The sequence below is a fragment of the Arachis hypogaea genome, chromosome 16 (assembly GCF_003086295.3).
Source record: "Arachis hypogaea cultivar Tifrunner chromosome 16, arahy.Tifrunner.gnm2.J5K5, whole genome shotgun sequence".
Lineage (NCBI taxonomy): Eukaryota > Viridiplantae > Streptophyta > Magnoliopsida > Fabales > Fabaceae > Arachis > Arachis hypogaea.
In genome coordinates, this window is record NC_092051.1 from 21,847,936 (window position 1) to 21,920,024 (window position 72,089).

Below are 72,089 nucleotides of genomic sequence, written 5' to 3' on the forward strand. Positions count from 1 at the left end.
GAGTAAGGAGAGCCAAAAACAGCGATTAAGATGCTTCTGTTCGATTCTCTGGAACATTTGGCTGGAAAGAAATAGGAGGCTTTTCCAGCATATCAGCAAAGGCGTTGAAGAAGTTATCAACTTGACCTTTATTAGCGCAAACGAGTGGAGGAGCGTGGATCCTTTTAGTTGTTGATGGCTATGCCGGAGATGACTTCGAGATCGGTTTTGTTTTTTATTTTTAGCTTTTTAATTTTTGGCTGGACCATTTGCTCCACCTTACTGTGTTGAGCTTTGTTTTCAAAAAAAATAAAGCATGGTTCTCAAAATCGGTTAAATAAAAATTGGTCACTAGATTTGTTTGGTTCAAGGTAAAAATAATTTGGCAATAAACTGCTAAAAAAATTTGGTTAACCAATTGAATCAATATGACTTTTTAGTAATTATCTAATTTAAAATAGTAAATCACAAAATAAATCAATATTTTTTTAAAAAAATCTATTTTATATATATTAATATATTATTTTATTATATCCGATTCAACTTTAGTGAAATCTTAGTTCAATTTTAAAATTATTAAACTTTTAGTTCTACCAATTTGATGACCGATTCAATTTTTATAACTTTAGTGAAAAGAAATATACTCTAAAATATTTAAGTGTAAACTAAGGGTAAATGCAGATCGGATCATATCGGATATGGCCGAGATCTCGATCCGATCCGCACATTTGCGGATCAGATCGGATCTCGGATATATCCGCAAAATATTTAAATAATTTAAAAAGCTAATTTTTATTTTTTAAAATCAATAAAATACTATTTTTCTATTCTTTTAAACATGTTACTCTTAAAATATTATTAAATATACTTTTTATAAATAATAAAAATAAAATAATACAACATATATGATAAATATTAGTTAAAGTAAAACATAAAAAGAATATTTATTTATTTATTTATTTATTTATTTATTTATTTATTTATTTTTGCGGATCCGAGAATATGCGAATACTTACATGAAATCCGAAATCTGATCCGATAACTTTGCGGATCCGATTCGATAACCTTGTAAATTGGATCAATATCCGTAATTTTCTGATCGAATTCGAATAAATACCGCGGATATGCGGATCGAATCCATGAACAGCCTTAGTGTAAACATGAACATGATATATGTAAGGTATAATAAGCTTTTGATTCATATTTCCAATCCTATTTAATAGGATATATAAGACTTTGTTATTGTGTTTGATAATGAACATCATATCTGGAGGCTAATTTTTTTTATATGATTTACTATTGTGAGTTACGCTGGATTATGGTGATTAGGGGTGATTTACACTATTATGACGGCGTAACTTATAGGAATATGAGGGAAGAAATGGGACCGTCCGATTTCTTGCAGAGAGAGAAAGGAACACAAATCGGACGGTCCGATTTGTGTGAGTAAGATTTTTTTTGTTGCATGAAATCGGACCCACCAATTCCTGGGTGACAATTTTTTTTTAATCCAAGAGTACACTAATCGGACCCAGCGATTTTTGGTGGACAATTTTTTTTAATCCGAGAGTACACTAATCGGATCCAGCGATTTGTGTTGCACAAAAAATTTAAATTGATAGCACGCGGTCGGTCCGTCCGATTTAATTGTAATGCATACATAAACAAAAAAAATCACAGAAGCCCCCATTTCTTCATCGTGTGTCTTAGCTCATGTTCTTCCTCTTCTCTCATTCTTCTCCTCCATTCTTGCGGAATAAATTTTAGTGAGATTGAGAGTAGTTAAGTACGTATAGTGTTATGGATGATAGAGTTGTATTGAAAATTTATTGTTACGGACAGATTTTATTACAAACATATGAGGGAGTTCAATTTGTGTATGAAAATCCATTAGATGTTATTCTGTTCACATTGTCATTTGAGGAATTGAAAGGTGTGATTTGTGAGAAGATAGATTCTCAAATATCTAGGAGAGTATCGTGTATTTTGTACAAGTATCCTTTATTTGTATTTGGTGGGTTCGTTCAATTTCATACCAAATACGTGACGGATGAAGCGAGTATGCATGAAATGTTTTCAATGTATATGGAAAATCGCCACCGAATATCGTGCATCGAGTTGTATATTGAGTTTGAGCAATCTGAAGCGGACCGTAATATTGAATTGGAAGATTATAATAGTGAAAGTGAAGAGGAATTTGAAAGTAACTATGAGATCGTTGGTCTAGGTAAAAACGAAGATGAAGCTGACGGCACCATAAACGCAGATGTGGCGGAAGTTGCAAATACACTAGCAAACCCGCATCCGTTTCAGGAGCCTTCTTTTATGCGGTTGTTGAATTTGGAGGCTATGCATACACCGGAGTTTCTCCAATATATGAATGCAGGTATGTACAGAAAGATAGCTTTGTGATACTCTAAAGTAGGAGATCAATAAAGTCAGATGAGTAATATATGTGATGTGTGGATTGTAAGTTGTGACTATAATATTTGATTACTTTATTAGTTAATAATTCTTTATTATGAATTATATTTAGTAGTCCTTCAATCATATTCATTACCTTATAACAAAAATTAATTAACCTTAACTAACTAACCAAAATAATTTCACTACTGATAATTTATTCGTAAAACAAATATTTTTTTTCTTTTAACCTCTATTATTATTATTATTATTATTATTATTATTATTATTATTATTATTATTATTCATAAAACAACATATTAATTTTTTCATTTTAGGTTTAGTGTTTACTAATTTATTGTCTAAATTTTACTAAATTATGTTAAATTCAATTATTAATAATCACAAATAATTTATTAAATTTATATTATTAATCATAATAATTTATTAAATTCAATTACTAATACTAATACCAATAATATCTAATATCTACGGATCTCGTTTTCATTCTCATTCTCATTCACATTCATTCATTCATTTCATTTAATTTCATTTCATTTTAACTAACAATTATAAATAACCCAAATCAATGGTACAGAAACTTATCATACATACATACATACATGACTAATCCCTATTTTAATCTCTATTTCTAACCACCTAACAGTAACAACATCATATACACATACATGATTAATCTCTACTTAGTGCTATTATAATATATATTGCTAATAAAATCTAATATTATCACTATTATTATTATTAAATCAAATTATTAAAAAATTAAAATTTATATAATTAGGATGTCCAAAATAATTAATAATATGAAACTCTAGTTGATTTCCTTCTTTGATTTTTGGTCTTTCTGGCATTGTCTTTCAATTTTTTTTAGGTCTTTTGTAGTTAGGGCTGGCAATGAATAGGGTAGGTAGGGTTTGGACTCTACCCTAACCCTACCCGTGGATTGGAAACTTTTTAAAAATTCTACCATATCCTACTCGCGGGTTGAGAATTTCTCAACCCTAACCCTACCCGCACCCTAAAGTTCTAAACCCTACCCTATCCAACCCTACTCGCAGAAAAATAAAAAAATTTCAAGCAAATATAAAATTCAACTATTCCAAATTTTATACATATTAATAAAATAGAAAATAAAAAATTAAGTTCAAATTAAAATTTAAAATAATAAAATCTTAAAAAAATCTAACATAAAATTACAAATAATATGATCATCAACTAATTTAGTAGTTATTTCAAATTTTTATAAGAGAAAGATTGTGAATTCAACACACACTTTCTTTATTACATATATAACTTTTACATATATATTATATAATATATTAGGGGTGCGGGTAGGGTATACCCTAAACCCGTACCCCTACCCTACTCGGGTTCTTTTCAATTATGCTCGTAGTGCTTTCATCGGTCAATGAAGTCTGAATCGAAAACTTCAATTCTTCTTGCCTTTCCTTTCAATTCCACTCCACCTTACGCTATTGCTCCTCTTCCATGATGAAGCGCAGCTATCCCCTTTCTTTATGTGTGAGCCCTTCCAAGGGGAGACTATCCCAGGGGCGACTTTCTAAAATAAAATATTATTTTACATTAATGGAATCATAAGATGTCTGTAGAATTGAGTGCTCTTTACCCTGCGGGTAGGGTAGACAACCCTACCTAAACGAGTTGGTTCGGGTTGGGTACCCGCAGGTAGAGTATAGATTGCCAGCCCTATTTGTAGTGGTCCAACAATGATGAAGAATGGCCAAAGTTGTGGGGTTGGGGAGCATGAAGAGAGGGATATGAGAGTGAAAGAGATGGCTGCTGGGAGGGGGGAGACACTCGCATTTGGGATATAGTGTAACGAAGCCAACAAAGGAGCCATCTGCATGTGCACCACGTGGAAGGAGTACGCAAATCGGACCCACCGATTTGTGTACCGTCTGATTGGTGAAATCGGACTGTTTGATTTCAGTTCTCCCAATCGGTCCGTCCGATTACTTCTGCACAGCCATCACAGTTCGGTGATACACCATAAACTTCCATATTCCTACTATACACCATTATTCCCTCCATATCAAAATTAAAAAACTCCATATATGGACAACCAACGTTGTGAAATCTGAACTAAAATAAAAAATTGAAAGTGTATATATGTTTGCTGGATAAGTCAGATTGAATGAATATAGTATTAGAAGAACAAGTACTTTTTTTAATTGGTCGTATTTGCGTGTCACACATTTTAGATATGATATTTTTTTATACTTGTCTGGTATGCGTGTCTTTTGTATTTAACTGTTTTAATAAAAAAAATTTTGAATACATTTGGACATATTTAAATACCATCACGTGTCAATATATCTAATTTTACTCTTAACATGTATTCTTGAAATAAATTTAAAAATAGTATATATTATTAATTATTAAAATAAAAATATTTTAAATACTTTATATAATTAAAAAAATATTAAAAAAATTAAAAATTAATTTATATTTTAATATTAATAAAATATCAAAATATCATTACAATTTATTTAAAAAATACTTTATATTTTATATATACGTCGTGTTTTTTATTTTATAAAATTTTAAATTTATGTCTTCAAGTGTCCCGTATTATATTGTATCTGTGTTCCGTATTCATTTCATTTGTGTTTTGATTAGGAAATAAAGATATGAAGAAAAACGGTCGACAACTTTCCATACAGACAACAACAATTATGGTACACCAAATCAAATTAATAAAAAAACTGAGATTACAGATAAAGAATCCTTCCTGAAATGCTAAGTGCATTTTGAGTTGATGCCATCATAAATGCATTTCCATATCCATATCCATACAAATTCATACATGCACTGCACACATTATTGCATGCTATGATATGCTAGGTAGGGTATGAGAATCTCGTGCATTTAAACGCAATTAATACCGTTTCCAAGAGTAGCTTTGAACACAACACAATATATAAAGGAAGAAAACTTGGATGAATCTGTGCACTTGCAGAGATTTTCTCTGGGAGGAAGACACCATGGATCTTCCTATGATGATTGAAACGTGTTCCAAGGAAGAAGAAGGAGGAGGTCTTCCAATATGGGATTGTGGAAGCTCATTGTATGACTCATATGAGTTGGTGTCTCTTGCTTACACAATTGATAGGCATATGATGCTGCATCCATATCTTACTGAACCAAACTTGATATTCGATCATTCACCGGAGCCTCGGTTGACCGCTACCAGAGGCGGCGCTTCCCTTTTAGCCACCTTGAATAAACTCTTGGTCAAGGGCACCTTCAAGAATAAGAAGAATAGGAAGAACAAATCCAATCAACATAGGAAGAAAATGACAGGCACCAGAAACAAGAACAAGCTGATGAAAAAGTGCATATCTTTTTCTTCTTATGAATCGTGTTAGCGGCACTGAGTTGAGCTTGATATTCTATATTATAAACAAGGGTAATTTAATGGTACAAGTTTAAATTATGAGAGAATAGTAAGTTCTATCATCATTCAGATTTATGTATTGTGCCATTGGACTTTGTTCCTTTATGCAATAATAATATGCTTATACTCTGTTGAGACACCATTTAATTTATTTTGCACTCATGATTTTCTATTAATTCTGAACCATAACTCTATATGGTACCAAAAAAAATATATCTTTACAAGGCATTCAAAGATAGAGGGTCCATCGCCATGTCTTTAAGACGAAGAAGAGCTCAACTATAACTTATGTCAATTTGAATTTGGCATGTGATATGTGATGTAAGATGTTTGTTTGTTAGAAGTGAAGTTAGATTGGACAAACTAGTCGCAATGATGTCTCGTTTGGAATCTATAACATATAGTGAATTTTCCATTTGGAAGCCACCATATGAATAGTGGGAATCCAATCAGATTGAGATAGATATATGTACCTCTCCCACTTCTTGGTGGAGCACTCTGACTTTGGGATAGAAAGGAATAGGAACTTATGAAGGATTAGGCTTCTCATGGGAATCTCAAAACAAATTTTGGATACCTCCATGGCATTGGGACTATGTGGCCCACTAACATTAAATATGGAGATGGGCCATCACATCAAGCTATTATGTTAAATCTGGACCTCCTTCTGGCTATAAAAACATCTAGGGCCCGAAAACCCTTATGGCATTTTTGACACACAAATATTAATCAGTTTTCACGACCCAAAAGAAATATTAATCAATTCCACCAAAAAAAATGTCTTGGTCATTTTGTCTTTTTTTTTTTTTTCTTTACATTTATATTTACAATCTTCATCTTCACATTTTTTTTTCTTCCCTTCAACATCACTTTTAACAGAACAACTTCATTCATCACTACTGAGTACTCTGACCAATCGTACCATCGACCATCCTATATTCTCCAAAGGACTAGGGTTAAAAAAGTAATTTTAATAGTAAATGAAAAAATTTATTAACATTAACTAATCTAAATTTGGTTCCTTATATATTTTCTAAAATAATCATGTTAAGTGTATGTTAAAATTAGTTATTAGAGATGAATATTTTATATATTAAAATATAAAATACATACTAATATTAATATATATATATATATATATATATATATATTTTAATGTGTAAATAATATTTTTTTTTAAATTATAAATTCAAGATGAGGTGATCCTCTCCTCTCCATTTCTTTTTCTATTCTCTTCCTCTCTATTTCCAGTATTTGTTGCTTTGCTGTTTTACCTTCTAGTTTCGTTAATTTTCAATAATCTTTTTATGGCGTTATTTCTCCTTTTTTGTAGTTTTTATTTTGTAGTTGGTATTCTTTTGTTGTAAATGTTTTAAATTAAATATTGGAGAGATTAACGTATACATAAAAAAAAAAGTTATCATCCATTGAAGAACTTTCAAATGAAAATGAGTTCAATTTTTTTTTTCCAAAGAGGAGGACAATATATCTCATAATGTTGCAAAATTTTCTATCTAAATTTGGAAAATAAAAAAGCTTGAATTTTCTATTGTTATTTGTTAAAATTCATTTCAATTGAAATTAGTACTCACTCTTAAATCATAGTTCAACACTTAAACATAAAAAATATCTCTTTTTTTAGATTTAGATTTAATATATTTCTACAAATTGTTTGTCGTTTGACTAATTTTATGAATGAAACTTTTTTTTTATGTCAAATAAAAAAAATACGCAGTATATGATATATCTTGTGCAAAATGGCTGGTGTGTTTTCACTTTCTGACCTAATCAGATATGTTGAAGTGCTGTTGCCTTTGATCTCAAGCATTTGGCAACTCTGAAAGGTTGTTTTGTTTTTTTTTTTTCAATATATCTAAGGAATTGGTCACCATCTTAGCCTCATCGATTGCTTTTGACTTTCTCATTTGAAGAACTACAGCAATTAAAATAGAATTAGTTGCTTCTTTCTAAACTTCTTGTGTATCGTTGGAATTTAGAATTGACTAAGGCTCCACGAAGAAATCCAACTGTCTACGACATTTTGGATGATTGGACCAAACATGTTTGATATATTGAAATTTTTTAATTGGTTACATTAGACATTATCTATATTATATATAAAAAAGTGTACGTGGATACTAAAAATTAATTACTAAACTATGTACATGTTAATTCACTTTTCCATCATCCATCACTCAAGAGAGATTCAAATTGGTTAAAACTAAAATTATATTAGTATTTTTATCTATAATAATATTACGACAATATAAATTTTTAAAAATTATATTGGTCTTGACATTATATATTATGGTATAAAAAATTTATAACATTAAATTATTTTTATAAAAAGATCAGAAAAAATAAAAGTTTTTGTCTGTTAAAAAAATCAGAGTTTCTGTAGTTTAATTATTATTTTCATATAAAAAAGTTTAATTTTTTATTAATAATTAATTTTAATATTTATTATCTAAAATTTGAAAGAATTTAACGTATATATTTTTATATTTGATTAGGTGTTAAGTCTGTTACGTAAATAGAAATATTTAATTTTTATACTTGTTATTTAAAAATAATATTTTTTTTCTTTATATATAAAAATATAATTAAATATTAGCATAAAAAAATTTATATTGATAGTTATAAAATTAACTCAAATTTATTTTTTTTAAAAATAATTGAATCTTGATTCTAACTTTTAATCACAATATTAATATTTTCTCTAAATTATATGCAATAAAAATTTGAAGAAAAAGAAGTGAAAAAATTAATTAGAAAGATAAGCAGTAAAAATTTAAAATTAAATAAAAAAATATGTATATAATAATATTTTTATTTAAATTATATTATGTTATTAATTTTATTTTTTGTAGAATAGAAAGGTAGAGATAGATAGAGAATGAGAGAAAAGAGAGAGAAAGATAAAGAAGAAAAATGAGAGATTGTTAATTTTAGAAGTTAAGAAAAAATTTTATTTTAATTATAAAGAAAAAGATCTAGTGACACATTTTAATTTGTTAAATTACTAATATAAAATAAATTATAAATTATATATAAAGTGGGAAGGATAGAGAAAAATAGAAAAAAAGAGAGAGGTAGATAAGAAAATATAAGAAGGAGGTTTACTAATTTTGGAGTGAAATATTTTCTCTAAATTTTAATAAGAGAGTGTTACGTGATACATTTTAATTATTAAATTAGTTAATAATATATAAATATAATATATAATATAGCTATATTTTAATTTTAATTTTAATTTAATTTGAAAGCAATTAAAGAATACCATGTATATTTTGATTGTCAAATTTGTAATTAGTCATTCATAATGATATAAAAGAGATAGAGTGAGTGAAGAATTGAGAAAGATAGAGAAAGAGAGAGAGAGGGGAGAAGAGAACTCTTTAATTTTGGAGGGAAAGATTTAATTTCAATTGCAATGAGGAAGTGACATGTGGCATATTTTGGTTGTAAAATTAGTAATATACAGGTGTAATAACCCGTGCCATGCACGTGATAAGATTAAAATTATAATTTTAAATTATTTTATTAAAATTAATTTGAATTATAATAATTTGACTAATAAAAAAGTAACATGTTATGTATTGTTCGTTTTTTCTTAATCTAGTGTTAAGTATATCAACTCTAAAATAGTTATTAATCAGTTTTAGTAATTTACTTTTTTCAATAAATTAGACATGTATATTTAATGTGACCATAAATGACCTAGTAATATTTTCCATTAATAAATTTTTATATGTTGTTTTACCGTGAAGTAAGAACATATCAAAACCAGCTTAAAACGAACAACAAATTATTAGTGAATTCTAATGCATAAAGTTCTCTAATAAATAATAAATAATTTAAAACTACTAATATTTATTTAATACATCATATGCTAATACTAAGAGTATTTTCTAAAAAGATATATTCGTAAAAATAGATATAATATAATTACAAATATAACATAAACAAATATGTTAAATAAAAAGTAAACCAATGTGCTTATCAATGCCTTTGTTAAATTTTACAAATTGGAAAATAAGTATGTATTCGATTGTTTGGTGATCACATAATTGAATAATTGAATTGTAAATTGAATGCACCTTATTTTTCCTTATTTCTAAATAAAAAAAGAATTAAGAGAAATAAGTAGTAATATATAATAAAAAAGATAAAATATTTTGCATATGTATAGATAATTGTTACAAAACAAAATCTTATGGTAAAATATTAAAATTTTACATACTCTAAATCATGAAGATCAACCACAATGTAATGGTCACTTCTTCCTATTTTTGATCATGATATAAACTCTTTTTTTCAGTCAAGAGTCCAATAACATCTAATTAAAATAAAAATTAAAAGCATCAAATTAAGGACAAATAAATGAATAACATAATAAATTACTTATAAATTAAAAAAAAATTATCAATTTATTTTATATTAAACGATAAAACTAACAATATATTAATAAAAGGATATACCTTTAAAAAAGTCGCAATACAATTTTTAACATTTACATAAATAAACTATTAAAATGTATGTTATCAATAAAATGACGCTATTATATGATTTCTTTGCAAAAATTAAAATAAAAAAAAAGTTTTGTGTAGATTAATACAAATTAACTACATACCAAATAAGTTGGATTGTTCATTTGTTTGTTTCAATATATCAGCATGAGCAAGAAAATTGAAATGATTATCAGAAATTTTACGATCATCGACCGTATTTATTATACATGACTCCTTAAAAATTATTTTACATACGTGTGCAGTCGGAATATAAATTTCGCTTGATTTCTCAATCACAAAATCTGAGAAGACATAGACCTTCCCCTCAATCAGTTCATTTTCAAACATCTTTGCCAAATAATTCTTGATTGAAGAATGAATTTTATTACACTGTAAAATAAATTAAATATAAAAACTATTAGTACTTATAAAGTTATTAAATGGCACTGTATTTAATTGCAATGATTTACTTATCAAATAAATTTAAAATACGAACAAAAAATATTTATAAATTGGACCTAACATCACTTGAAAGAATCATGAAAAATAATAGACTAACTTTAACATCAATTAGAACCATTTCTATGTAAGCCGTCTTGCTCTTATCAAATTTAGATACGACTTTCTATAATCTTATAATTCTTACCGTTATTTTCCAAACTTTTTCATTACATAATCTACCATAGGTAATACTATTGATAGAATCGTAGCTAGCAGCCATTAGGTTATATATATATATATACACACACATTAATTATACACGGTAATAATTAGTCAATATTTTTAATAGAGATACTTGTTACAATTAGATGAAAATTATGCCATTATATTTTATTAACCTTTATGATTAATTTAATGAAAATACTTACTCAATATATATATATATATATATATTATCTACATTAATTATATGCCAATATTTTTAGAAAAGAGCTAAAAGAGGAGATATATAAATATATATAATATTATTGCTATATAGAAAGCAGATATAAATTGCTAAGTTCTTTTTTATTATATTATACAACTTAAAATTATAGTATCATGTTACTATTAATTATAGATACTTGCTACAATTATATCAAATTTAATTATGACTCTAAATAAATAAAATATATAACAATCAATATTTTTTTTTACATTCAATATTTACTATAAATATAAAAAGTAAAATAATTAATGAATAAAAATAAGAGTAGAAAATAAAACATATTAATTAAAATTCAATTTGTTAAATAATTAATCTAGTGTCCATTCAATATAATTTCACAAAAATATTATGAATCACAACTTTTTTATACCACAAAAAATACTATATGTAATTTTTAGTAGATAAAAATAATTATAAAAATTAATTATTAATATTGATATCAATCACAATTTATTATTGATACTTCAATCCTTTTTAAAATATATTTTACTTTTTTAAAATACAATAATGCATGTACCATATATACCTTTATTATTATTATTATTATTATTATTATTATTATTATTATTATTATTATCAAATTAAATGAGTCATCATTAATGTGTGTACCAATTATCTACTAATAAAATTATTGCATATGAATGAGAATTGTAACTATATCAATTAATACAATTAGAATAGTTAAAAATATTGATGATTGATAATTAGTTTAATAATGTATTAAATATTGATTTTATATAATTATAATAAAGATATTTTTCTAAATTAGTATAATTATACATTATTCATTAAATGTTAATTGTAATATAATTATAATAAAGATGTTTTTATAAAGTAAATTTGGAAGAGAGAATAATACTTTTATTTTGGAGGAAAAATAAATTCATGAGAAATTGACACTTCACTTTCATTAGTTGGAAAAAAAAATCCAATTTTAGTATATTAAGTAGATTTTTTACATATTAATTTTATATTTAATATTAAAACATGACAATTTACTATGTTATTTTACTATTACTGTATGTAGTATTACATTATAAAATATAAAAATTGAAGTGATTATTATATAACTTAGATGGATTGGACTAAATATAAAAATATAAAACATAATATTATTATTAAATTTTAGTAATTTTAATTAGTCAATAATTTAAAATAAGATAGAAGTGACTATTCATAATTGAATAGTTTTGGTTGATTAGACTAAAAAAAAATCGAAAAACGCTCTAAATAAAAAGCCAAATTAACTTTAATATTAAATTTATTAATAAGATTTTAATTTTATATCATAGTTAGATAATAGATTAGTAAAAACAAATGAAAGGATAACTTTAATTGGTATTCGATAAATTATTCATTTAGAATAATTAAAAAAAAAGTAAAATTATGATATTATTAAAAATAATATATTTTTATGTTTAAAAAATTACATTTAAATAAAATATTTATAAAATATAAAATTTAGAGTAACATAGCTTTATAAACACCAATCGTTAATCAATTATGAACTAACATAAAATTATAATACAATTTATTTACTAAAAAATAATCAACAATTAATATTAGTAAATATAAAAATCATCCAAACACTTTGATTAAAAGTATGAGTAGTTAATTATTAATAATATTTTGTTCATAACAAAAAGTAAAAATATAATTATTCAGATTTAAATTTTAGAAGAATTAACGATATAAGTAATAAATGATCTATTTTATCATGTATATTATAAATTAATAATCAAACTAACCGATATAATGAATTATAATTAATTAATTGGTATAAATTATAATAAATTATATGATATTTAAAAAAAATAAAATGAATAAGAAGAAAATAAAATGAAATAGAAGAGATAGAAGACTACAATAAAATAAATTCAGTGTGAGAGTTTTTTTTTCATAAATTTCATATCACATCCGTTTCAATAAAATAAAAATACATCAACTTGATATCCAAGAGAAAATGATGAAATAAAATCATAACACAGTTCTAAAGTAAAAGCTTAAATTAGACCATAATATCATTTTACAACAGAAATTGAAAGTAATTTTACACCACAATATACCACACAAACAGGTAAATGACTTAAGTTTAAATACGATTTTTTTATTTATGCATACATGATAACACCATGGTTTATAAATGCCTCATGGATAACATATGATATATTGCTTTGAACAATGAGCACCGGAGTTGGAGAGTGTGTGGTGGTTTGTGTCCACGATTTTTTTTATTTATGCATATCATAGTTGCCTTCTTGCAAAGGCGCCTCATAGGAAGAAAAAGAATTGTTGTAAAAGCTACCCAATGAAAGAGTAATTGGTAAACAAATGATATTTTCTTCTAGTATATATGGTCTTTTATAGTGGTAAAATAAAAATGAAAGGAATAAAATTTTGTATTTTTATATTAGGAATAGAATTTGATATTTATCCTAATAAAATTAAATAACTAATTAGTTATAACTCATGTATTGAAATAAATAAAATAAAAATATTTTTAAAAATTAATCAAATCAATTAGTATAATTGATTTTATTTGATTTATTGAATTCAAAAAAAATAAATTAAGAAATAATTGATTGAATTAATTAGTTGAAATAATTGATTGAATTAATAATAATACACGGATAATTGAAATAGTTTATATACGAATTTTTCAAGTTATTATTATTGTTATTACTATTGGATAATGAATAAGAATTAGAATTATATCAATATTTTTAAAATTAATATAATTAAAATGACTAAAAATGTTTAAAATCAATGTGCGTTATTAATATCATAAGATTTTATTATTTTATGATTATAATCAAATATTCTTATCATGATTACCACGATCGGTGCCATTATCATATCATTATCACATATTATTATTATTATTATTATTATTATTATTATTATTATTATTATTATTATTATTATTAATAAAATGATTAAAAATATTTTTAATTGATAAATAATTGATAAGTAGTTTAATAATGCATTAAATATTGATTTGATATAATTATAATGAAGATATGTTTCTAAATTAGTATAATTATGTATTATTTATTAAATATTAATTATAATATAATTATAATAAAGATATTTTTTATAAAATAATTTAGAATAGAAAAAAAATGCATTCATTTTGGAGGAAAAACGGAGTTACGAGGGATCGACACCTCACCTTTATTAGTTAGAGAAAAACTCAGTTTTAGTATATTAAGTAGATAGATAATAGAATAATAGATAATAGATATAACATATATGAATTGGGATTAATAGTTAAATTGGTCTCCGAAAGATTGCAGTCATTTTTGTCTCCCAATAATTTTTTAATCAAATTAGTCTCTGAAAGATTTAACATCAATTTCCTTTATCCTTCCATTTTTGGACTAATAGTTTTTGTCACTGGATGTCCACGTGGAGCGTTAACTGACAACTCAGCAGTGACCAAAACGATGCCATTTTGTACAAATACCCTATTAATGAAGTAACTCTCCCATTAATCTACCACTCTTCTCTTTTTCACTATCACACTTTTTCTTTTCACCCAAAACCAACGGAAATTACCTAAAACAAAGTGAGAAGACGAAGCTGCTCCGATTGGCTGTGGAAGCAATAACCAGCGACGCTGTTCGTAGTGCGACTACTCCTTCTCGTCGCGGTCTAAAGGCCACCATTCTTCTGCGGTGGTAGGCGTCGTCTCGGGTGAAAGGTAAGAATCCTTGCGCCGCAAATTCCTTTTCTTTTTTTTGTATGAATGTGTGATATGATATTCATTGATTTTGAATGTTGATTGATTTCAGATTAGGATTTTTGTGTTGGGGTAGTTGCTGCTAGGGTTTTATAATGGTTCACACGTTTTGTATGTTTAAAAATCTGAATGCCCTGTTTTCATATGGCCGAATGCAATGTGTGTGGATAGATGAATTTTTTTTGTTTAGTTCTTGTAATAGACAAAGTTTGGTGAGATGGTATTCTTTTTAGATTAAAGTAATGATTGGAGTTTTGTTGTTGAAATATAAATAAATTATATACAAAAATAAAGTAATGAAAAACAGAGTGCATTGTGTGATTTACTGTTACTATTTTTAATTTGTAGATAAAAAATCATCTAGTGACATTTGTTTTCTATCATGGTGAAAAATTTAAAAATGATGAAAGTGGATAAAAAATTTATGAACCAGATAATATAAAGGTATTAACGAGAGTTGAAGGGGATACTCTATTATAAGGAATTAGGATATTCAGAGATGAATGGTTGTTGCTGAAAAGTATCGGAATGTCACTTGAAGTTGGATTGAGAAAATTAGAAGTAGATACATCGATTTATTGAAAAAAGTGAAAGATTATAGAAGGAATCACAATTCGATCAACATTTACTTTGTGTATAGAGTCTTAAAGCCACATATGTTGGAGTGTATGAGTGAGAATGATGATGAGTTAGTTATATTAGTTATTAGAGACCAACAGCACTTGAAAACCCAAGATCTCAAATACCCCCGATTAAATAAGGGATACTGTTTAAGGGCCTAAATCACAGCTACTGTCCCAACCCAAACCACAACTACTGTTTAGAAGCTTTATGCATTATAAACATATTGCTAATAAGTATTTTGTACAACCTTATTTATTTTTTGGTATAATCCAAAATTAGGTAACTTATGCTTAATATTATAAAAACTTAGTTAATAAGATTAGTATTATTATGAAGACTATGTTAGCATACTTATATAGACATGCAAATGCTTCGATTTTAATATATATGATTAGACTTAATTTATCTTATGAGTAATTAACTGTTTATTTTTATTTACTTGTTTCTAGAGTTGTATAAAAATTGGTTAAAATAATGTCAAAAAATGAAGGTTGCTGCTTTGTTAATGGAAAGAAAAAAATGTCCAACCTCATTTGTTAAATTTTACCAATACTCTTAACAAGATCCAATAAAATAACAAGATCACTAATACTTTTACAAATTTTTTACTTTCTCACATATGACATACAAAGTGCTCCAATCACGAATATAAACACTATTACTAGGGCAAACATTAAAATAATCAATATTTTAACTACTCTTACTTTATCTTCCAAATTACCTATTCTTCAACGTAGTTTTATTTTTCAATTTTTATAGTCACTCTCAACTTCAAATTCTGCTTCTGTCCCACCATTTGCAACTTCAAAAATTTTATATTCTTTATCATCTATCTAACTAAAGTTGTTACAGTGGTTGTCTTTCTCCACATGTCAAGCGAAAAAAGTGAATCTCACATTAGTGGTGAAAGGAGTTAAAAAAACTATAGTTCATACCAATTTAAACTCACCCGATATCTTGGACAAATGTGAAATAACTTTCCTGAATTTTCTGGTATTCCAAATTTCTTAATAATAGTTTTCAGCCCATAAACACAAGTTCTGTCCATGTTCATTTTTCTTCTCTGCATGGAGAAGCTAGAATCGAAGCGACTCAGCGATTGCACTGACAACTCACCACTTTGTCTTCCACCAGCGCTTCGCATCGTGATTTCTAAACTTGGGTAATGGCTCTACACCATAGCAACACCACTTAGTAAGATGTATTAATGTCTCCATAAATTTTGTGGATTAGAGTTTATAAAATGGGGTTAGAGACTATTTTGAGATAATATAGTGAGAATATCTTATCAGCTTCCATTTGGACACACAGCTTTCAACACACGTGTCAGTTAATGCCCCACGTGTATCACTGTTGACGAAAACTGTTAGCCTGAAAACAGAATGACAAACGAAATTGCTGTTAAATCTTTCGGAGACTAATTTAATTAAAAAAATCATTCGAAAACAAAAATGACGATCAAACAATATTTTCGGAGACCAATTTGACCATTAACCCATATGAATTGTGTTATATTTGTATGAATAATATTAGAACTTTTTTCAGTTAACATCAACTAATTTATTTAAAATTATTTTATTTATCTTAAATTATAAATTATTATAAATTTTTTATTTTAAATTTTAAATTATAAAATTAATTTTAAAATTAATTAATATTAATTAATTAAAAGTTTGTTTTTTTATATTTTTATATTATATATACATCTCTCATTTACACACACAATATATATTATATATTATATATATTTAATTATTTTACCGATCTCTATAGTTTTATCGAATTTTTAATTAGGTTTTTATACTTATTTTCTTTTTAATTGGGTCCTTATACCATATCAGATTTTGTAATTAAGTTTCTATCATGATAAAAATATTAGAACTAATAAAATATTCTGTTAAAATTAAACAAAACAAATATATCTAATATTTGACTAAATATTCTATTTTATTTAACAGAATATTCTATTAATTTTAACGTTTTTTTATTATAATATAGACTTAATTATAAAATTTAATATAATATAAAAATTTAATTAAAATATATAAAAATCTAATTAAAAATTTAATAAAATTATAAAATCAACCGAATAATTAAACATATTATATAAAGCAAACATATAATCTCGTTCCTTGTTAACCTACTATAATTTATTGAATAGCCAATAACTTTGCTGGGTGTTTAGACACTTAGAAGTTAGAACAATTCAACTAGATTTTCAAGCGACCTGCTTTGCCAAATGCCAATTTGCCATGAACACGTGGATCGAGTTACAATAGAAATAAGCAATATGACTCATGTCGGTATTATACCACTAATAATATAATAGTAAACTAATTTTCGTATATTGTATGTGTTAAAAACCCAAAAATATTAATGGACAGTTTTTGTTTAATACTAGCAACTGATTTCTTAATAGAGTAACAATGTAAGAGTACTATCTATAACATTTTTTAAGTCTATAGATTCTAAAATCAATACTACCGAGGACACGTGAAGATTAAAAAAAAAGAAAACTGTTTTACAATTATATTCTTATATAATCAACAGATTATTCTATAGATATTTTAATATAATTATTTAAATTAAGTATTAATTTATTGCGTCACGATCACATACATTGCTATTTGAGTATTCTATAGAAACATATGGATCTAGTCAGAGAGATATCTCAGTGAGAAGTTGTCTATCATATCGGATCGCATGAATAAAGGAAGAAAAGGTCCAAAGTTAAAGGTCGTTGTTGCTACACACGGCGTGAAAAATCTTTTATTGTCAAGGGAAAAAAATAAAAAAAAAAACAGGAAACGTAATTTTCATGCTATCAAGGTTTCGTGAAAAACCTTTTATTGTTTGTATCTTTGTTTTTATATTCCCTTTTCTTGTCCTTTCAATTTCTTTTTTTATTTTTCTTTGGATATGTAACATCATTTTTAGTTAAATGGCTATTTTATCGAACTCATTTGGACTTGGTTCTCGACAGTTTCTCATGTTCGTTAACTAATATATATAGATCAATTTGTTAGTAAATTAACTCTAAATTGTGTCTTAATAAAAATATACAAAGATGATTACTATTTAAAATTTAATAATACATATGTTTATTTTCCACTAATATAGATTTATTCATAGCTATTAAACCTGACCTGATAATTAACCATATAAAAATACTCAATCAGTAGTACAACCAATTAATTATTGATTAAACTGCATGATTCAATTGTATATATATAACACCCGCGTGAAATTTCTTGTTAATCTTTATTAGTATTAGAGTTATTTTAATTTGTAAATTAATCTCCTCCCAAATTTAAATTATTTCTCTAATAATGTTATGATATTTTATTGGTAAAATTTCAACATCTTTTTTCTAATGCCGGCTGATGACCCGTAGTAATCCATTGTGTAATTATTTTTCTCGTCAATAAATTTGTGTTTTGACGAAAAATATGTAATAACAAAAAGTCAAGGATATCCAAACTAAGACGGAGACCGTATCCTTCTTCTATTGTTGTGGGGCCAGGCATTACATGACATATTAACTTGCATTTCTGAATAGAGTTCACAGTTCACACTCGCATCTTTGTCTCCCTCTTCCACATCTTTAGTGTGTGAATTTTTTAAATTAAGTCTTTAATTAAGTTATAGTATTTTTTTCATTTTTTTATTATCATCATCATTAATTTTTTATATATTCAATAAAAATATTAAACACAAAAATTTTAATACATAACATACAAATTAAGTGCACAATATAAAAAATAAATTTAATTTTAATACACTGACAATTTAAAATAATTTTTTATATGCATTTAATTACATAATATTACATCAGTGAAAATAACTATTTTTCGCATTGACGGCGTAAATGATTATTCAAAAGAATAAATATGATTTACAGTTAAAATATTTTATACTGTCAGTGCATTAAAATTAAATTTACAAAAAAATTAATGTATACATTTTTGTATTGTATACCAAAATTTTTATGTTATATTCGTAAATTTATATGTTATGTGTAAAACTTTTATATTCTGTAAGTAAAAATTTTTATGCTAAAGTGTAAAGATAAAAAATTACTTAATAGATGTGTATATTTTTTGTCAAATTTATACTAAATTGGTTGGACTTAATTATTAAAAACATGCGTACATATAGTATTATTGAATTTAAAAAGTAAATAAATGACTAAAAGTTTATGGAAAAAAATGTAATGAAGGAAATGCAATGTATATGTCTAAAATGAGCACAATCATTATGTGTTTATTGGATGCGTCACATTTATATAGACCATTAGATTTGATTAGATGAAAATCAAAGGCTAATATAAAAGAAGAGTATTGATGGACTCTAATAAATACAGAATATCCTAGTACATAAATAAATACTTTAAATGACAATACTTTAATACATAATACTTTAAATAGTAACATAATTTTTTATTCTTAAATAATTAAATATAAAACATATAAATACAAAAATATGAATATTCTTTATTCAATAAAATTCATTATTATGTAAAAAATTTTTATGATATAAAAAATCATATTAAAATAAAATTTCAAACTGTAACATAAAAATATAAAATAATTAAAATTTTATTTTATATTATTTGACAAATAATTAGATTATTATATTCAAAATTTATTAATTAACTAATTTTTTAAAGATATTATTATATAAAATAATTTTTCATCAAAATATTTTAAAAATATAATTTATTTAAAATATTATATATAATACATGAAAATATTAACTCTTTTTATTTTTTTAATTTTTTTTAGAAAAACAGAATAAAAATAATATAATTCTAAATACATGCCTATTACGTTATATATTTACTTATATTAATAAGATCTAAACTAATCAAACTTATATAATTAAAAATATAAAACATATAAATATAAAAAATAAATATTTTTTATTTATTAAAATTAATATTTAAAGTTTCATATATATAATATTTAAAATTATATATTTATAATAAGATCATTTTTTATTTTTATTATTTTCAAGTATTTTTTTATTATTTTAGTTAAATTTTTTATTTTCTAACTCGACCAAATTTATATATATAGGTGAATTCTACCAACCCCTCTAAAACAACATGTAAATTAGTCTCTATGACGTGACATATTTTAATTAGATATTTAATTTTAATTTGAGTTAATTTAACTCAATGAGAGTTAACATCTTAACTAAAGTAGAACCATTTATAATTAAATATTTTTTTAGGATGGATAATTATATACTTTTTGTAAATATTAAAAAGTAAATTTATACTCTTTTACCAAATCATTATTACTTAAATTCGTTCCACCCTTCTATTGAAAAACACATTTTCTGTTGGCTGAAGTATATTTCCTCTCTGTTCCTTCATCACTCAAAACGCGTTGAAGGCACATTGTAACTCGAAGCAGGACGGAGAGTAAAGATGCAAGTATCCTTTGAATATCTAATGCAACGGATCTTGTGTACGATCCAATGATTTATAGCCATTCCAAAGATCGGCTTTGATCTAATTGATATAGTCCAATTTAAATTCTAATAGACGGATGGATCAAATGCATATCTAATTCAAGCATCACTTTAATATATGCAATAATTATCACAACCCTAAATTCATAGATTAATGCATCTTGATAATCAAGAATTTATGTGACACGAAATTATGTGAACTAAAGAGCAAAAGACAACTACAAAATAGTAGCACGACCAAATACATTCTCTTCAACTAATCGCATATCCACTACAAATTGAAATCAACACAGAAGAACAATCAGAGAGAGAAACAACAAGATTGCAGAGAGCAAATATTCAGTTTTTAGTATTTTATCAAATTATACATTTATTCTTTTGAATAATTTTTTAATTACAAAATAGTTTAATCATAGTTAACATAACAATCAATTAAAAGTGACATGTCATAAAGGGTAATTTATATGTTAAAATATAAAGAATAAAGTAAAATTTACCATATATATATATATATATATATATATATATTTATATGAAAAATTAGTGTACAAATGTCATAATATTTCCAAAATACTTTTATTTTTTTTGTATTTATATGTTTTATATTTTTAATTTCATAAGCTTGATTAGTTTAGGTCTTACTAATATAAGTAAATATGTAATATGATAGGCATATTTTTAGAATTATATTATTTATTATTTTTTTTTAATTAAAAAAATAAAAAGGTTAATATTTTCATGTATTATATATAATATTTTAAATAAATTATATTTTTTAAATATTTTGATGAAAAATTATATTATACAATAATATCTTTAATAAAATTAGTTAATTAATAAATTTTAAATATAATAAACTAATTATTTATCAAGTAATATAAAATAAAATTTTAATTATTTTATATTTTTATGTTACAGTTTAAAATTTTATTTTAATATAATTTTTTAATATCATAAAATTTTTTTGCATAATAATTAATCTTATTGAATAAAGAATACTCATATTTTTGTATTTATATGTTTTATATTTAATTATTTAAGAATAAAAAATTCTATTACTATTTAAAGTATTGTATATTAAAATATTATCATTTAAAACATTTATTTATGTATTAGGATATTCTGTATTTATTAGATTCTATCAATGCTCTTCTTTTATATTAACCTTTGATTTTCATCTAATCAAATCTAATGGTTTATATAAATGTGGTACATCTAATAAGCACATCATTGTTGTGCTCGTTTTAGACATACCCGAAGAAATTGATATTATAGAACAATAGTAACAATATCTTTTTTTTGGATTTTAAAACGACTCTACAATTAAGATGAAACTGAAACCCTAAACAATAATGAGAGAACAAAAAAAAAAAAATCCTTACTACTTCACCTCACCCCCTAAAAAAAATTCACACTAGTTTAGTTTCACGAAAACTTTACTATTAAATAAATAAAGCACAGTTTTTTTCTCTATCAAAATTCAAAAAGCAAGAAAACAAAGCGCACTTGATCAAAGAAAGTGTATAAAAACAAGTAAATTACCAAAAGAAAATATATATCATCATGGCATGTTGACCACAGACACAACAAGCCACATAAGTGATGAGCAGCCAAGCAAGCAGGTAGGGGCCGAATCAAGGGATAATAAAATTTTGGAATCGCGCTATCAAATACTTCTTACTTGGTGCATTACTAATTAGTAATTACCATTTACAATAAATAATTGAATTGGCCAACTTTGAACTAATCTAATAACATCCATTAAAAAATGATAAAAATCTATGTAATCAAATTAGTATTAATTATGTTAGATGTATATTAATATTAATTTCTAAAAGTAATTATTAGAATAAAATATATATTAAAAATAAATTAAAATATTTATATATTTACATATAAATACATCACAACTAATTTTAGCACTTTGTAATTTAGATATGGAAGGAAGAATGGTGTAAGACACAGTTATGGAGTGTATGTGTGCTTTACGTAATTGTGGTGTTAAGAGCAAATAGACCGATTTGTGTTTAAAAAATTAAAAAAATTGCATTACACAAATCGGACCGTCCAATTTGTATTTTAAATAATTAAAAAAAATTTAATAATAAAATCGGACCATCCGATTTTTGTTTTCAAAATAAAAAAAATTTAAAAGTACAAATCGGACCTTCCGATTTTTCCTCCCATACAAATCGAACCATCCGATTTGTGTTCATAATTTTTTTAACAAAGAAATCGGACAGTCCGATTTCTTCACTTTATGGTTCAGAAAAAATTATCCCACATTCATGTCTAACACCACCCACCTCCATACCTATGCACAACACATACACAATCTGCATATCCAAAAAAATGAGTCCTAATTTTAATGTTTAATTTTAATATATAAATGATATTTTTGAATTAGTATTTAGTTATTTACAAAGCGGAAACAAAAAACGATTCCAAGTAGCAATGAAAAAAGCCACCTATTAGAAGCCCCTCTCTCTCTTTCTCTGCTTTGTGCTTTTCAGTTTCAGAAATCAGGACCGTTGTCCATTCCCAATGCACTCACATTACAATTACATAAAACAACAAAGACATCAATCTCCACTACGTCGTCGTTTCACTGCTCCCATCCCTTCAATTTTTGGACTCAATAATTTGGCTCTTCTCCTTGTTTCTTGTTTCTTGGCCCCCAGTACTACTCAGTACTACCACTACCCTATTACTATTAGTATAAATAAATTAATTAAATAAAAGTTACCATTTTTCAGTAATTCTCATTCTGCGTTGGAATTTCAGAGTTTAATCATCTCACAAAATTCAAAGATTCCCGCAAGAAAACTTGTCCCCACTCTCTCTGTCTCTGTGTTCTTAGTTAGAAAAATAGCCTAAAGAAGAAGCAGCTGAAGCAAAAGAAAAAGAGAAAAAGGAACTGTGTTAGGCTTTCGCTTTCTCTCATTAAGGCTTGCTTATTGTTATTGGTGTTGAGAACGAAAGCTTTGAATAACAACCACTCTCTTCGTCACTTCCCTTTCTCTAACGTTGTTCTTTCCAACAAGCCAAGTTTTCACTTTTTCTTTCCACAAAACGCACTCTTTTTCCCTTTTATTCCTCATGTGATTCCACCTTCACAGCAATGGCGGATTCCACCAAGGTGCGCTTGGTGCGCTGCCCCAAGTGTGAAAATCTCCTTCCTGAGCTTGCTGATTACTCTCTTTATCAATGCGGTGGTTGCGGTGCTGTTCTTCGAGGTACTCTTCTTCTTCCTCTCACATTTCGTTAGTTTTTCACTGTTACGATAATCATGTTGAGTGCCCCAGTTGCATCAAACTATATATTAGTCATTTGTTTTCTGCTCAGGAACAAAAAAATGGTTTTGATTCTGATTCTGATTGTGGTTGAACTTTGATTTTGATTTGCAGCGAAGCTTAAAGGTTATGTAAGTGGCAGCTTGTCAGAGAAGTCTGATGAGGGAAAGGTTGGAGGAGATTCTGGAAAACGAGAAAATTCTTTGGAGAAAAGCGTAGTTGCTCCCAGTTATACTTCAGATGTTGATACTAAGCCAGATAATGGATATGAGAGTTTGCCGAGTCAATCGAACGAGAAAGGTGTTGATGTCAGTGGCAGCAAAGATCAAGTGGGTAAAGCAATAGGAAGGGAAGGGGAGGAGGCCGAGTCATCGAAATTCTCTGGGAGAATGTTTAGCCGGCGAAATGGAGACAAGTGTGAGATGGAGGGGATTTGGAGAAAGCCTAGAGCTGATATGGAAAGTGTGAGATTTTCCACTTCAAATCATCCTGATGAGGGCACTTCAAATAGCTATAATGATACAGGTGGAGCAAACAAGGTTCAGAATGCTGAGCAAGATCGAACCGAGCTTCTAAGGAAGTTGGATGAGTTAAAGGGCCAGCTAGGTAAATCTTCTGAAGCAGTTAGTGACTCAAAAGAGAAAGTTCGTCCCGATGAAAGGATGATTCCTCCAGATCCTTGGTTTCCGGATGGATCATCAAGGCTAAACAGGACTTCAAGACAATTTTTTGGCACTGACAAACATGTTGCAGGTCCCCCATACTTCAATTATTGCCATGATCCATATGCTTATACTAGCGGTCATGAAATGGCTATGCCCAACTTCCATCCTGCAATGCATAATCTGAATCACATTCCTGGATATGGAGATCCTTATGCATCTCAAATGCTGAGGAGAGGTCCACATCAATTCCTACAACAATCAATGCATCCTTACTTTCCCGGACGCTATGTTGATAGTAGTACAAATTATGAACCATACACACATAATGCGATGCTTCACCCATCTTCTTGTTCTTGTTTTCATTGCTATGACAACAAACGCAGAGGTCCAGTGCCTGCACATCCTGGCCCATTCGGTAATAGCAGATTTCCTGATACCCCAAATGATCCTATGTTATACAATCACGGTCCACATGCTAGAACTGCCATTCCTCCAAAGCAGTTGCATAATAGATGGCCTAGTGATTTCAACTCTGAGATGAGTGGTTTTGTGCGAAGCCGTCCCCGAAAAGTAATGTTAGCTAGTGGCAGACAGCATTGCCGTCCCATAGCCGGTGGTTCTCCCTTTATTACATGTCATAATTGCTTTGAGCTATTGCAGCTGCCTAAAAAGGTGATGGTTATGTTAAAGGGTCATCGGCAGAAAGTGCGATGTGGAGCTTGTTCCACAGACATAATTTTCACTGTCATCAACAGCAAGTTAGTTGTTTCTTCTCATCCGGAAAGGGCTGATGATGGCTCTAATGAGGTTGTAAGTAGGCGGATGTTTCATCCACGTGGTCACATGAACAGGAGTGGTGTTAACTTCTCTTCTGATGATTATTCTGGTTATGAGTTCCACTCAGTAGACAGAGAACCTCTTTCTCTGGTTGCAGGCCCAAGTTCAAATTCTAACAAGTCCCAGGATATGCAAAGCTTTCATTCTTCATCTCCCAGCACCTCTGAAGACGAAAATAGTCTAGAAATGATGACTGCTCCAAGTGATGCAACTAAGGCCATTAACGGGCCAAGCAAAGGCTCTTCCTCTCCTCCTGCTGGCTCACCTTTGCAAGAGTATTTCGATTACTCTAACAATAATTATGCAGTAAATCGGTTTGGAAAAGGCAACCGAAGTAGTCGCTCAGAACAAGACAAGGCCAAAGTTGACAAGGTTACATCACGGCAGAATTCTCTAAAGGAGGCAGCAGTTGCAACTGAGATGGATGTCCATGACTATTCTAACACTGCTGTCTCCCTGGATTCTAGAGATGCAAGCCGCGAACATGATCATCCTAAATCCAACAAAGGGACTGACTCATTTTTGGCAAATATTATCAAGAAAAGCTTCCGAGATTTCTCTCGATCTGCTCAAACGGATGATCGAAGCAAAATTAATGTTACTGTAAATGGGCACCCCATTTCGGATCGTGTAATTAAGAAGGCCGAGAAGCTAGCTGGACCAATCCAGCCTGGAAATTATTGGTAAGTATGTTTTTGCAGTCAACTATAGATATAAATCTTGTGCTTATTACTTATATTGTGTACTAATGGATTTGCCTTTATACAACTGCTTATTAGGTATGATTTTCGGGCTGGATTTTGGGGTGTCATGGGTGGACCTTGTCTTGGAATAATTCCTGTAAGTTCTACCACTTTGTTTTCTCTGGTGAGTGTATAATATTCCTAGTGCAATAATTGTAACCAGTATCTTGAATTTGCTGGCAGCCATTTATAGATGAGTTCAATTATCCTTTGTCGGACAAATGTTCCGGTGGAAACACTGGTGTTTTTGTAAACGGTAGGGAGCTTCACCTAAAAGATTTGGATTTGCTTGCTGGAAGGGGACTTCCCACTGAAAGAGACAGATCTTATATCATTGAAATTTCTGGGAGAGTCCTGGATGAAGACACAGGAGAAGAGCTAGAGAGCCTTGGAAAGCTTGCGCCAACGTAAGTGCTTTGTTTCTGCTGATTCTGTCCTTATATTATGTAGTAACTTATCTCTTTGTATCTAATGCACTTACGCTTCTAATGTTACTTAGAATTGTAGGATGCTTTAGTTATTATTTATTAACTATAAGATCTCTCTGCTTTATTAAGGGATGTTGTGCAATGCTTGCTTTACAGTATGCCTTTTTGTCTTCTCTCTTCACTACTTTATCTATCATATTTTAAGTTTGATTGCTGTTTGAAGGTGGTAGAAGAGATTTATCTGTCTTCATTCTTCACCAGAACTAAGTCTTACTTCCTTTTCTTTTTAATTAAAAAAAAAGTGCATAATTTCAGTTTTGTTTGCTTATTGCTCAAATTGTCCTGGTATTTGACTCCTTATATGATTGTTTACACCACAATTTTATTTTTTTTACAGAGTTGAGAAAGTGAAGCATGGATTTGGCATGAAAGTACCTAGACCAGTTGCATAATCAAATGTAGAAACAAATACTGTTGTAGGTTTGGGAAGAGGAATTTTGTGCCTTCCTTGTGAATACTCCGCAACGTTATTTGGTATCAGAACATTCAACTAGTTTGGAAATGCTTACAAGATTACTTGAAAATCGAAATCCCCCTATATGTAGTGATTTTGCTCATGCTCATGAAGTGGATTTAGATTACATATTTATGTTTATTAGAAAAACTGCATGAGGAGTTCTGAGATTGATAATGTCAAGAAGTTTTAGGAGTAGTTCTTGATTGAGCAGCAAGGCTTGCATCTAGTGTAGAATTTGATGTGTAAAAATTTAATTTATTCCTTTGAGTTTATAATAGTAAATTTGTAGTGAACCATGGAAGTTATATTTTAATATGATCTAGAATTTTTGAAAGATTATTGTGAATTATTTTATCTTAAGTACATGCATTGGTGACATATGATTTTGAAGTGTCATGTGAAGTGCAGTGTTAGAGGGGACATAACAGTATAACACATTACCCCTTTGTTGTAACTTTTAAAGGACATTATAAGCTGGTTATAGATGTAGGAATCAATGCGAATTTTTGTTTTCGAAGTTTTCTTATATCCCAGTATTTTATACTAATTTCAATTCATAACCTTATTTTCCATCCTCTGAAGGTGAGTTGGAAAATAGAGTCCTTTTGTTATGGAACCTTATTTCCAACTAGAAAGTAGGGAAAAAAAAGGGAGAAAGTAGAGAAATCAAAAGGGCTTGTTTCTTGTTAGTGTAATCCAACCAGATGGATGTATATCAGGATGCCTCCCCCATCTTTTATTTTTTTTTTAATTTCTTTTATCTAATACAGTATTATATATGTATGTGACTATATATGCATGCAGCATCATATGAAGAATTAAATATTATGAAAAGAAGGATGCATGAGATGGCATTGAGCTTTGGTGGTTCACTTTATTTTATTGATTCCACTGCAAGGCACATCAGAGTCAAATGGCAAAGTATTTATATATTATAATGGAGATGGGATCTCTTGGGACATGAAGGTTGTCTACATAATTAACTCATCATAGCTCTATAATCTCTTAATTCATAGCAACATTTGGTCCCCCACCATAGCTAAAACATAAGCTTTTTCCATGCTAATTACAGCTTCATGAGTGTGATTACTATTAATCTATTATATCTGTTACCTTCTTAATCCTGTCTTGTGGTGACTTTCACGGTGGTCCCCACTTAGTATTTTGACATAGCATTAGCATCGTTGTAAACCTTGATGAATTAAAATTATGAACCTTATTAAAGGCATATGGGATCATGTCTAACAAGAAGGGAGATTATGCTGAAATTGCATGCATTATAATCACCTAAGAAGTTAAGTGACGTGCATAAAAAAGAGAAGGAATTGGAATAAAGTTCGGAGAATAAAGGCATCAACGTTAGTTTAATGTAAACGTTAATTAAAGAACTTCTTGATCTGATTAGCACTGACATCCATATAACAACCCCATAAAATCTTTTTACTGCAAAAGCATGTAAAGGAAAAGACACGGAATCAAATATCCATAAAATCTAAAATCCGTCATTGATATAGCTTTGATGAATTGATGTTAATAAACTAAAAGACACGCATAAACCAAACGAATAAAGAGAGTACAAGTAGCCAAGTAGCCAGCCACATCAACAGCAAGATTATTCAATGGCATATATGCCATATATGTGGAAAGAATATATTCTGAAAAAGCAAAAGTTGATTGAATATCATGTAATGGCTAATGTCAGCTGTGCTGTGGATACATCAATCCACTAACCTTATGATATGAGCTCTGTAGAAATATACATTTTTCAAGATTTTTAAGATAAGAACATAGGAGAGGAGAGGGGAGCACATGGCACGTGACATGACATCGATCCATGAAGAGTTAGGACTTAGTACTAACGCCAAATATATAAAAAAAAATTCACCAACCCATATAGTGTGTGTTTTATTATGGATAATATATATACACAAAATGACAAACATTCTTTCTCCCCTTCCTCTGCATCTGAAACTGGGAGGGTATTACTAATGTCCTTGGAACGTTTCACCATTGGCCTTAGCTTTTTCCCTTTTCTATTTCATTTTATGGTATATAGTATTAGAAATGAATTATTTGTACAAATTTCTACTACACAAATATATACCATGTTTTACACATTTTTAATAGATTTTACCAAGTGATAATTTTTAAATTCAGATAAATTCTGAAATTAAAAATGGGTAATCCTGAGCCAAATCTCGTTTTAGAAAAGAAAATAAACATTAAAAAAGAGAGAATAAGCTGTTCTAACAAATAGAGTTGATGACATTTCTTTTCGCGTGAGGAAAGAAATCCTTTTATATAAATAAAATTCTCGAAAGGTTATACAAAAATATGTATATAGACTTATTTATGTATTTGTACTAAAATATTATTTCAATTGATTAATGAATACATTACTTAAAATTTCTATTTTTGAATTTTTACCTTATTTTACACATTTTTAATAGATATTTTATTTTTTTAATATATATTCTATATTTACAGCTGATTTGGTGTCTAATTTTTTATCATTCGTATTATAGTCGTTTAAAAATTACAACTACCTTTAATATATTTAGCTTTTTTAACTACTTAAAATATTAACCATGTACTCTCTTTGAATAGTTAAAGCGAAATTTAAATCTTAAGCATCTAGGGCTCTCTGGTGGGTGGGTCTCAATATATAGATTTACTTTGTTTAACAGTAGTATCTATGATTAGTTATTAATGTGTCTTAACAAAGAAGTGATCAAGTTTCTCTTCTTGTAAACATAGAAGTGAGGAGGAAGTAATATTATGCAGAAAAAAAGGTACTATGCATCATATATATTACATAATAATAATTAAAAGATGGGCACCAGTTGAATGTTGAGTCCACTTTAGCAGAGAGTTAGAGTATGGTTTGGTTTATTTTGAAGAGAAGTAGGTAAGTTTGTATCTTGTGTTTGTTGTGCTGTGAAGCGTGCTGCTATTTGTAGCTGCAGAGTGTGTTGGGAAATGGTGAGATCAGAGTTGAAAAAGCAGAGCAACAACAACCATGTGAATGTGATTGTGATTGTGTTGATCAAGCTTGCACTGTCATGCCTCTTGTTGGGTCTAGCCATCCACCTCCTCTTCTTCTTCTCTGATTCATCCCACAATGAGCTTCTCCGTGCTTCAACCAACCAAACACAAACCGCCGCTAACAATAATGTGGATGAACAAGAAGAAGAAGAAGAAGAAAAGTGTGATCTTTTTGTGGGAGATTGGGTGGCTGACCCATCTCCCCCACTCTATACTAATGAAAGCTGCCTTCTCATTGAAGATCACCAGAACTGCATGAGGAATGGACGCCCTGATTCTGAGTTCCTCTACTGGAGGTGGGCCCCACGGGCCTGTGGGCTACCCAGGTTCAGCCCAACCAAGTTCCTTCATATGATGAGGGATAAATCATGGGCTTTCATTGGTGACTCCATCTGCCGTAACCATGTTCAGTCTCTACTCTGCATTCTCTCCCAGGTACCCCTATGAATTCTCTCCAAATACTAATGACACCGATTACATTCCTAAGATTCGCAAAATTAGAATGCAAAATATTGAATGGTGCAATTGCATGGCACAGATAGAAGCAGCCCAAGAGGTGTACCATGATGAGGAATTTAAATCAAAGATATGGAAGTTCCCTTCTTACAACTTCACACTCTCAGTAATATGGACCCCGTTCCTTATCAAAGCAGATATATTCGAAGACTCAAACGGAGTTTCGTCCTCTGAAATCCAGCTTCATCTCGACACCCTGGATCACAAATGGACCAACCAATACCACAATTTCGACTACGTCGTCATAGCCGGAGGCAAATGGTTCCTCAAGACCGCAATCTACCACGAAAACAGAACCGTCAGGGGATGCCATTATTGCCCTGGAAAGAATCTGACGGAGCTAGGATTCGACTACGCATACCGCAAGGCGTTGCGGCAGGTCTTCCATTTTCTAACAAACTCTAACCATAAAGCAACCGTTTTCTTCAGAACTACCACACCGGATCACTTTGAGAATGGAGAATGGTTCAGTGGTGGTTATTGCAATAGAACAGTACCTTTCAAAGAGGATCAAGTGAGGCTAAGTGACGTAGATTCCATCATGCGAGGGATTGAACTCCAAGAGCTTGAGAAGGCGACAGCGTGGGAACATGGCGCCAGGCTGAAACTTTTGGACACGACAAGATTGGCTTTGTTGAGGCCTGATGGACATCCAGGACCGTACAGACAGTTTCATCCCTTTGCAAATGATATGAATGCGAAAATTCAGAATGATTGTTTGCATTGGTGTTTGCCGGGACCAATTGATTCATGGAATGATATTCTACTACAAATGTTGCTCAATGCCAGATCTTAGTTTCACACAACGGACACACTCATCCAACCAAATTGTTTTCGTCTTGCACTTCAAAAAGAAAAACAATTATATAGTGTATTCATGTACAATTGACATAAAAAATTTACCAAATTTAACAAGTGAATTTCTGTGTTCCTTTAAAAAAAATGAGTTCACCAGTCTTCAGTCCTTTTTATTGTCACCAAACTTCAAACCTTGAAAAAGGTAATTGTTGGGAACCCCTATTTTTTGGTTCAAAATCCAACCCAGCAATATGGATGACCAACAATATGGTTTTAGTCCATTTAGAAGTCATAGTCTCCAATGGCCCACTTCTTGTATGACCAAAACCCCTTATTGGTTATGATTTTTTTTTTTTATCTGACAGTAGTTAGTGCCTTAGTGGTTACTAAGTTCCGTTGACTCGGGACAAAAACAAAAAAAGATCCACTGACTGAAAAATTAAACAAAACAGAGAGACTTAAACCGCTAAACGAAGCAAGTTCAAGGTATACAGCATCAAGGTATACAGATTCAGTCACCAAAAAAAAAAAAAAGGGTATACAGATTCAACTCAACATGGTTTCCGACTCAACAAGCCACCAAGAACTGCGAATGGAGGAGAGATTACCTGGGGAGGCGGAAACAGAAGCCCGAGATAAGCCACCAGCGGAAGACAAGGAGCAGAATCGACCCACAGAAGAACACCAACTAGTCGTCAACAGCCACAACGAAGCCATTGAAATAGGAGACAGTGACCGAGGAGGAAGCTCAGCCGATCGGGCAGTGTCGCAGAATGCGTTAGGCCAAGGATGGGGTAGCAATCGACAGAATAGGGATGCGCCAGGGGATTCATGGCAGAGCCGATGGAAGCCTGATGAATGTGAAGCGGCGCACGGAGAGGTGTATGGCGGGAGGATTGGGGAGGCAGGTCCGGAAGGGGCATCAACGGGGAGGCGCAGCAAAGGCCAAAATCGAAAGGAAATCCTCAAGATTAGGGAGGGCAATGGCATTGGGAAAGGAGGAGCTTGGAATCAGGAACATGCACCATAGCTGAGGATGAAGAGCATAGCGGTGGAGATCTCTGCGCGAAGGAGGAAGAAGATCAAGCTGAGGCGTACCGGGGCGGGTTGCTTCCGGGTCGGGCTTTCGGAATGGGTTGGGGTGGGGGAACTATCTGCTTCTGTTGCTTTGGGCCGGGTTGGTTGCCTGGCCCAGAGCCAAGTCCAAAAAAAAAAAACATTTTGAATATACTTGGACTAATAAAAACTATAGGGATAAGTTCGAATCCCGCCTTGTGCATGCAGCAACCCATTGGCCAGCGGCAAACCCTTAAATGGAGCTCAGTACCGCGACGGATTAGTCCTTGACCTGCCGGGTTGGGGGATACCGTGGGAAACCAAAAAAAAAAAACTACAAGGATAAAAAAGGAAATTCTGCAACGTTTTCAGGGACAAGAAATACAAAAATATTTTAAAAAAAATCAGCCTAAATTAACTTAAAATTATTTTATTTTATATTTCTTAATTATTACTGCTGAATATTAGGTAATATTATATATCATAAGTGTATAATTAATTACATGCATGAAATTATAAAGATTAAGTAAAATAAAATAATTTTAAATTATTATCTCCTTACTATTACTGCAAAAAATATATCTACGTATTTTTAACTAATTTAGTACGCACTAAATCAATTGACTATAGGAAAAAACTACAATGATCATATATGAGAAGAAGGCGAGTTAAAATACCCAAGAATCAACACAGAAAAAGTGACAAAGCTGGTGATCTTATTATGAGTTTGTTTTATAACATGCATGTAGTTGTTTGTATTTTCTAAACTCGACACGTTTATAATGATAGTTTGACTAATTAACAAGTTGACAATGACCCAATATCTATAATTCTACTCCAATCCACTGGATGCCTTCATAAATCATAATTATTGGCAATTATGATTTGTCGTCTCTTGAAACATCATAATCCAATTATTACTTATATAAATCGGCCACCTTTAATGGAGAACCTACTCATGACACAGAATTAGCATCATCTTCTTGGGAATTCGTTCAGCATAAACTTTTTTACATCATTCTTTCATCATTATAACGTGGCTCTTTTGCAATATTATTAACTCTGAAAACATTATCATCAAGCCGTACTTACTTAATAATACTCCTATTTTATATATTATAAAAAAAATTTTAAGTATATTAGTGTACTGGTGTTTCAATAATTTTTAACTGTCGATCTTAATTATATATATTATATATATTTTTTATAATTAAAATCAACAGTTAAAAGTCACTTAAATACTGATATATCAGTATACTTAAAAACTTTTCTATAGTATATACTGCATACATGGGAAGAGTAGGAGGAAATTTTCGAAACTCATGTATTTCTAAATTATATTTATATTCTTGTAGGACTTTGTTTTCATATGTCTTGTTCATACATAAGAGTGTTGGTACTTTTAGTTAATGTAACCTCAATTTTTTTATTAATAAATTTTAAAAATAACTAATTTTTAGAAATGGATAATATGTGATGAATTCCCATAGATTTTATTTGTATAATTGACTAAATTTCTATTTTGAAACATATATAAAAACTCAAGGTAACATTTGGGATGATCCTCCAGCTAATTATGTATGTCAACGTTTTCTGTTGTGTTCTCATTTCTCTTTTGACTTTTCTCAGCTAAAATATTCTGTGAAATGATAATATGAATTCTTGTATTAGGAGGAGACAGCTCAGATTAGAAAGAAAAGGCAGTTTCGGCTTCAATAATTTTATTAACTCTTTCGAGAAAAGTAAATCTTAAAGTTATAATAACAGCCACAAGATCAGACAAACGAGATAGTCCTCAACCTATATAAACAGGAACATGTCATTATATTAAAAATAAGAAAGTGATGAAGCCAAAAGCTGAAAAGGTGGTGTCACTTACCTAAAAGGTGTTTACATTATCCTTAAGTTCCAATTGTCATTCTTGATTAATTGATTTTATTCTTCCCATTTTCACAGCTTCATCCATCCATGTTTATAACGCATGTATTATCTTTCCAACAGCTTAATACAACTAAAAAGTTTAAGTAAAGAATAAATTACTCCAACTTTTTTATCGTTATTTTTTTCAACAGTATCCTCCAATTCAAAAAGATAAGGATTAACTCATCATAAATTTAAATTTTAATTAAAAATTTATCGTTGGTCGATGAATTATGAATATTAACAAATTAAAATCATAATTAACAATGTTTAGTATGATATATCTATTTTTTATTATTTATAGTATTTAAAGTTAGTCAATTTAAATTAGTCAAGTAATTAATTCAATCCTTCATTTAAACAAGTGTCAAAATTTTAAATTTTGAGTTTTGCATATGCAAACACAAAACTAAATACACATTATTAAATGATACACATTACTAAAAAAGTTATAGCAGTTAAATGATACATAAATAAATAAAATGGCTAAAGAAAGTTCTGCTAGAATTTTCACTTAAGAGATAAATCTAAAAAAGTGTAGCACAAAGAAAGTCAAGACTCGTGATGATGTTGATTTAAATCAACCTAGTGAATGCATGGACATTGTTGGGCAAGAACACGACGTTAAGAGCATGCCAAAAATCTCGTACAAGGAGTCTCTTCTAACATCGTCTGGCCTTAATTCGAGAGGTGATAGTATGGTCATGGATGGCATTGATGAGAATGCTCCTAACCCGGAGGATCAATGGTACATGGATGCTGAAAAGGAGGATCTTGGTGAAAGAAGAGTTTGATGAATGGTGCAAGCCTTGGCACAATGCGCTCATCGTCAAAGTCCTAGGCAAACGTATGGGATTGGGATTCATTGAACAACGTCTTCGAAGGGATTGGGCCGAAAAAGGTAATATTAATGTGATTGATATGGACTGTGATTATTTCCTTGTTCATTTTACAGATGAGGCGGATTATTCGCACGCGCTATTAGAGGGGCCATGGATGATTGTCGGGCACTACCTCATTGTGCAATGATGGAGGCTGTTCTTTTTGAACTCTGAGACTCAAATCAAGAAAATCACAGCATGGGTTCGTATTCCTAATCTTCCAATCGAACTTTATAATCCTCGATTCCTGTGGCCTGTAGGTTCGGCTATTGGTCAAATGCTCAAAATCGATCATACTACTTCCATCCACTCTAGAGGACGATTTGCTCGCATTTGTGTTGAGATTGATTTGGCAAAAAAAACTTGTACCGCGTATTTCAGTGTTGGGTAGTGAGTTAAACATTGAGTATGAAGGTCTTTATTGAATTTGTTTCAATTGCGGCAGATATGGACATCGTATGGACCAATGTAGTGAGACGGTGGTGGAACAAGCGGAGACACAGAAGGTGGAAAATGCCGACCAGAAGGCAGATTCAGGGGACAATCAGGAAATTGAGGATAACCAAAATGAAAGTTCCACGGATTGTGGGATTTAGCATGATACTCGGACAAATCAAAATCCTCCAGATTTTGGCCCTTGGATGATGGTGAGAAGACAAAATAGAAAGAAAAAGGCAACTAATCCTAACATGAAAGGAGGGAATATCCATGAAATTAATAGAGGCGAAAAAGCATCACCTGAAGATATTGTTGAGAATATAGAGGAAGGGAGAGGATCACGCTATAATATCCTCTAGAGGAAAATCTGCAAAATGTGAAAGTGCATTCTAGTGCATGCTATTCATGTTGATGTTGAACAATCAACTAATACACAAGATGGGCTTCAAGCTACCAAGGCCTATAACAATGTTAAAAAAATTCAACCCATATACAAGAAGGTCCTTAAACAAGGTGCTGGCAAAAATCCTCAAGGAATTAAAAAACCAAATCATGGGCTAGTTGGGATTAAGCCCAAGGAAAAAGGTAACAAATTGAAAGCCAAAATGTTGGAACAATTCTCACCCAAAGCCAAAGAATATATAAGCAAATCTTTCTTAGTGGTTCACAACAAGAAGAAACCCGAAATGGAAGCTATGGAGTTGGCGATGTTGGAACATATGCGGCGCCTCCAGAATGAACAAAGAGAAGCCTTTGAAATCTCCAAACGGAGGCAATCACCTCTTGAAGCTCATGTGGTAAGAAATAGTTTTTTAGTTCAAACCCAAAATCCCTCATCTTCGATGAGACCGCCGGATCCAGGGAGCGGTGCGGCTTTAAATTCCAATAAACAAAGAAGTCCAACTTTGGAGAACCCAAGCAAGAATCAGTTTAAGGATGGGGAGTCTTCCCATGGCAGTGCTGTTTTGGTACTTGAAACTCAACCCAAAAATTGATTTCGGTCCTCGATAACCCTCTCCATATTCTTGTTATGATGAATATTATTTGTTGGAATTGTCGGGGTGCTGGAGGTAAGTCTTTTCATTCTCTTATTAGAGATATGCAAAAGGAATATGATGCTAATTTTATTATCTTGCTTGAAACTCATGTGAGTGGTATGAAAGGGAAGAAAATCAGAGATAAGATGGGTTTTGATGGGTCTTTTATTGTCGAAGCCGTTGGCCATTCTGGGGGTATTTTGTGCTTATAGGATGCGAGTATTTGGGATGTTGTTGTTCTGGATTATAGTAATCAACTAGTTCATCTTCAAGTCTCTTGCAACAATTCAGATTCTTGGCTTCTTTCAGCTTGTTACGGGAGTCCTCAACGAGTTACCAGGAGATCTTTATGGAGTAATATTCGTTCTTTGGCTGATAATACTAATTTATCTTGGTGTCTTCTTGGTGATTTTAATGCTATTTTACATGATCATGAAAGGCAGGACGGTTCTTCCAAGGTTGTTTTGGGTGCTTGCAATGAGTTTCAGAATTGTGTGTCAGACTGTAGCTTGATTGATTTAGGTTTCATTGGTTGGCCGTTTACATGGAAGAGAGATAATCTTGTAGAAAGACTTGATAGAAGTTTGAGCAATATTAACTGATAGCTTAAATTTTCTGAGGCTTATCTGAAGCACCTTCCCCTTCTCAAATCAAACCACTCTCCCATATGTTTGAATTTTGCTGCTGATCCATCTCCCAACAGAGGAAGGAGGCCTTTCAGATTTCTTGCCGCTTGGTTATCCCATCCCGGTTTCAATGATTTAGTCCATCAATGTTGGCATGTGAAAAACTCTTGGACAGAAGGGCTTCTTAATTTCAAAAATTCTCTTAAAGAATGGAACTCCAATATTTTTGGGGACATTTGGAAAAGGAAAAGCAAGATCCTGCGAAGACTTCAGGGCATTACTAATAGCCTAAGTTACAATAATAATACCTTTCTTGAAGAACTTCAAGTGCAACTTTAGAAGGATTCTGAGGAAGTTTTAGCCCATGAAGATCTCCTTTGGTACCAGAAATCTAGATATAAGTGGATAGAATTTGGAGATAAAAATACAAAATTCTTTCATGGCTCAACTATGGTTAGGCGGAGGAAGAATAAAATTCATTCTCTTCAAGATGATGATGGTAATTTAATTACTGATAAGAATACTTTGGAGAGTATGACCTTTTCTTTTTACTCTAATTTGTATATGGATTCCTTCCTTGAGTGTCCTTTTGTTTTCACTAATAGTTTTTCTACTCTTCGTGAGGAGAACCGAAATAGAATGGGAGGAGATATTTCTAATATCGAGATTAAAGGGGCGATTTTTGCTATGGGCAGCTTTAAAGCACCAAGAAATAATGGTTTGCAAGCTGTCTTTTATCAGAGCTAGCGAGATAAAGTCGGGTCTGACATTTGTACCCTTATACATCGTGTTTTTCATGAGCCAGAGAAAGTTCAAGAGATAAATGAGACTCTTATTACTCTTATTCCTAAGGTAGAACTTGTCACTAACCTCAAGCAAATGAGACCCACCAGTTTATGCAATGTCTCCTACAAAGTTGTCACTAAAATCCTTGCTAGTCGTATTAGAAGCCTCATGGAGAAGTTAGTCAAACCCTCACAGTGCAGTTTTATTCCTGGCAGACATAGCTCAGATAATATCATTATTTCTCAGGAAGTCATTCATATGATAAGAAGCAAGAAGGGTCCGAAAGGGTGGATGACTATCAAGATTGACTTAGAAAAAGATTATGATAGAATAAAATGGAGCTTTGTTAGAGATACTCTTATGGAGGTTAGCTTCCTAAGTCATATTATCAAGCTCATTATGTCATGCATTTCCACAGCAAGGATGCGAGTTCTTTGGAATGGTGAGGAATTAGATGAATTCTCTCCATTCAGAGGTATTCGCTAAGGAAACCCCCTTTCACTGTACATTTTTGTACTTTGTATTGAACGCCTCTCTCAACTGGTTAATGTTGCTGTTAATCATGGATTCTGGAAGCCTATCAAATTGAACAGGGATGGTCCTAAGCTCTCCCACCTATGGTTTGCGGATGATTTAATTCTTTTTGCGGAAGCTAATCTCCAACAAGTGGATATTATCAATAAATGCCTCAAATCCTTCTGTGACAGCTCTGGCCAGAAAGTTAGTAATGAAAAAACTCGGGTTTACTTCTCCAAAAACGTGGGAAACCAAGTTAGAATTGAGATCAGTGAAGCTCTCCAATTTGCTAGAACAGATAACCTTGAAAAGTATCTGGGTGTTCCTCTTCTACATTCTAAAGTATCCAAGCATACCTTCAATGACATCATCAACAAGCTCAACTCCAGACTAAATTCTTAGAAAGCATCCTCTCTTTCGTTTGCAGGCAGAACTACTCTAGTAAAATCTGTCATCTCTTCTATTCCTTTTTATACTATACAAACTGCTTTATTACCTCTCTCTACTTGTAATGTTATTGATCGTAAATGTAGGAGTTTTCTTTGGGGTGATACTGATCAATCAAAGAAGATTCATCTCATTAATTGGAATAAAATTTGTCAACCCAAGAAAGCAGGAGGTCTTGGCATTAGACATGCAAGTAAAATAAACCATACTTTCATAATGAAAGCTGGCTGGGGGCTAGTTGAGAAAAGAGATTCTTTATAGGCCACTATGCTCCGATCCAAATATAAAGCTGGGAAGGATATCATTCCTAATGTTGAGCGAAAGCCAAATAGCTCTAACATATGGAAGGGAATATGCAAATCATGGCCAAATGTGAAACAAAATCATATCTGGCGTATTGGTGATGGCTTTGTGATTGAATTTTGGCAACATAACTGGTTTTCAATTTGGGCAGTCTTGATCAGCATGTGTCGCAGGTAAAAATTAATTATGCAGATTATTCTAGTTCTTTGATGGACTTTCTTGATGTTTCAGGTAATTGGGATTTGAACAAATTTTATAGTTGGTTTTCAGAAGATATGGTGAAGAAGATTGCTGCCATCTCTCCACCATCTCCATGGAGGATGCCAGATCATGTGGCATGGAACTTGTCATCGGATGGCTCATTCGATCTCAAACAAACCTATCAAACACTTTGTAACAATCCTTCTCCCTATAATGGAACGTTTAATCTGGTTTGGCGTTGGTGCGGTCCCGAACGTGTTTGATCTTTTCTTTGTTTGTTGCTAATAATGCAATCCTAACCAATGCGGAGAGACAACAACGTCACCTCTCAACCACGCCATCATGCCCCAGATGCAACAACCATAGCGAAACGACCCTCCATGTCCTTAGAGACTGTGGGTTTGCATCAATGGTCTGGGATAACTTGCTGCCTTTGGCATGAAACAAAGCTTCTTCAGCTCTAGTCTTTAAGATTGGTTGAGCACCAACCTCGCTATTTCTAGAAATTGGCAATGTCTTTTTGGGGTGGTGGCATCCTCTCTTTGGTTCTTCCGAAATAAGATAATTTTTTAAGAAAACTCCACTATAGTGACCTCGGCTATAGCTCAAATTAGAGTAAGGTTTGATGAGTTTGACCGTTTTTCAAGATCTAAAGTGCATCTGAATGTTCTTTATGCCAATCATGATCGATTAATAAGTTGGAAGCCTCCTAGGGAAGATGTTGTTAAGTTGAATGTAGATGGCTCCTATATGGCACTAATTAATAATGCTGCATGTGGCGGGATCTTTAGGAACTATCTTAAAGGTTTTGTCAAAGGCTTCTCTTGCAATCTCGGAAGCTGCTCCATCATGCATGCGGAACTATGGGATTGCCCATGGTCTTCGGATTGCTACTTCTCTGAATCTTTCTTGTGTAGTTGTGGAATCAGACTCTGCTATAGCGTTAAAGTTCATTACCCAAAGCTGTCCAACTACTCATTCTTCTTCTTCCCTCATTGAGAAAATCAAGCTCCAAGCAAACCACATCACTCATGTGTACTGGAATAATGTGCCTCGCAAAGCTAATTCTACTGCTGATCAACTAGTAAAGAAAAGGCAATATTTATCTCTTGGCCTCTATATTTTTTATTCAGCCTCCTATAAAAATTCTCACATTCTAGTTTCTGATATAGTTTTTGTCCCTCTTTTTAAAGGCATTTAGTTTTTTGTTTTCTATTTTTGGGTCTTTGACCTCTATTATCACAAAAAAAAAAAATACACATTATTAAAAGAATATTCTAATCCCCCTATTACATTTATCTAAGTTATTTGAATGGCTAATTAAACTACTTTTAATTTTATATTTTTTGTCACTGTAAAAAGCATTTACAAAAACATTATGTGTGATTCAACAGGACGAACTCAAGTACAAATATATTTACTTCACTAAAAACGTATATAGATGTATATATTAATATTCGTTTAATTGTTATATATATTGTATCTCTTCCCATAATAAAATATGAATTATTCTATTGAGTTTTATTTTTTTTAAAAATTTATTTATTAAATTTAACATATAATAAATAATAATCAGTTTGTTAATTAAGGAGTAAATAAAGTATTTGTAGACTTTTATTTATTTTTATGAAAGATAATGAAATTTTTTAAGGGGAAAAAAAAAGATCATTTCAATTTCTAATTTTATTTTCTATGAGACAGTACAACTCTTTTGTCATCTATCCTACTACAAATTTATAACAAAAAACACATAACTATCACATTAAGATGATAAGTTAGAAAGTCATTTTTAGTAGATTTTATCAAACCATGTGTTGTAATTTTTAAAAAATTAAGATAACTTTCATAAATTATTTTCAAAAAGTAAACATTTTACAAAATTCAATTTATATATGTTAGTATGCACATTTTTATATTTAAAATATTATTTATTTTATATGTTATAAAACCTATTTTTTATTTTTAGAATTTGATGAATTGAAGGCGTACGATATTAATCGTTAATTAATTATATATTTATTGTTTCGATACACATTTTAAGAAAAATAAATTAGTAAGCAGTTTAATGCTCATACTACTATTAATTATAGTTTTTTATAAACTAAAACTTAAATAGTAATAAACTATATTCTTAATTTTGAATATGTAATTACGGTTGTTGTTGTTTAAATTCTCTTAAATCTTTGAATTTGTTTGACTTTCAAATTATTTACTTTAAAAAAGATTAAGACATTTTGGGTGAAGATATTTGGCAAGTGACGAGGAGTGCTTTTATGGAGGAGCAATTTAGTTCAAAAATACTTGAAACTCTTATTGTTGTTATTTCTAAAGTGTAAAAACTAAATAACATGAGAGAATTTAAACCTATCAATTTGTGTAATATTATCTACAAAATTATTATTGAAGTACTGGTTAACGCGTTACAGTCTTTCTTTAATGATATTATTGGTCTGATGCAAGGAAGTTTTATTATTGAAAGAGATGCTTTGAATAATTTCATTATAGCCAAAGAGACGCTCCATGTTATGCATCTCATCAAATCAAGAAATAGAGTTCTCACTTTTAAAATTGATTTAAAAAGGCTTATCCCGCTTATGATATAGTTGATTGGAGATTTTTTAACAGGGCCGCACATGGATCGGATCGGATACGATATCTGTATTTTTTCAGGCCGGATCAGATCGAATATCGGATATATCCGCATAACTAAAAAAAAAATTTATTTTAAGATTTTGTTTGCCTAATTTTACAAAAAAAATATTCAGAAAATTCATTTTTCACCTGATTAAGCCTATTTACTTCTAAAATATTATCAATAAAAGTTCTCTTGAATAACAAAAACAAAATAATAACACAAGATTTAAGTTTAATTATTCTAAGTTGAACTACAACATAAAAAATTAAAAATAAGATATCATAAAATTTATAAAATAACACACTAAAATTCATATCACATTAGGGTTTACTTTCTTAAACTATGCTATTTATATGAGATGTGCGGATATGCGGATTTGCGGATCAGATCCGCAGATATCACTGCCAAATCCGCAATCCGATGACTCTGCAGATCGGATAATATCCGCAAAATTCGAATCGGATGTAGATAATTACTGCGGATATGCGCATATTATCCGATCCATGTACAGCCCTATATATTTCTTAAACACACTCTTAGTTGATTTGGATTTCTTAGATACATCATTATCTTAATCATGAACTACAATCGCTCCGTTTTCCTATTAGTTTTTTGGATGGTGACAAGCTGGATAATTTTTTTGCTATAGAGGTCTTAGACAAGGAGACCAAATGACTCTTCATACTTTTCTATTTTGTATGAAAAAATTTGCCTATTTCATTCAAAACAAGAGAAAGGATTGTGGGAGTCTATAGTAGTGTTCAGAGAGAGTCCTAAAATCTCTCAATGAATTTTTTCTGAGTTGAATGTCTATAAATTTATGGCACTTTGTTCCAAAATTGTTTCTAATACGTGGAAAGAAGTCGTTAATGGAGTTTCTAATATTCGCTTCACACAAAATCTGAGAAAATATCTTGATGTGACTTTGAATCATTCTAGAGTTAGTAGAGCATCTTTTTAAGGAATTATGGACATGATAAATAATGGGTTGGATAATTAAAAAGGTTGACTCTTAAATAGAGCAGAGAGATTTTGTCTTATCAATTTAGATTCTTTTCTTTCAATCTAACAATTGTAGGTAACTCTTTTTCGAGTCCTTGTGTGTAATAAATTAGATTTTATTATAAGAAATTTCTGGTAAAAGGGTAAAATTAGTGAAAAAAGTCTTAATTTACTTAATGGGAATAAAATTGGAATTCCAAGAGGTATGGTGATTTTCTGTGTTAATATAGTTCTTGAAAAATTAGTTTGCCAGCTTTTCAAGCATCCGAATAAAGTATGAACTTATATGATGTTGGATAAATATCTCTTAGGAAATATGCTTTTGGAAGCTAAAGAGTCAAGTCATGCATTTATAATATAAAGAAATATTGTTCGAGCTCTATATGCTCAAGGAGGATACAAATGGTGCCTAAGGGATCTCTCACAATCCATTTAGTTTGATAAGAGGCTGACGAGTGAAAGATTGGCTGAAGTTATCTTATTCATTAACATTTCAGACTCGACTCTTATTGTGGAAGATGTTTGGAAAGACTATCACTAGTATTTAAGGTAGCGTTTGTTTTGAAGTACTGAGACAGAGATTGGGAGATTCGGATACAGTATCATGTTTGTTGGTTCAGAGACTGGTACTAAAATTTCTATTTCTGTCCCTAAAATTTCAGTACCTCCAAAAAGTAGGGACACAGGGGACTGAAATTTTTAGAGACAGAAACTAAAATTTTTATAATATTTTATACCTAAAATACCCTCATTTCAATTAATTAATTCTAATTTTATGTTTTGTGCAAATTAAATAAGAGTTTTATTCTTGTTTCAATTTCTATCTCTCACTTTGCACCAAACAGAATACTGAAATTTATTTCGGTCTCTGTCTCTCAATTTCTGTCTTTCAGTCTCTGTCTCTCTACTAAACGCTACCTAAGTGATTTGTATATTATGCTTTCTGAGACTTCAATATGATTTATTATCTTTTCATCTTAGTCAATAAAGAGAAGAGGAATTTGAGTGGTTTTGAATCAATAACAGTTTTAAGGCTTACACGGCAATGGATATGAGTGATTAACCAAGAGAAAGCACGTGTGGAACATGTTACGGCCTGGCCCAAAACTCGCGCGGGTCGACCCGACCCGAGTTCTCGCCGGCCCGATGGTTCGCCCTACACCCGACCCGAACACGTGTCCCGTACGGCTTGTGCACAGCCGTGTGACAACACCTTCGAGAGTGCGGGCCTGCCCACTGGAAGGGCCCACTACTGGCATGTATATAAGGGGAGACTGGCTCTCCCCCCAAGGTACGTCACATTTCACACATCACTCTCTCCGCCTGCACATATTCTGACAAGGGCGTCGGAGTGTCTTTGCAGGTGGCACCCCCCCTTCCCATCAGAAGTGCTCGGGACCTCGTTCACCCGGAATCTGGAAACCGCGACCAGACGAGCTCCTCCACCGTCCGAAGCATTGACCTCAGGATCCTAACCCGAACCGTCCGGTACCCGACCTACCGAACATTGGCGCCGTCTGTGGGGATCAGACGTTCATGGATTTCGTACTGGTCCAGACTGGGACTGGTTCCGAGGTAGCGCCTCCCATACTCGGGGGAGGCGCCGTCGCGACGGAATCCCGGCAGCAGCAACGGTCGCCCACGAGGGATGCGACGCAGGCTCACGAGAGACGCCCCTTCGGGGGGACGGGTGACAACCACGCCAGGATAATGCAAGAACTACGCCACAGAATGCAAGACTTAGAGCGCAGACTAGCAGAAAGAGAGCGCGACCAACGCTCCCCAGAGCGGAGCCCCACCCGTTCCCGTTCAAGAAGCCACTCGAGGCGCACGCCGAGCCCACATTGCGAGTCGGAGAGCACTGAGGAACGGATACGCCCCAGAAGAAGAAGTCGCGACCCCATTATCTACGCCCGGCACGAAAGGCGGCGCGCGTCGAACAGAGGCAACGAGGAACGTCACCGCGAGAACGATGAGTCGAGAAGAACTGCTCGAGGACCTGTCATAATAGGAGCGACCCCTTTCCACCGCTCTATACTCGAGGTCCGATTACCAAAACATTTTGACAAACCGACAGACATGAAGTATGACGGAACACAAGACCCCCTAGAACACTTGACGGCCTTCGAGGCCAGGATGAACCTAGAAGGCGTGGGAGACGAGGTCAGATGTCGCGCTTTCCCGGTCACCTTAGCGGGCCCGGCAATACGGTGGTTTAACAACCTCCCGCAAGGCTCGGTGACCCAATTCACCGACATCAGCCGCGCCTTCTTGGCTCAGTTCACAACTAGGATTGTTAAAGCCAAACACCCAATCAATCTGCTGGGGGTGACACAGAGACCCGGAGAGCCGACCAGGAAGTACCTAGACCGTTTTAATGACGAGTGCTTGGAGATTGACGGTCTGACGGACTCAGTGGCAAGTTTGTGCTTAACGAACGGGCTGTCAAATGAGGATTTCAGGAAACACCTCACCACGAAGCCCGTCTGGACGATGCAAGAGATCCAGTGCGTGGCCAAAGAATACATTAATGACGAGGAAGTCAGCCGGGTCGTGGCTGCCAATAAGCGGCAGCCCGCCTACAACCAATCCCGGCACTTCGAAGCCAGAGAAAGACCAAAGGAACACGCCAAGGACGGCGGTCCGAGCAAGCCATCCAAACCGTTCCCCCGAGTTGGGAGGTTCACCAACTACACCCCCCTTACGGCATCGATCACTGAAGTTTACCAACAGATAGCAGAAAAGGGGATACTGTCGAAGCCCCGACCACTGAAGGACAGGACGGGAGGAAACAAGAACCTCTACTGCGAGTACCACAAGGGTTACGGGCACAAGACCCAAGACTGCTTTGACCTAAAGGACGCCCTTGAGCAAGCTATCAGGGACGGCAAACTCGCCGACTTCTCCCACCTTATAAGGGAACCAAGGAGACGCAACCGGGACAACGACAACGAGGACAGATCCCGACCGACAAGACAGCGCCAAGAGCCAGAGGGTGACGACCACGGCCTCACGGTGGTAAACGTGGTGACGGCCAGGAATACCGCCCCGAGGTCGAAATCGGCGCAGAAGAAAGATGCCAAGGTCTTAGCGATCTCCGCCCCACCTGGTAGAGGTCTTAAGGGTCTCCCACCTATCTCTTTCGGCCCGGAGGACCAATGGTTCGACGAAGCGCCGGAAAGTCCGCCCATGGTCATTACGGCTAGGGTCGGAACTGGCCTCGTCAAACGAATCCTGGTAGACACGGGGGCAGACTCAAACATCATGTTCCGAAACGTTTTCGATGCCCTGGGACTGAGAGATTCCGACCTGACGACCCACCAGCACGGTGTGGTAGGGTTAGGAGACCACTTCATAAAGCCAGATGGAATCATCACACTCCCGACCTCTGTGGGACAAGGGCAGAGACGAAGGAGAATCATGGCAGACTTTGTAATATTACGAGATTCAACGGCCTATAACATCATCCTGGGGAGAAAGACCATTAACGACCTGGGGGCAGCTATCAGTACGAAACTACTGGTGATGAAGTTCATCACCGATGACGGATCCGTGGGATCCCTCCGGGGCGACTTGGAAACGGCAGTCGCTTGCGACCATGCCAGCCTTTCTCTCAGAAAAAAATCAAAGGAGGCGTCAGGAGTTTTCCTGGCCGACTTGGACGCCAGGGTAGACGACAAACCCAGACCAGAGCCAGAAGGAGACTTGGAGAAGTTCAGAGTCGGCGAGGAGCACGATAAGTTCACATTCATAAACAGGAACCTCCCGCACGAAATAAAGGAGCCTTTGATGGAGATGATCAGGGCTAACGCCGACCTCTTTGCCTGGACGCCTGCCGACATGCCAGGAATAGACCCCCAGCTCATGTCACACCACCTGGCCGTAAAGACAGGAGCCAAACCAGTGGCCCAGAGAAGGAGGAAAATGTCGCAGGAAAGGGCGAACGAGGTAGCCAAGCAAACGGCCAGCCTCTTAGAAGCGGGATTCATCCGGGAATTGGATTACTCGACTTGGTTGTCGAATGTGGTTCTGGTTAAAAAACACAACGGGAGGTGGAGAATGTGCGTAGACTACTCTGACCTCAACAAGGCTTGTCCCAAGGACTGCTACCCCCTACCTAATATTGATACGCTCGTTGACGCAGCGGCGGGGTACAGATATCTGAGTTTCATGGACGCCTATTCAGGGTATAATCAGATACCGATGCACCGACCTGACGAGGAAAAAACGGCATTCATAACGCCAGGAGGCATCTATTGCTACAAGGTCATGCCATTTGGCCTAAAAAACGCAGGAGCCACATACCAAAGGTTGATGAATAAGATATTCAGCGAACTCCTGGGCAAAACAGTGGAAGTTTACGTAGATGACATACTCGCAAAAACCGCCCGACCTGACGACCTCCTGAGTGACCTTAACGATGTTTTCTCGTCCTTACGACAACACGGCATGAGGCTTAATCCACTCAAATGCGCGTTCGCCATGGAGGCCGGAAAGTTCCTAGGCTTCATGATCACTCAAAGAGGAGTGGAAGCCAATCCCGAAAAATGCCAGGCTATCCTTCAAATGAAGAGTCCGGGTTGCATCAAAGACGTCCAAAGACTCGCTGGGAAATTGACAGCTTTGTCCCGTTTCCTCGGCGCATCGGCGGCAAAGGCCATACCTTTCTTCAACTTAATGAGAAAGGGAGTGACGTTCGAATGGACACCAGCATGCGAAGAAGCATTCAACCACTTCAAGCAAATCTTGGCGGCACCACCGGTCCTCGGGAAACCCAGAGCCGGAGAACCACTCTACCTCTATCTATCAGTAACCGAGGAAGCGCTTGCCGCAGTCCTCGTCACAGAAGAAACGAGGACACAACAGCCCGTCTACTTCGTGAGCAGGGCACTCCAGGGACCAGAGCTGAGGTACAGCAAACTGGAAAGACTGGCGCTGGCACTCCTAGTATCCTCCCGAAGGTTAAGACAATACTTCCAAAGTCACCGTATAGTTGTAAGGACAGATCAGGCGATTCGGCAAATATTGCAAAAACCTGATTTGGCTGGAAGGATGATGACCTGGGCCATCGAGCTCTCACAATATGACCTGCAGTATGAGCCTCGACATGCAATCAAGGCACAGGCAATGGCTGACTTCTTAGTGGAGGTAACGGGCGACCCTTCCGAGGAAACGGGCACACGGTGGAGGCTTCATGTGGACGGAGCCTCCAACCAAACGTTCGGAGGAGCAGGGGTCATCTTGGAAAGCCCAGCAGGGGTCATCTATGAGCAATCGACTAAGTTCGAGTTCCCAGTGTCAAACAACCAAGCTGAATATGAGGCCCTCTTAGGCGGATTAGTACTGGCTCGGGAAGTCGGGGCGACAAGGGTCGAAGTATGCAGCGACTCCCAAGTCGTCACCTCGCAGGTAAACGGAAGCTACCAAGCCCGGGATCCCCTCCTCCAAAAATACTTGGAAAAGGTTAAGCAAATGATGAGCCAGTTCCAGGAAGTCATCATCCAGCACGTTCCAAGAGAAAAGAACACACGAGCAGACCTTTTGTCGAAGCTAGCGAGCACAAAGCCAGGATCGGGTAACCGGTCGCTCATCCAGGGCATGGTGAAGGAACCAACGGTCGCCCTCCACCTGACGGGGGCGAGCCCCTCATGGCTGGACCCCATTACCACCTTCCTGGAACTCGGCAAGTTACCCGAAGATGAGAAGGCGGCCAAAGCTTTAAGAAGGGAGGCGGCCAGATACGCAATCATACAAGGACAACTATTCAAAAAGGGACTCAGCCAGCCCCTATTGAAGTGTTTGCACCCCGACCAAACGGACTACGTGCTTAGAGAAGTCCACGAAGGGTGTTGCGGACATCACATCGGGGGCAAAGCCCTAGCAAGGAAGCTCGTCCGAGCAGGATACTACTGGCCAACAATGATGAAGGACTCGAAGGAATTTGTCACAAAATGCACAAAGTGTCAACAAAACGCCAACTTTCACAAAGCACCAGCCTCCGAGCTAAGCTCGCTAACGACTACGCGCCCCTTTTCACAATGGGGAGTCGACCTCCTGGGACCCTTCCCGGTCGGCCCAGGACAAGTCAAATACCTCATTGTAGCCATTGACTACTACACCAAATGGGTAGAGGCTGAACCGCTAGCCACCATATCGTCCTCCAACTGTCGGAAGTTCATGTGGAGGCAGGTGATAACACGTTTCGGCATCCCAGAGGTCGTTATCTCGGACAATGGAACTCAGTTCACCGACAAGAAGTTCATGGAATTCCTCTCTGGCCTGGGGATAAAGCAAAAGTTCTCCTCAGTAGAACATCCCCAAACAAACGGGCAGGTAGAAGCCGCAAACAAAGTCATCCTTCTCGGTCTAAAGAAGCGCCTAGACAGCAAGAAGGGAAACTGGGCCGACGAACTTCCCTCCGTCTTATGGTCCTACCGGACAACAGAGTAAAGCGCCACGGGGGAAACCCCCTTTCGCCTGACCTATGGGGTCGACGCGGTAATACCAGTTGAAATCGGCGAACCAAGCCCCCGACTACTCCTCGCGGGCATGAGCGAAGCGGTTGAGAAAGACTTGATCGAAGAAACAAGGGAGATGGCTCACCTAACAGAAACGGCGCTGAAACAAAGAATGGCCCTGCGTTACAACGCAAAAGTCCTCAAACGAGACTTCGCAGAAGGGGACCTCGTCCTACGACGCAACGACATCGGCGTCCCGACCCCAGGAGAAGGCAAGCTGGCGGTAAATTGGGAAGGCCCCTACAGGGTAAGGGAGGTACTCGGCAAGGGCGCTTACAAACTCGAAAAACTGGACGGCAAGGAAATACCCAGAACATGGAACGCAAGCAACCTAAAGAGGTTCTACTCCTGACCCACCGGCTCAACGACCAGAGAGCCTAGCCAAAGAGTTAGTATTCGCCCCATCCACATGCTAATTCAACTTGTTTACTTACCTTGTCAAATACTTACCCAACTGTCGAGTAATTTTTACTTGTTCAAATTTTTTATCTTTTGTTAAAACTCTCTTACTTGATATCTGTTCCTCGTGACCAAAATCTAAAACGGCACCCCGGGACTGATCACCCCGGGAGCCAGACGGCTCATGGGCCTCAACCAATTCAACGACTACGCGACCGAACCGGTCCGAACTGCTACCAAATACGAAAACGGCAAGACAGGCACAAGACATAAGCCCGCCCAGATTAAACGGTAACACGAAAACGACAACACGACAAAATAATGAAACAAGCAAGAAATCATAGCAATCAAACGATGATAACTTACAAAGCATCAAAACGTGCAACGAACACGTAAAATTGTTCAAGGCAAACAAAACGACAAAGCAACAACAGGTTGTTCGACAAATATATTACAAAATATCCTAAGTTATAAGACCTCACTTCCTCGGCATATCGACAATTTTCCCGTCCTGGATCGTCTTGAAAACACCAATTGACGAGACCTCGAAATCGGGAGCAGCGATCTTCAGCTGGGCCTTCAGGGCATCTTCGGTCATCAAGATGGCACTCTTCCCTTGCTCCTTGGCCACCTTAAGCTTCTTCTTAAGATCAACGGCCTCTGCCTTAGCGGCCTTCGCTTCCGAAATGGCCTGCTCCCGTTCCTTTTCCAAAGCGACAACTCGACCCTGAGCAGCGTTCAGTTGATTTTCTAATGTCATCTCACGCTCAAGAAGCCGAGCCACGGTCTCATCAGACGCCTTCAGCCTCTCCGCAATAAACGACGACTTCTCCTCGGCGGCATTAAGCTTTCCCCCCATCTCGGACAGCTGACCCTGGAGGAGCTCAACTTGAGCCTTAAAGTCATTATTTGCCTTAACAGAAGACTCAAGCTTCCTCCGAAGCGCCTCCATACCAGATAGCTCAAACTCAGCCTTCCGAGCTATCACGGCCCCACGAAGCAAGGTGCGATACATCCACCTCGCCTGTCCGGACAGCTCGGTCGCATGAAAATGCTCTTCCGTCCCGGGTATCAACTGGGAGTCAATGAACTTGGAGGCATCAAAATTCCTCTCCATCACGGTAAGGACCCCTTCCGGGCTGGAAGACATCTTTCGCTTCTTAGGAGTATGGATAAGCTCCACATCGCTATCCGGTTGAGGGGTGCGAGTCACCTGCTCGTCAGCAGGTCCTTCCTCATGAAGAGGGGAAGCCTGATCCCCCAAGCCCTGCTTTCCCGACTCTTCGGCATCCTGAGCAGGGGAAGCTTGGCCCGTTTTTTCCCCTGATGGACCCTCCGACTTGCCGGCGCCTTTCCCTTCGGCATTCTCATCATCACTAGCATCAAAAAAGGTCTTCATCAGGTTCTCAAGACCAGTCACGGTAGCAGACATTTCCACTGCAATAAACAACAAGAACGTTAGCCGTCAAGCCGACAAACGAATAAAGCAAGAGACATACGCAAACAAGAAAAGGAACTCACGAATATAGCTCCGGCCGGCCTCCCGTTCACCCATGAGAAGGTGGGGGTTCACGGGATTCTTTTCAAAGATAGCAAGAAGAACGTCCGCTATCTGCCTATCTACAGCCGACAACCTTTTGTACGACACTTTCACAAAAGGATTCGACCCCGCGCCAAAGCTCCAGTAAGTCTGGATAAGGCGCTCCCCCTCTAACGACAACCAGAAGGGATGGCGACCCTTAACGGGACGAACCTTGAAATACTTATCTTTGAAGCCATGGTAGGAATCCTCAAAGAGGCTAAAAATCTTCCTACCCTGAGCAGCACGGAAAGAAATAAACCCCTTTCTTGCTTTCCCCTGCTTGGAGGGATTGGTAAGGTTGAAACAATAAAGAAAAACGTCCACCGAAGCCGGTAGCTCCAAGTACTCGCAGACCATCTCGAAGCAGCGGATCGAAGCCCAGCTGTTCGGATGAAGTTGAGACGGACAGACGGATATCCGGTTCAGCAGCGCCATTTGGAAATCGGAGAACGGTATCCGAACACCGACTTGTGTGAACATGGACTTGTAAAACCAAATCCAATCGGGAACGCGAGGAGAATGGAAATTGAGCTCATAAATACGCTCACGAGGAAGCGGGACAATGGCCTCGTAGTTGGCCTCCTCGTCAGTCCCCCCACATAGGTAACCGGCTTGCCGGAACTCCGTCAATTCCTCTAAGTCCATCTGGTTGGGTGAACTCCTTATATCATCAGTTACCCAAGCATACGGGTCGTAAGCCGCAGCAGATCCGGAAGACCGGGAGACAACACGAGGCATACCTACAGCGGGGTACCACTCCGTTAGTCTATGAGGTCGGAAGCTCGAAAAAACTCAGAAACTACGTCTTTCCAACTCAATCACAACCAGATACGGCTAAAGACTGCACCTACTTCACAAACCACCCAAAAAGCCTACCCTGGAATGGTACCCCCTCTCCTAACCCACCTATCCCAACACTGAAAAAACCTCTTAACAAAAACAAAACCAGCCATGCAGTAGATGCAAACAACAAATCACGCAATAACAAAGCATAACGCAGATATCAGAAGAAAGAAACCAGAAGATTACCTGGAACGATGAAGGAAATTTGGGCTGAAAGTCGAAGCAGGAAGGAGTTCGCACAGGAAGCTTTGGATGTTAGGGAGAGAAGAAGTTAGAAATAATAAGAGTGGGAGGTGGATAGGGCGAAAACCACTTAAAAACCACCCCCAAAGAAGCGCGAAAGGAAGCAGGGGTAAGATAGTCTTTACGCACGGATTTTTTCAAATCATTATGAGCATTAAATGCCCAGCGCGGAAAACGAAACGGCAAACAAATGCCACAGCAAATCAAGGGACACGCGCACAAGAGACGCGTCCCTCCCACGACCAGACGACCCAGCGACAACACACGAAGGTAAACGTCACGCGCCACCCATGGCCCTCACGACCATCGCTGACGCGTCGGGGGCACTGTTACGGCCTGGCCCAAAACTCGCGCGGGTCGACCCGACCCGAGTTCTCGCCGGCCCGATGGTTCGCCCTACACCCGACCCGAACACGTGTCCCGTACGGCTTGTGCACAGCCGTGTGACAACACCTTCGAGAGTGCGGGCCTGCCCACTGGAAGGGCCCACTACTGGCATGTATATAAGGGGAGACTGGCTCTCCCCCCAAGGTACGTCACATTTCACACATCACTCTCTCCGCCTGCACATATTCTGACAAGGGCGTCGGAGTGTCTTTGCAGGTGGCACCCCCCCTTCCCATCAGAAGTGCTCGGGACCTCGTTCACCCGGAATCTGGAAACCGCGACCAGACGAGCTCCTCCACCGTCCGAAGCATTGACCTCAGGATCCTAACCCGAACCGTCCGGTACCCGACCTACCGAACAGAACATGAATGAGCAATGGTTGTGGTTATGGCACCTTAAGGTTTCTAAAAAAAATCAAATGTCTTTTGTAGCTTTGCCTTGATAATATTATTCCAACTAGGATCTTCAGATGCTGACATGGACTTGCAACCTCTAACTTCTATACTAAATACAGTCTGCTTTTGAATTTGTTTTTTACTGTCTCCGTGGCTGCCCCAAAGTGACAGTTATTTGGAATAGAGTAGGATCAAAATTCTCAATTCAACCTCTTTTCATATCAGAATCTGATTCTCAAATGATGTTAAAGATAATGACTTCTTATTTTCAGTGACTATTTGGTGGATTTAGAGAAATAAAAATAATTATTTTTTTTTTGGTATGATTCTTGGAGTACTAACAAGGTGCGCACTCTTATTTATCATTATTCTTATGAATTTTTTCAAATTTTGACTGTCTAAAATAATTCGATAAATTCTTCTGTTCTTTAAACTCGGCAAACTCCACCTTTAAATGCTATTAATTAAAGTTAACTATGATACTAGCCTATTTGAAAATGATTGAATTGTTAGCTTTGAATGTGTTATTAGGCTTGGTAGTGGAGCGAATTGATACATTCGCATCTTTAGTAATTTTTCTTACTTTAATTACTTTTTTTAGGTTTAATTATAGTTTCATCTTCTAATCTCATTATTTTTAAGTATCTTTTGTTACTAAAGTATTTGCTAAGTATTTTCAAGAAAATAAGGTTAAAATAAATGAAAATCAAGCAGGAAAGGAAGCTTGTTCAAAGAGACAAGCATTGCATGCAAAATCAAGAGCCAATAACATAAGGATCCAATAAGCCATGTAAAGCCATGCAAGAGAGCAGAAGCATGGGTATGCCATGCCCTGAAGGAACAAGCAGTAGCGTGCGACGCTCTGGATGGACAAGCAAGGGTGTGCCACACTCTAAAGGAAGAAAACCAGGCATGCCACGCCATGGTTAGGGCGTGTCACGCCCTGGAGAGAAGATGCAGAGGCGTGCAATGCATGGAGCAGGGCATGCCACACCATGGAGACAAGAAGCAAAGGTGTGCCATGCTAGGTGAGGGCGTGCCACACCTAATGAAGAAGGTCAGCCCAGCGTGCAACGCAACAAGGAGGCATGCCACGCTTGAAGAAAAGTCCAAAGCCCTGGGAGCAAGCCCAGCATAAGCGTTACATGCCTAGAAGGGATGTGCCACGCCCTGGCCTCAATCCAAAGAGGCGTGTAACGTGCTAGAGAGGGTGTGCCATGCTCTATTCAAGAAGTTAGCCTAGTGCAATTTCAATAATGCTTTCTCCAAGACCCAACATCAAAGATATGATTCTCAATTGAAGATTAAAGAAGATTCTGTCATAATTAGATTTGAATTTATTTAATTCTATTTTAATTCTAGGATTTAAATTATTAGGAGCTATCTTAATTATTATGATTAAGATAAGATTTAGTTTTTTGAATTTGAATTAGAAAAAAACCCTAGGTATAAATAAGTGAATTATATTCACAGAGAGACACCTAGTTTCTTCGGCGCAATTTTATTGGTGTTTTTCCATCCACCATGAGTGAGCGACCTATGAAGCACGGACACTTCTCTGAGTTATCGTGTTCGCGTGTCGGACACATTTCGAACACGACACTCACCGACACTCGTCCGACACGTGTGTCTACTGTGTCCAACCGTGTCTTAATAAAAATAAAAAATTCTTCTCCGGACACGCCTGGACACACCTAAATACCATCACGTGTCTGCCTGTCCAGTCTTATTCTTAACATATATTCTTAAAATAAATTTAGATATAGTATCTATTATTATTTATTAAAACAAAAAATATTTTAAATACTTGATATAATTAAAATAAGACATTAAAAATAATTAAAAATTTTAATTTATATTTTAATATCAATAAAATATCAAAATATCATTACAATTTATCTAAAAAATACTTTATATTTTATATATATGCGTGTCCCCGTGTCATGTAAGATTTTAAAATTCGCGTGTTGGCGTGTCCTGTGTCGTGTCGTGTCCCGTGTCCGTGTCAGTGTCTGTGCATCATAATGAGCGACTAATTCCTCTGCCAAAGGGTTAGGAGCTCTGTTTATGATTCTATGAATCATTAATCTAAGTTTTCTTCTGTTTTAAAGTATTGCATTGATCTGTTTTATGATTGAGTGTTTCGTTCTTCATCCCTAAAAGATCAGTAATGTCGACAAGCATGCTAATCCCGTTTTGAATTTGTTTATTGCTTCGATAGAACTAATATCCAAATTATGCTTGAAAATTCTTTCACATGACTTTTTGAATTGACTAGACATAATGGTTTTTAAAGTGTGCGACACAATACATAATTTTTTATCACCCTAGTTTTTTTGAATACGTGAGATATAATTCGGCTTAGAACAACTTTTGAAAATTGTGTTTTCTCATAAGATTTAATCGGACAGGACTAGCTTGGATACGTGACATATAATCTGACTTAAGGACTATTTTTGAATCTTATGAGGAACTGAATTGGATTTTGCACTTAACCTCTTCTATTAATTGATTGACCAAGACATTGGCAGTTGGTTAATTGAAGAGAAACTGAGAAGTCAAGACATTGAAAATTGGTTAATTAAAATTCATCATAAAAAGATCTCTGCATGCTTTAGAATAGGAAAACAAAGTTTGATTTTTCTAAGGACTTAAACATTTCCAAAACTCTTGACTTCTCCATTATATATTCTCTTTCAATCAACTACATGTTCACTGCCCTCAAGCAATCCAACATTCAAGCCTTTCAAGTTTTTAACAAGTTTCAACATTCATCAATCCAGGTTTCATTGATCTAATTAGTTATTTAACTCGATATTTGTGTGCTCAATCCTAAACCCTCGTGGGAATGATATCCACTCACCATGGTATTATTTGAACGATCTGGTGCATTTGTCGGTATCCGTGAGTTTTAATTTTTGCTTATCGCGGATAGGGGCATATTTTTGTCCTATCCGGTCTTGTCCCGCCCTCCTTTGACCTCTCTACTATCCGCCCAATCTCTATCTGTGAGTAGTAGACTATTCTACCCTAACCTGCCTCTGTGGGTACTCGCTTTTACCCTATCCATCTTTATAACAATTAAATAACACTTTAAAATTTATATATCTATATTAATTTAATATAAAAATTTAAACTTCATACATAAATTAAAATACAAACATAAATTTTATACGATGTCAAATAACATAAAATTATATAAATGTTCTAAAACTCTAATGTTTTAATTTTTTAAAACATTTTTAAAATATTCGAAATATTGCTAATCTTAGTTAGAAGTTTCCATTTATCTTCCATCGATTCAAGTTTAGTCCTTCAATAATTTGTAAGACACCTATTCAATAAAGATGTTAAAAATATCTTCTTATGAAAAATTTTATGTTAAAAATGTGTTTTATTTATTTAGTCAAACTTTAAAAAAAGATAACACTTTTATAGCAAATTAAATTAAACTCTATAATTTATCATCTAATAATAAAAAAAATATATCTTTACATAAAGACAATGTAAAATTTTTATGATAGTATCCACCAACTTCTAATGTCCCACCAAAAATTTATCCACAGCAAGCATTAGCATCTAACCGTCCAATAGATTAATAGAATCTTTTTTGGACCACAAATCCAATGAGAAAAATAGCAATAGAGAAAATAAATACTAAATAACAAAATAAAAGCCACAGCCGATTAGAAATCCAAAAATCACAATATATGAAATTGCATCTCAACTATATGCTATCACTAGATCATTCGCCTGTATATTACAATATTCACAAAAATAAAAAGAAAATAGCGTTTTACAGATGATAGAATATTTAGAGAATTTTCTATGTGCCTCTATTAAAATTCAATGATCACTCGTTATCGTAAACAGAATAATCGCTGCTTAAAAAAAACTCGAATCAGTTGATTGACCAGGTTTGCACAAATTGAGCCTTGATAGAAGTTGAATATGCTACTGACACCAATCAAGCAAAGATAGCAAGCAGCAGCTGCATAACATTATATATAGCTCATAATGGCTATAGTTCTTACTCTGGAACAGCCGCATTTAGAACCCAAACGAGGACAATGCACACTTCATTGCAACATCACCAAAGACCCATTACACTTGCACATATATACCAAGCAAAATCACAAAAACCCTAATTCTCAATCAAGCAATTAGAATCCAAATGAGGACATGCACATTTCATTTCAACTTCAAGCAATTGATATATTTATTATAAAATAATTTTAAAATCAAATATAAAAAATATCAGTACATAATGTGAACAAAAATTAGTAAAATACATATTAGACCCACTACGTATATAAATAAAATTATAGCACAAATTCACAACCAAACGCATATTAAGTTATTCATAATGAGAGAGAAAGAGAATTTATCTGCGGACAAAGAGATAAAGGAAAAAGGCAGCGACACGTTCAAAGGAAAGGAGTGCTAATTACAGACTCACACGAAGCTGCAACGGCGACATCCGAACTCACAGCGACGGTGACTAAGTAATGAGTCTGTGAAAAAAAAAAGAGAAAACTTAACGAGAGAGAGAGAGAGAGAGAGAGAGAGAGAGAGAGAAGGCCACAACGGACTCAACTGTGAAGGTAGACAGCAATAGGCTCAACAAGGACGACGACGGAAGTTGTGACAGTAACGGAAACTGGGATGTTTTATATGAAAAAACTGAGAAGAAGAAGACTTGAGAGTGAGGTTTTGAATCACTGAATCTGTATTCTCTGATGTAAGAGAGGCAAATCTTATCCCTAAAATGTGTTTATATATATATACACTTCTGAGCGGATACACCCTAAACCCGACTTTGCCTCCGTTCCAGTCGAACACTGTCATGAACAAAATTCATCCCGTCTCGAGTTGGGTTATTACCCGTCTCCGGTCGAATAAGGGTGGATCAGGTACCCGCAAGTTCGAATACTCCTACCAATCTTATGTATTATGAAAAATTTTAGTAAAAATTCACTGATTGGTTGTTCTGATAGACTTCTTACTAATGTTATCTTTAGAAGGAAGTGATTCTTGTTTAAAAGCGTGGTTAAAGTAAAATTCTTTGTAAAATTGATAGTTTAAAAATTTTTTTACTCGTCAAAACCATTCGGAAGTGAATTACACTAAATATGGGGATTTAATTACCAAAATCGTAGAGGTCCTCTAATAGAATTGGATTGCTCAAATTATTTTGATCCAACGGATAAGTAATGTTGCCACTATTTGATGACCAAAAAGACAATTTACTATCGTTAGAGTTTTGTTGTGTGAGTCTAATCATGATCTGAATTAGATATTATTATTAGACAGAATTTATTGAGATAAGCCTCAATGTAGTCCCTGAAGTTGCACTCGAGCCTCATAGTAGTCCCTGAACTTAAAAGTTCCTCAGAGTCATCCCCGAACTTACACTCCGGGACTCAAAGTGGTCCTTCCGGCAATTTCAGCATACGTGGCACAACCGGAAAGCTTAGCTGGCAGCGTTGGTGACACGTGGGACTCACAACGGCTAGCTGATATGGCAGAGTAAACTCTTCCGACTCAATTTGGTCCCTCAGGTGAAGTTAAAACCCTAATCCCCTTTTTTGAAGGCCACATTGTTCACTCTGCTATCTCCTCATCGGTGCTGTGTTCTTCTGTTCTCCCTCTCTAAAATCCGAAGGTTATGGCTAGCACGAGCAATGCAGCTGGGAGCTGAACAACCCACAATCGTTTGGAAGCATCATGAGGAGAATGAACAGAAACAAAGAAGCTCATTTGCCAGAATGGTGTGCCTGCGGGTCGAGACCGGTACTGCGGTAGTCAGGGACGGATTCTAATCTAGGGAGACCGTTCCTGGGTTGCCCGAACTACAATATAAGTATTATTGTTGTTGATTGCTGTATTTATGGATATAAATTTTGCTGATTGAATTTTCTTTGATGTGCAGACTGTGGGTAAGAAATGGTGTGGATTGTTTATGTGGGTTGATAAAGTTTTGGAAGATGCCATGCCATGTGATGATAGAACAAGACATTCAGTTGATGATGAAGAATGAAAGATGAAGATGGCTTGGAAAAATTTGGTAAATTAGAAGCTGAAATTAGGGTTTTAAAAATGGGAGAATTTTGATGTTTGTGTTCATGCTGCTGATTGTAATTGGTGTTCTTGTATTAAAGCTGGATAGACAGCAGAGTCAACTGTATCTAGCAAAAAACAAATGACATGCATGTTATATGCATTCCTTGTTCATGTACTTGTTCCTATCCTTTTGTTTGAAAGAAATGAAAATTAAAGTGTTTGATTATATGCATACTTTTGTTCCTGGACTTCTTTTCAATGAAATAGAAATGGACAGGATTTGAACTACTCTTAAGTTTGTAACAGAGGATAAGATATAAACAAAAGGTTGAGAAAACTCAATTCAATAAAGTCATAATTCATAATTCATATTGGTAATGTTTGACTCAAAAAAGACATAATATAGAGCCAAAACACTAAGTATATCAAAGTTGTTGACATATTGACCTGATAAAATTCAAATTCTAAAATCCCCAACACTGGGACAATGTTTTAGGCATTGTAAACAACATCAGCAAAATAGATATATATAAAAAAAAAAACAGCCTGTTTTTCCTAAACATAATCATCCTAATCTTCATTTTTTGTGTCTGGGTGCCTTGAATCCAGGGTTGGACACAAACTTCATGAAATTTGCAAGCCTTGTAGCAATTTCCTGTGTTGCACCTTGCATAGGGCCACTTGTTCAAATACTCCCAGGCTTCCTTATTAACCCTTTCAATCTTTTTGATGATATCAAGGAAGCCATCTTGGCTAGTACACCTTGCACAATCCCAAAGTAGCCCTCTAAGCTGGAGATCTTTCCATTACTTATTGAAGTTCTTCCACAGATGCCAAACACAGAATCTGTGATGGACATTTGGAAAAACCTCCTTAACTGCATTTATAAGGCCCTGTTTCAGATACCAAAGAAGGGGTCAGATAGTTGTTTTCGGGCAGCAAAACTGTCCCTACAGTTATATAAGTGACATCAAAATAGTCCCTAGACTTGTTCAAGTGACATCAAACTAGTCCCTAGACTTATGTAAGTGACATCAAACTAGTCCCTACACAGCACTGTTACAGAACATTATGCAGAACGGGATAAATGAGTAACAATAGATTGACAGAATATTATGCAGCATATAATCAGTCCAGGATTAATTCTGCATATATAGACAGCAGCCCAGTGTATTAACATCATATAATCAATCCAGGATTAATTCAGCATATATAATCAGCAATATGTGCCTTAAATTAAACTGGCAAATAAATCACAATGACAGACACCAAACTTCACTCTCCGTGTAGTTTCCCACAAAACTCAAGACCAAGACCCTTTTTTTTTTCTTTTGCAACTGAGGGAAATATATATATACAACTACAACTTACTACCAACAAAAAAAGGCACACAGAAATAAAGAAAATCTGTCAAATTTGGAGCTAAAGTAATCACTAACTAGAGAGGTTAAAAAATAATAAAATAATATACAACATTGAAGGTGGAGATGAAACAAGAAAAACCATCTAGAAATAGTAATGGTAAATAGTAGTTAATGAAAGCTCATTAAATGGCATCTGTTATCTTTTTCATATCATAGCATTTATTCAGTCCTAATCTTCTTCTACCATTTTCATCATCAGTCTCACTCTCTTCTTTTCATTACTTGACAGTTGGCAACAAAAGAACCACTCCCTTGCTTTTCTACTTCTCCTTCTCCCTCTAATATTTCACTGTGCTATATTATCACTATATTCAAATTAACAATATAAGTTAAGTCTTCTATTATTTTGTGGTTTTTTTTTTCAAAATTTTTATTAGAAAAGGTTATTGTGGACCGGGGTATTGAATAGAGTGCCTAACTTTGTTAGTTGTTAACTGTTAAATTATATGATATTTCACCTTTATTTTGATCATGTTGCTAATGATTTGTGTCATGTGAACATAAGAAAGTGTGAAATCAAGAACATTATTTTGGTGTAACTAAGGATAGCAGTTCTCTAGACACTAACTTCAATCTTGGTGGATCAAACCATTCAAATTTACATACCCTTTCCCACAACTAATCCACTAGTCCAGACCAAATTCATCAAACAATTTGACTATTCCAATAGCTAAGTTAACTTCATTAGCAATTGCAAAACTTATTACTTTATATTACTCTAACTTATGTATGCAAGAATCCTTTATGATCATACACTCAAATTAACTAAACAGCATTACATATTACATTCAGTTTAACTAAACCAACCCAATACAAAGAAAGGCAATTAGGTAAATCAGTCAAATTCAGAATCCATTATCAGAGTTACAAAAAATTTCAACTCCCAAAAGATCTTTACTTCTACTGTGATCATGCAAACTCTGTTTAACAAATTCATTGATCAGAGTCATTGTCCTGAAACACATTAACATTTTGGAAACTCCTCCACTAAGAGCAGTAAATCCTAACACATAAAGAACACGTTTTCATATCATCAAAACACAAGAAATACTCCTACTCTATAATTTTCTTGGCCAAACCACTACGAAAGCCAGTAGTGATCAAACCCTAGCACAGAGAACAGAACAGAGGCGTTCATACCCACCAATTACAATCGAAAAAAATGGCCTGAACTTTTGTGAATATTAGATTAACAACAATATCAAAAAACAGAGGAACCACATTTTTTTTTCATTTTTGGCTTACCTCTTTCAGAGAAACCAGGCTTTCCATGATTTTTTTTTCATTTTTGGCAAACGAGCTTCTCTATTTCTGTTCATTCTCCTCATGATGCTTCCAAACGATCTGGATTGTTCGAGCTCCCAGCTGCATTGCTCGTGCTAGCCATAACCTTCGGGCTTCAGAGAGGGAGAACAGAAGAACACAGCTCCGATGAGGAGACAGCAGAGTGAACAATGTGGCCTTCAAAAAAGGGGATTAGGGTTTTAACTTCACCTGAGGGACCAAATTGAGTCGGAAGAGTTTACTCTGCCACATCAGCTAGCCGTTGTGAGTCCCACGTGTCACCAACACTGCCAGCTAAGCTTTCCGGTTGCGCCACGTGTGCTGAAATTGCCGGAAGGACCACTTTGAGTCCCGGAGTGCAAGTTCGGAGATGACTCTGAGGAACTTTTAAGTTCAGGGACTACTATGAGGCTCGAGTGCAACTTCAGGGACTACATTGAGACTTATCTCAGAATTTATTAGGTTCTGTTTAGTGTTGTTCTCATATCCTATTATATTTTTCTTTTTCCTTTTTGTTAATTGTCAATCAAAAAATTTTTGAATTTGTAATATTTGTGAATAACTTATAATTTTAATTTCAAGGATTTGTAAATATTTTAAAAAAATTATAACTATTAAAAAATAGAAATAAAACAGATCTACACTATACTACAAAGATTATTCTCACAAATTACTCCGTCTATTTTAAAATAATTTAATAGAAAAGGTACATAATAAGAAAATAAAAAATGAAGATGTTTAAAATTCTACAGCTAGACAAAATTATTCTTAAATGAAATCATATAGAATTAATGATTATTTTACTATTAAAATTAAACTAAAAGTAGTATCGTTAGAAAACTAGTACATTAATTCATCATTTCATTTACTAAATGTATAAAATAATAAAAAGTTTGGTATTAATTTAGATGGTAAATATAATAAACTCAAACTAAAACATCTTGAATTTAACTCTTAAAATTAACAAAATATTTTTTATAAATGGTATGTAATAAAGAATATATTTTTTAAAAAATTTGTGTACCAATTATTTTCCAATTTTTCATTATATATGGATGAATAATAAATAATAGATATCATTTTAATATTAAAAATAAATAAATATTTAAAAGAAAATGATAATACCAGGTCACATATAATTTTTTTGTATAAATTTATAAAAAATAATAATATTGCAAAATTGAAATATCAGTATCCTTTCCTATTTTAAAACATTAAAAAGAATTAGATAATTATTTAAAAATTAAACATCCTTTCAATTTTATAAATAAATAATAATGTACATTATAATTAATTTTTTCTTAAAGATAATTTTTTTTAAATTAATTACAAATTAGAGACTTAAATTTGAATGAAAATAGAAAACTGAAGATCATATTTTGGGTAAAAATAAAAAATTGAGGAATGGTGTTGAGTGGAGATAAAAATTTGAGGGTCGATTTTGGATAAAAAAATAAAAAAAATTTAAAAATTTAAATTAAAAGATCCAATTTATTTGTTCAAAAAAATTTTCAGTATTAGAATATAAATCTAATGCTCAGATCTATAATTTAAAGAAAAAAAACAAAAACTACAAATTTAATTCTCAAATCTTTAAATTTGTAGTATTCATATAAAATAAAATATACTAAATTTTTGCATTATTAAAAAATACTATTTATACTATAATACAAAAAGATAAATTTTATAATATTTTTTTATTATATACTTAAATTGTCTAATTTATTTTTATAAATAAAAAATAAAATATTTAAAATTTATTAAACATTATTTATTTATCTTATTTAATAAGTTAAACACAATATGTACAAAAAATGAAAAGCCAAGAAATGCTCGTACTATAAGCACGACGCGTGGAAAGAAATGTAGAGAGTTGTGATAGCATAAGCATTACGTCTGAATTGATGTCATGCTTAGCAACGACATCATTTGCAGAATCCGCCCGTACACTTCGCATCCTTCTAGATAAGATAACATCAAATGCCTCCCGCCCCACCCTCACCCTCAAATTTAATTCTATTCCATATTTGTATTCCACTGTTTTTTTTTTTTATATTTTGTTTAATTCGTTTAATCTATGTCACTTTTAAATTTAGTATCATTATAAATAAATATAATTTGTGTATATATAAATTAGGTTAGTTATGACTTTTTATTTTTCTTTCTATTGCTTTTCAGCTCAATCCTTCTAGCTAGTCCTCTTACCCAACATTTCCATACACACGCATTTCTGATTTTTTTTTTTATTCCAATTATATATCCTATCCTATCAACCATTAAAAGAGTCACATCAATAAAGGAAAGAAAAAAAAAATTAGAAAAGTATGTCAAATAATTAAATACACATTTCAATAATGAATCAGAATAGAAAAGTCCTTCACTGAAATTCAAGCACTATCTCGCACCAAAAGCATCCTATCATGGGTATCACTAGATTAATTATTATATGTTTATATATTATTTAATTTATTTTTAATATTTATATAAATAATTTAATAATTAAATTTTTATATATCTAATATAATTGATATATTAATATTATTTACTTCAAATATTTGTCAAAAATATAAAATATCGAAAAATAATAAAACCTATTTTGATAATATCATAAATGTATATAGACAAAATTATTTTATTGACAATTAAATTTACAATAATATTAAAAATTAACAAATATGTTGTGATTTCAAAACTTTTAAAATTATAATACAACTAGATCTTTTAATATAAAAAGTAAAAAATGAAACAAAATAAGAAAGTAGTTAAGATTAAATGCATCTTTAATTTATTGATAGCAGAATATTTAACGATAACGTTAAAAAAATAAAAAAATCAAAATTTATTATATTAATTATTAGCAATTAATAAATACTAAATAAAATAAATTTTAACTATTTTAATTAATTTTTTTGTTATCAAATATTTTAAATATTTAATTGTTCTTAGTGACACATAATACAATACACTATTTAATTTTTCAATTTGCGTGTAAAATAACTTTTTATTGATTATTATATTGTTGTACTTATTCTCTTCCCTTTATTTAATTTAGTCAAATGAATACATTTTAAGAAGGAATGATTAATTTAATTTTTTTACCCAATTAGTATGAATTTTTTTATACATATAATTAATTATATAATGTAACAAGAACAAAAATAACTTATTTTTAAAATTTATTATTTAAAAAATATTTAAATACATAAGCTTAACAAAAATATTTAAAAACTAATAAAAATATTTAAATTATTTTATAATTTTAATTATTAAAATAATTAGATAATATTAAATATAATAATTGTATAATCATAAATAATATATACAAAAAATTATAAGTATTAAATTAAATAAAAATAATTTTAAATTATTATATTTTTAATATTACAGTATACTTAATTAGACGATCGTCTAAATTTTTTTATTTTATTAATATATTAAAATTAAACTCTTAATTTATCACAAGAGAGTAATGGTGGAGGGTTGGAATGTGTTAAAAGAAAAGGATAAATGGTATGTTTAGGTAAACCCAACATAATTTAAACAAAATGTGAGGTGATTAATAAAGAGCATGATTTGAGGTTTATCGAATCCGGAAAAAAATCAAGAATGATAATAATAACATTATTGTGTATGAAAATAGAATATATCATAACAATAACATAACTACTGTCTACTGATCTGATTCTACTTCTCTTCTATATAAATCCCTGCCTTTCTTTCTTTCTTTCTTCATCCTCACAACAAAATACAAACTCTCATGGCCATGGAGCAACCCAAAGCAGCAACAACTCCGCCGCAACCACTGGTGGTCATGATGCCAACACAAGGCATGGGTCACCTCATCCCAATGATAGAGTTCGCCAAGCGCCTCGTGCGCCACCGCGACAACCTCCGTGTTAAGTTCATAATCCCCACCGACAGCGAACCCACCAAGGCCCAAAACGCCGTCCTCCGATCGCTCCCCTCCGCCATTTCCCACACCTTCCTCCCACCCGTTTCGCTCTCCGACTACCCCTTCGAAACCACCAAAATTGAAACCATCATGGCTCTCACCGTCCTCCGCTCCTTTCCTTCCCTTCGCTCCGCCCTCCACGACCTCATCACCTCCAACTCCTCCCTCGTCGTTTCCGCCTTTGTCGTCGACCTCTTCGGCACCGACGCCTTCGACGTCGCCGCAGAATTCAACATTCCCCGCTACATCTTCTACCCTTCAACCGCCACGTGTCTCTCCTTCTTCCTCAACCTCCCAAAATTCGATCAGAGCGTCCAGTGCGAGTTCAGAGAACTGGCCGAACCCATCAAGATCCCCGGCTGCGTCCCCATTCACGGCAGGGACCTGCTGGACCCGGTTCAGGACCGCAGCAACGACGCATACAAGTGGGTCCTACACATCGTCACGCGCTACAGAGAAGCCGACGGAATCATAGAAAACAGCTTCATGGAGCTCGAACCAGGTCCCGTCAAGGAGCTCTTAAAAGACGAACCGGGAAGGCCCCCGTTTTACCCTGTCGGACCACTGGTCAACCTTGAGTGCGGTCGAACCGGCGAGCAGGGGGAGGAGAATTCAGAGTGTCTTAAGTGGTTAGATGAGCAGCCAGCCGGGAGTGTCTTATTTGTCTCATTTGGCAGCGGTGGGACCCTCTCTAGTGCACAAATTGATGAGCTGGCACATGGCTTGGAAATGAGTGAACAGAGATTCTTGTGGGTCGTTAGAAGCCCAAACGATAAAGTGGCCAACGGTTCTTATTTTAGTGCAGCCTCTCAAGCAGATCCTCTCGCTTTCTTGCCAAAAGGGTTCGTTGAGAGGACCAAAGGTAGGGGATTCGTGGTGCTATCATGGGCACCACAGCCCCAAATCTTAGCCCATGAGTCCACTGGTGGGTTCCTCTCTCACTGTGGGTGGAACTCTACCCTAGAGAGTGTAGTGAATGGGGTGCCATTTATTGCGTGGCCGCTCTTTGCGGAGCAGAAGATGAATGCGGTGTTGCTTGCCGAGGAGGCTAAGGTGGCTCTGAGACCCAATGTCTCCGAGAATGGGTTGGTGGAGAGGGCGGAGATTGCGAGCGTGGTTAAATGCCTCATGGAAGGTGAGGAAGGGAAGAAGCTTCGATATCGGATGAAGGATTTGAAGGAAGGAGCTGAAAGAGCTCTTTCTGAAAATGGGTCTTCAACGAATCATATTTCTTACCTTGCTCTTAAGTGGAGTAATTATTATAAAACAAAAACAACTGCTCTGCCAAATTAAGTAACAATTATGTAGCTAAGCTGCCTTAATTATTATTTATTAGCTAAATTATCTCCATTTACACTCCATTTTCGTACTGTTTTTCTTCTTTGTAATATACTTCTCTAGTCCACCCGCCGGCCAATTATAATTAATAAAGCCGCTGTATTTAATTTGGGTATGGAATGACTTTCTTTATTTCCATCTTTTTACTATATAGTTTGAAAAAATGATATGAATGAACATTAAATAATTAAAGTAACAAATGGGGTAGTTAACTTTGTGTATATATTTATTCGGTAATATTAAAAAAACCAAAAAAGGTAAAATTTTAATTATTTATTTATTTAATATTTATTAAATATTAAATAGAACAAATTTTACCTATTTTTGATTAATTTTTTTGTTACTACACATTTCCCATATTTATTATATAATACCAGTATGAAACTTGAAAGTTGAAACCCTTGTGTGGCTTTTATCTGAACGACAACGACCATGGATAATGGAAATATAATGTGGATGGGATCCACTTGGGCAGAAAATTCATAACACCACAATAATAAAGTTGGTTGATACGTATAAAGTGAGTGCCTCTCATTATTATTATTATTATTTAGAACAAGTCCATTTTCGAATGTGAGAAATATATAGAACCCTCTATTATATGTACGAGTTTCAACGGGAAAAATGATTTTGATAAGGAAATGGTGGTTAACTCCAACCACTTTCTCTCAAACGGTGAAGGAAGCATTGTGACTTGAACCTAAATAAAATTAATCAATAATTAAACATACATATCCATTGATACTACAAGGCAAACCCCGGAATTCAGAATGTTGGGTTATTATTCACGAGATTTACTTATTTGCATTTCATATACTGTTGTCATCCAATGCGATACGCAATCCAAACTAATGACGTTGGAAGCAGTTAGCCTAAGGAAGAATAGTATCCATAATCCATTGACCAATAAAATTAAATGTTTGATTCTAGCTAGCTAGCTTATACTAATTAATTAACACAAGCTAATTACTTATATAAAAATATCGTCATACAAAGAAGGTAGTCGAAAATTATTAAATAATTTTGCGTTTGTTTAAATTTCGTAAAATAACATATATTAACATTTTAATTAATTTTTTATATACAATTTTATGTAATTAGCCGTCTTAATATAACGTATTGTTTTTTTTTAAATTATAATAATTCCGTGTCGTGTTTCAAATGGCCAATTGTTTGTTGCAACGATAAGTGACATATGCTTACACCACCATCAAAAGATGCGAATCATGTGTGATCTTTTATACTTTACCAGGTTTTCTCTCAAAAGCTACAAATTAAGGTAAATGTTATGGTGTCTATTATTTTGTATCTAAGTTATTAAAAATAGTAAATAAATAATATTTAATAAATTTTATATAATTTATTTTTTATTTTAAATATTTTATTTTTTATTTTAAAAAAGAAATTAAACAATTTAAACACCATAATAAAGACACCATAAAACTCACCAAAAATTAAATAGTGATACAAATGCAAAATATGATATGATATAAGACATATAAATACATAAATTTAAAATTTTTATAAAATATAGAGACACAATATATATAAAACATAAAATATTTTTAGATAATTATAATGATATTTTAATATTTTATTAATATTAAAATATAAATTAATTTTTTAATTATTTTTAATATTTTTTAATTATATAAAATATTTAAAATATTTTTTATTTTAATAATTAATAATATATACTATTTTTAAACTTATTTTAAGAACATGTGTTAAGAATAAGGTTAGACACATTGACACATGATGATATTTAGGTGTATTCAAGCGTGTCCGAAAAAGAATTTTTTATTTTTTATTAAGACACAGTTGGACACAGAAGACACGCGTATCGAACGAATGTTGTGTCCAAAATATGTCTGACACACAGACACAGCAAATCAGAAAAGTGTCAGTGCTTCATAAGTCAACAGTTTTACTTGCTACAAAAGTTGAAATTAAATAATGGAAAATTCTACTGTCTAATTTGTCTGAGAAGTGAAAATGTGGATCTCATATTTTATACTTGTGTCGAACAGTTAAAAAAATTAGGGTTACGTACAATTTTGGTCCCTAACGTAGAGGCCGAAAATTTATTTCGTCTCCGGCCTTTTTTTCGCTACAAAATGGTCCCTAAGGTTTCAATTTGTTTAAAAATCGTCCTTCGAACGAAAATGTCATTCCCTCATCTTCCCCAAAATGCAAAAACAGAAGCAGAATGCAGAAGTAGCATGCAGAAGTAGAATACAGAAGCAGAATGCAAAAGTAGAAAGCAGAAGCAGTGAAACAACAACAACAATGAAACAACAAGAATTAGAAGAACAACACCAACAACAACAATGGATAATGAAATCAAAGCAACAAAAAAGCAAAACTAGAAGCAGAGAGGAGAGGAGGGGCTGCGGCAATGAACTGCAAATCGCGAGGAGAGGAGAGATGTGGTGGTGGTGGCGGATCGCGGGGAAAGGGTTGCGGCAGTGGTGGCGACGTCGCGAATTGCAACAAGAACGGCGAGAAAGCAGCGGTGGCGGCAGCGGCGTGGAGATTCCCCACTCTTCAGCATAGGCGGCGGCGCGACGGCCACCTTTCCCACACCACCCTCCTCCCCCCACGACTCTCTTTCTTCCCCCTTCTCTTTCTCCCCGCCCCCGTTCTCTTTCTTCCCCCCGCATTCCCTTTCTTTCTTTTTTTTTAAATTTTTTTAAATTTTTTAATTAGGGGAAAAATGGTAATAAAAATAAAAAATTTGGTAAAAAGGACTATTTTAAAACAAACTGAAACTTTTGGGACTATTTTGTAGCGAAAAAAAAGCCCAAGACGAAATAAATTTTCGCCCTCTATGTTAAGGACCAAAATCATACCTAATCCAAAAAATTAATTAGGTAGTGATCCGTTAGCTTAGCTGTAACCCAACCCAAATACACTTATAAATCGAATTAGAATGAAATATACAAAAGCTTGCTTTATTCAGTTACAAATATTCTAGGCTATAATAGATATATTGGAAAACGTTCTCAAAGGATTTTTAAAATATCAGGACTACGAACAACTGCTATAGGGGAACAACTTTATAAATACCGAACCCTAACTATGCAAGAATGTATGCTATTCACTCTGAATTGCATTATACTCATCTTATCTGCTTACCCTCTTACTAACTTGAGCGTTGGAACGCCTTTGTAGTGCCCACCACCATCGTTCTTTGGAAACTAACGTATACCTCCTCCCAACCCAGTGGAGACAAGCTCAACTCTAGACAGGACGAGCTATACCTCTTCCCAGGCTTACCACATAGGAACATTTGGCTCTAACCGTGGGACCAATTTGATTTTAAGTTAAACCCCACCATCATCTTTTCTGCCCCTTTTTTTCACTTCTTTTTTGTAGATCACAACTTATGACAGAAGAGCAAAGTAACCCTCCTTCTCCTCCCATTCAAGCCGAGCTTCTGGCTATCAATGAGTCCTTGCGGGCAGAAGTCCAACACATGACCGAGCTAATAAACTAGAAGCAAAACAGCCACGTGATGAGGAAGAACAGAAAAATCCTGCCAACGACGACAATAATGAAGACCATACTGCAAAAACCAAAACTACGGTGATAGCCACCCCAAAGCCATCAATAAAGAGAACCAATCCCTTTTCAAAGGAAGTTATGAACTTTCAAATGCCAAAGAACTTCACTCTACTGATGACCCTAAAACCCTATAAGGGGATTGGCGACCCTAACATCCAAAGAACTTCACTCTACTGATGACCCTAAAACCCTATAAGGGGATTGGCGACCCTAACATCCATGTTACTAAATTCTACTCAATGATGTTCATGAACAATACATCTGACCTAATACTTTGTCGAAAATTTCTAACCTTCATAG

The 72,089-nt window shown here is 33.8% G+C and overlaps 3 protein-coding genes across 3 annotated transcripts; all 3 read left to right on the top strand.

The window, feature by feature from the left end:
* Window positions 1–23,516: 23,516 nt before the first annotated feature.
* On the top strand, window positions 23,517–27,921 carry LOC112758418 (uncharacterized). Its single transcript, XM_025807090.3, has 5 exons — window positions 23,517–24,340; window positions 24,512–26,582; window positions 26,679–26,739; window positions 26,826–27,049; window positions 27,468–27,921. The coding sequence occupies exons 1-5, from the start codon at window positions 24,226–24,228 to the stop codon at window positions 27,520–27,522; spliced, it is 2,526 nt and encodes an 841-aa protein (XP_025662875.1). The 5' UTR covers window positions 23,517–24,225; the 3' UTR covers window positions 27,523–27,921.
* Window positions 27,922–30,227: 2,306 nt separating this feature from the next.
* LOC112758758 (protein trichome birefringence-like 26) lies at window positions 30,228–32,485 on the top strand. The gene is made up of 2 exons (XM_025807499.3): window positions 30,228–31,067; window positions 31,171–32,485. The coding sequence occupies exons 1-2, from the start codon at window positions 30,567–30,569 to the stop codon at window positions 31,942–31,944; spliced, it is 1,275 nt and encodes a 424-aa protein (XP_025663284.1). The 5' UTR covers window positions 30,228–30,566; the 3' UTR covers window positions 31,945–32,485.
* A 33,985-nt stretch (window positions 32,486–66,470) lies between these two features.
* LOC112758422 (hydroquinone glucosyltransferase) lies at window positions 66,471–68,337 on the top strand. Its single transcript, XM_025807096.3, has one exon. The coding sequence runs from the start codon at window positions 66,690–66,692 to the stop codon at window positions 68,175–68,177; it is 1,488 nt and encodes a 495-aa protein (XP_025662881.1). The 5' UTR covers window positions 66,471–66,689; the 3' UTR covers window positions 68,178–68,337.
* The last annotated feature ends 3,752 nt before the right edge of the window (window positions 68,338–72,089 follow it).

Bases quoted from the DNA above. Each gene is read 5' to 3' on its own strand.
- LOC112758418 (XM_025807090.3), top strand. From the start codon at position 24,226: ATGGCGGATTCCACCAAGGTGCGCTTGGTGCGCTGCCCCAAGTGTGAA. The intron at 24,341-24,511 runs GTACTCTTCTTC...TTTGATTTGCAG, and splicing joins TTGCGGTGCTGTTCTTCGAG to CGAAGCTTAAAGGTTATGTA. The intron at 26,583-26,678 runs GTAAGTATGTTT...ACTGCTTATTAG, and splicing joins ATCCAGCCTGGAAATTATTG to GTATGATTTTCGGGCTGGAT.
- LOC112758422 (XM_025807096.3), top strand. From the start codon at position 66,690: ATGGCCATGGAGCAACCCAAAGCAGCAACAACTCCGCCGCAACCACTG.
- LOC112758758 (XM_025807499.3), top strand. From the start codon at position 30,567: ATGGTGAGATCAGAGTTGAAAAAGCAGAGCAACAACAACCATGTGAAT. The intron at 31,068-31,170 runs GTACCCCTATGA...TGCATGGCACAG, and splicing joins TACTCTGCATTCTCTCCCAG to ATAGAAGCAGCCCAAGAGGT.